Here is a 72,089-nt window from a genome sequence, read left to right as displayed (position 1 = left end):
CCGCCATCACTCGCAGCAGTCAGTAGAGCCTTCAAAACATTCCGTTTATCGACCCGCTCCCACGATTCCGCCATTAGTGGGATCTCATGATACCCCTTCGGAACGTAGCGAAGATCTGTGTAGCACCCGAGACGCATATTCTCAGGCGGGTTACTCAGTACATCTACCGTCCGATCCGCGAGGTAACAACGACTGGGTGATACAAGCGGTCGATGTTGAACCTAGAAAGTCGCAGCGGACACAACACGCAAGCAAACGTAAGCGACCATCAAATGGTGATTTTTTTCGAATCTTCTTTGGCACATTTAGGAGACAACTCCTAAATCTTACGCAGATTGCGAAGTGGCCGATCTGATTGCTTGTACAATGTCGGTCAGTTGAAACCCCACTGACCTTATGGCAGGCTGTCTGCTCTAAAAATATGCCACTGATGACGAGGCGATGAAAACGGCAGAAATTCGCTGACCGGTTGCCAAGACTGTGCTTCCCCATTACATGTCGGTCCAAGGAGTTGCCAGAGCCGACATTAGCATTCAGAGCACACATCACGATCACAATATAGCATTAAGGAAGCCTCCGCTGAACTGCATGTAATTGGTGGTTGAAAGCATCTTTCTCCACTATATCGGAAGTCTTCGTTAGTGCGTATTGTACAATTGGGATAATCCTTACCGGGACTGGAATCTGGCTATCAGAAATTAAAATTTCAACTGGATGTTTATGGTTAATTTCAGAAATTTTTGAGAAATATTCCATCGCTTTCTTAAATAAATAATTTGCTGAGGTTTTGTAGCAAATTTTAATTTTAACTAGATGTTTTTGCAAAAACTGACATATCGGAAAAATACTACCCACAAAGAAATCTTTGTTTACAGTAAATAAAAAATTGTGTTTGCAATTGTTTCTAAGACCTTTTTTGAGGTTTTTGTCAAACATCAAAGGATTTTATCCGCATGAGGCCCTCTCTGTGAACGTCTCTCTTGCACGAATGTCTGCAAACTAACCTATACTCAATACCTGACTAACGCACAAACTGTACGCGAAATTGTAAAAATTATTTTCAATTTACGCCGAAAATATTTGTGGCGATAGCATTCTTTTCAGTTTTTCCTTACAAACATCAGAGTGAATTTTCTTCTAAGTTTAGTTGTAGACTATTTTCTATAGTTGAAAGATAAAAGTTTCGACCACAGAGAAGGGTTTAATTTTGTCGCCCTAGATAGATACTCTGACAATGAAGTCTTTTGCAAAATGCATCATAATCGGTACATTTTAGCGCGTCCTTTTTTTACGACAACCCACTTGCCACTATCATTCACACAAAGTTATCGCTTCCCATTAAAATCTGCTCCATTTCGGACAATCGCGTCTGTGGTTTTCGAAGAGATAGAAGATTAAATCCTTAATGAGGTTAGCGTACAAAGTTTCACGTCATGGTCCCCCATCAAAAACTACAAAAAGAACATGGAAAACCGCCAGTCGGAAATTTCATTAACCATAATGTTCTTGTTAAACAACAAAAACCGCCCTTGCCGTTGGAAACTGCCGAATTTGAAGTAAAGTATTTCGTTTGAGTACTTGGCTATCTCCGGTTTCATTCTCGCTCATAAAAACCTTTTTATAATCTCATTGGTCACCACATCAGACATCAAAGGAATTCCAAGAATCGTGCTGCCACAGACACATGAATCCCATTCCAACCCCACAGCCAGGCTACATATGTACCGTAGAGCAGTCCTGGCGCTACCCTATTAAAATACGCCATGTAATGAAAAGGTTTTTGTTCGTTTTCTGGGGGCGCCGAATTAAGTTTAGGATGGTTCGTTTGACGACCGAGTGTATATGCACACTGAAATATGGTCAAAGCCGGAACCGCCAGCACTAAGTTGGGGATGGCGAGGGAAGCAAACCACAAATACTACAGAGATGGATGGCGAAAAGCAAAGGAACGCAAACAGTGCTTAACTAACCGCAACTAAGTTATCATTCCACCACGATGCTTTGATGAGTACGGTTCCGATAATTCTCTTAGTACCAACTATAGTTGCTTGTTAAAATGAAAAATTTCGATAAATGGACCAAAAAGTCCTGGAATAAATTGGGGTATAAGGAAATGAGCAAACAAAGGATTTTGTAACAAAAATCAGATCTCGCTCATAAAAATTCGCTCCTGCTTTTCATGGTTACTATAAAAGAATGATTGGAAACATTAAAAACGGCAATGGTTAGCAGATGTAGCATTCTTTTCTTCTTAATCTGAATTCCACATGGTCCATATTGCTAAACTTATTTGACCAGGAACGAAACGTCAAATCCCGAGCTTCGAACAACCTCAAAAGTAAAGAGGGTCTGTAACAAAACTAGCGTCAATGTAAGGTTCCCCTAATGTCCATTTCTGTAAGTTTTGTTGAAGTACGTCCATACAGTTAGGGATCAGAGAGTCTCTTTCAGGGTTAACATTTTAACCTTAGGAAACACAAGAGCGTTGAACAATGTTGAAATTCTCTCTTGAATGGGAAAGACGCATGCAAACTCGATGCTAGTGTTGAGGTAAACTCTGGAACCTGAATTTATTACCAGAAAATCAGCTCAAATCAGACGTATACATGTGTTTCGTTTTTCCTTGGGTGCAGGGTAGAGAGTGTCGGACTGGCGCAACAGTACGGACTCCGACTACCAACTAAACATCCCCTGTCATCAAAGAACTAGCTTGGGACCGTTTGACACCTTACTTTGGACTAGCCCTCCCAGCTTCGGGAGCCTTCAAATCAGGGAATTCCTGTGACCAACGCGACTGGAAAGGACAAGGGATCAGGTCAGAGAACCCGTTGCCATCCGGTCCATCTGTCGGGCTTCTTCGCAACAAGAAGAGCCTGAACATAATGCGCAACATGCCTCCAACCACTAACGTTCTTCAACATCTCCTTGGCAATATCGCCTGGAGAGAACTGCTGTCTGCATAAAGCTGCTGGCGAAAACCGTTCCACCTTTCATAAGAGGTTTCACAAGGTGTGTTCGGCGTCGTACTATCCCATTGCAAAGCACATAATCAAGAGATCGTGCCTTTCTAATCTTTTGTAGTTTAGACTAAAAACGTCCATGGTTACTTGAAGTTTGGGTAAGGAAGTAATCAATCTCACTATGCCGTTCGGTTTAGGCACGGGCCCAAATTGTCGATGAACCACGCAGTCCACCTGCCTCTTGGTTCATTTTGTCAAGAGAGTTGCCACTTGGAAGGAGTGCGTTGACCTTCTTTACAGGCGATCACCACTCGTAAATGTTCGTTCTGCCGGCTGTAGATAGCTTTACGCGCCTTAGCGAGGAGGGCAGTAGAGATCACTCCTACGATCACCATCAAGGCTGGTGTTGTGCGATAAGCAGACGCCACTGGCAAAGCTCCCCGTCCTCCTTTTCAAGGGCATCAGCCCATATCTCCGCGCCATCGAGCAAAATGGACTGCGTACCTGTGCTATAAGGAGAGGTCTTCTGGTAGATGTAGGTCTGCCAACATTCGCCATTAGCCGAGTCAACGCCGACACTCTAGGTGCAGCCCTGTCCGCTGCTGCTTTGATTTGCGCGAAGAAGCTCATCTTCGAGCATTAAACCAAGGTATTTAACCGCTGGTTATGACTCTACATTCAACTCGTCGATCAACATTGGGTCGGGATTCTCTTTCTGGTGAAGATGACTACCTTTCTTTTTTCAGCGCTCGGCTGAAACCATGAGTCATCCATCCGTATACCCGACACATCAATATGATCTGCTTTGCGCCTGGTCAACAGTACATCCAGCAACGAGTGCCACAACGTTGTCTGTATAACCGATCATGTGACTCCTCCGGCACGCCGAAAATTCAACGAGTCTACCGCTGATGATCTGTTCGAGCATTTTCCCGGCTGTTTCATGCATATAGAGCGGTCGTATTGCAGACGGCGTCTCAGGATCTCCTTTTGCTTTCCTGATTAGGGCGAGCCTCGCCAAGCCTTCCAGGGACAAGAAAAAATGTCCTCCTGCTGGAAAGCATTGAACGTCCCGAGTAGCAGGTGTGGCCGTTGGCAGAACATCAAGCTACTATTTGGACCTGGTCTCTTCTCATTTTTAATGGTGAGAACTTCTTCTTCGAGCTCTTTCGTCGTGAAAATGTAGCAGTCCTCAACGCCTTTCGCACCGTTGGCATCAATCCTTACAATCAATACGGTCCACCTGCTTTGCGCTTAGTGTTTATGAATTTCGCAGCGTTTCGATTTTCTAGGTGACAAGTTTATAGCGAAGTCCCTGCGGGTATCCTTCTACCTCGTACAGCACATACATAGTACATAAAAGGCTTGACACGGCTAGGACTCCTCTGGAAACTTCACAGGCTGTCGTTATCATATTTATGATTGAATTTGCGACAGTGTCAACTGAAAAGCTACCACTCTGCGAAATGGCCTCCGACACTATTCTGCCTGTTCCAAGAGCTTCGACCAATCTCCTAATGTTCATGTTCGCAACATTCCATGTGCAGGGGTAGTGTCGGGTTGGTACACGCCGGCAAATAGCGTCAACCATTTCGGACGCGACGTGCTGGTGTTATAAAAGAAACACCAGCGGCAATTGTTTTCAGTTCACAGTACGTTCCTTCATATTTCACTCTGAATAGGCGTTCTGATACATAAGATATCAAAACATTTTATGGGAGGCTCCTATTTAAGTTATATAAAAGCCCTTGGAGCACCTTATCAAACGCCTTGTCTGAGTATATCTGCCTTTTTTCCATTTCATTTTCTATCGGATTCGTGATCATGTGCACCTGTTGGATTGTGGAATGCTATCGTGTAAACCAAATAGGTGAGATGAAATTAAGTTTCGATCCGCAATGATTTGCTACAATCCCTTAAGAAAAAACCTTTCAGAAAGCTGCATTAACTGTTTTTAATAGGTGCATAGTTAGGAGCATTACTGGGAGGTACATTTGTTTTAATTTCTCTTCTCAGCTCATTAAGTTTGACACGGCGTTTTTGGTAAGGGTCCACTTTTTTGACTGGGGATAAACATGTAGACGCTTGTGTATCTAGAGATTGGAAGGTACTTTCTAGATGCTTCGCGAAGTCAACTAATTTCTCGTTTTCCTGATTTATATTTGTTGACTGGGTATTTTTAGATCTTTCACTGTTAGCGTGTCTGCCTGTCGTCTTTTCTTTTAATTTTTTTGTAAGGAGATGGAAATTTTCAAAGGACTTTGGCTTGGGATTTTTACCCACTAAAACCACCCGACCCCCTTTTGCTCCGTGGAACAATCATAAGGTATTACATCACGGGGCGGAGTTAGCTCACTTTAGCTATTGCTCCATTCTTCTGTACGCGACTTTCATAAACGTGCCTTCCTCTTCCAATTTTCACAGTTTGCCCTGGATTGATGCGATCATTGAGTTGATCACATCTCAATCTTCCTGCGATGTTAACATTCTTTTCACAACATTTTCCGATATCAGTGCTTCATTTGAAGTTTCCTCTATGTTTCTCCTCTCCTCCCTGAACTTCGGACAGTGGAAGAATATGAGCTCAGGGTCCTCGGGGATTCCCTCGCAGTTTGGTCAATTGCGAATTGTCAAATTTGAACCTGTCGAGGTATTGGCGACATCCTCCATGTACCATCAGCAACTGCGTGAGATTATAGTTAATGTCCCCATGTTGTCTCCCAGCCACTTCATGATGGTAGGGATCAGCTTGTGTGTCTAGCGGCCCTTTTCCGAGTGGTCTCAACGCTTCTGCCTATTTACAGATCTCTCACTTTCGGCGTTCTTCGTCTGCGATAAAGGGGAGACTGACTTCAGATTATATATATTCGTCATCTCATCTTCCAAGATGTCAATTGGGATCATTCTGGAGATCACGAATGCTGCCTCATCTGAGACGGTTCAGAAGGCAGAATATACCTTTAGGGATTTCCTCCTACAGACCACACTCACCACTCAGTTTATGGGGATTACATGATGTGCGGAGCGCCTTTCCCTAAATGAGGATGGCATAAAACAATATCGAGCTCTCCACACACATCATTGTACATGATGTTCTATAGTAGTGCGCCAAGCACGGAGTCCTGTAGCACACCCGCGGATACAACGTACTCCTTGTGTCTATCATCGGTGTCATATCAGAGCGCCCGTTCTAACTATCGAAAATAGCGGCGAGATAGGTGGGAACACCAACCGTGGCCAGGCACTTTCGTATAAGGTTTCAATTAGCCGAAGAATGTGAAGAATGCATTTATTCTTCACGTCCACGGTCACCACCACGCAATATTTGCTGGTACTGCCCTTTCCGTGAATTGCTTTTTCGGCCAAGCCAGTAACAACTTTGGTGGCATCAATGGTTGATCTGGCTTTACGGAATCCATATCGCTGTTCTGAACGGCCCCCCCTGGCTCTCGTGTCTAGAAGACATATGGGTCTATAGGAGGATGGTTCACCTGGAGGTTTACCAGTTTCAGGCAGCAGTACCAGCTTCTCCCATTTCCATGCTACAGGGAATATCCCCTCGGACTTGTACGCTTCGATCAATTCATCGAACATGTCAGGCTTGGATTTTGCAGCGAGCTCAGGGGCTCTGTTCAGTATGCCGTCCAGGCCCGGTGCTGTGTTATTATTTATCCTGCTGCAAAATCTCCCACAGCTCGTCCGTGATGACTGCAGGAATTATCGTGACATTCAGTCTGTCAGTGTATCGGTCTGCCTACCGTTCTGTTTTTTAAATGAGGTGCAAATCAAATCTTCAAAAGACTCTGGCCTGAGCACGACAGAGTGTGGGATTTTTACCCACTAAAACCCCCCTGGGGTAAGGGAGGGATGGACCTGGTGTTATAAATGTTCATCATTTCGGTTGCCAGGATGTCAATTGGCATCATTCCCGAGATGACGAACGCTGCGTCGTCTGAGACGGTCCTGAAGGCAGAACACACCCTTAAGGCAGTTCTTCTGTAAACCGTACTCAGTTTATGTACGAACTGGGACTGCATACAGCACGGTAGGACTCACCACCCCGGCTATGAGCAGCCTGCAAGTATGCCGCGGTCCTCCTACGTTTGGCATCATCCTTGCCAGAGCGACACTAGTGGCGGACGCTCTATGTGGAAGGATGTGGATTTCACCTTCCTCAGTATCTCCGCATACGTTAGATGTTCTCTAACGAAGAAATTAATGACCGTTTTTGCTACGTCAGTCGGCCAGTATTTAGGCTTACCACTGGAGTGGAAGTTTCACTTTTGTGTTCTTTCCACTTCAAATAATGCTCAAGCTCGGGATGTTGTTAACCTTGATCCCCAGAATCAACTTTTGTGTAAAAGTCAGCTCCTAAAATGAAGTGGCGGAGATTACGTTGAGGAAATGTTCACAGCTTTGTTAAATAACTGGACACAAATAGTCACAAACTGCATTTTTCGTTTTCAGTTTTCTGTTCTTCGTCGTATCTGATATCCTCTTTACCAAAGATTGTAGTACCCCCTCGGGCTTTCTCACTGGGATGTGTTGTATGCTTTCAGCAAAAGACACGAATTTTAGGTTTCGTGGACCCCCTAAGATGGCTTTTTGAGATAAGGCATATGTTTATCTTCTCAGTATTAAGAAAAACTTCCAAATTTTGCAGTCCATTTGCATTTATGTTATGATTTTCAGGACATTTGTCATTTAGTTTTCTTCTTAAACTTGTCGAAGCCAATTTTGATGGCCTCTTCATTCTCAAATTATTTTGCCGCCAAAAAATTATCCAAATGCTTGAAAAAGTGGTAGTCGGTTGGCGAAAAGTCCGGTGAATATAGTGGATGAGGCAAAGTCTCATACTGCAATTGGTTCAACTTTTGAACCGTTGTTCTGGTTACACGAGCTCGTGCATTGTCGTGAAGGAATATCACACCATCTTTGTTGACTAATCTCGGTCGTTGAATACTCAATTTTTGGTGCATTTCCTCGAGTTGGGCGCAGTGTTTCTGTGTATTTATCGTTTCTCCAAGTGCCAAAAAAATAGTAGATAACTCCAGCTATAGACCACCAAACAGTCACCATTACCTTCTTCGGATGGAGGCTCGGTTTCGGCATATGTTTCGGTGGCTCATCAGCATCTTGCCATTGTGCTGATCGGCAACGATTGTCGTATAATATAAACTTTTCATCACATGTCACTATTCCATGCAAAAAGGGATCGCTTCTGTTGCGGGAGAGTAAAGAACTTTCGAAGCGCCATGTTTTGCTTCGTAAGGGCACGGGGAACCCATTTTTCAAGTTTTTTCACCTTTCCAAGTTGTTGCAAGTGCCGGAAAACTGTCGAATAGTGTCCACTCAGTTTCTTTGCAATGTCTCTCACAGACTGACGTGTGTCGGATTCGACTAACAAACGCAGCTCGTCGTTGTCAATCGATGGTCCTGGATGTCCACGTGGCTCATTTTGAAGGTTTACGTCGCCTGACCGGAATTTTTCGAACCACCGCCGTGTGGTTCGTTACTGTATCAGCTCCAAATGAGCTGTTAATGTTCCTGGTCGCCTCCGCTGCTTCATGACCGAGTTTATCACAACGATGGTCAAAACTGAGATGACTCCTTGATTAAATGTAGAAGTCTTTATACTTCATTATCCGACACCAACAGCAAAATTGCAACTAACTTCGCTTGATTGCCAAATCGGCCATTTGATGTACAACAACCTAATATCTCCTTTTTTTGGGATGGGAAAGATGATACTGCTGCGCCAGTCGTTTGGGATCTGCTCGTCTCCGCACGGCGAAATTAACTCCCCCCCCCCCCCCATCTTTTACCAATGAGGACGTGGTCAATTTGGTTGACGATATGTGCGTCTGGTGATTTCTAGGTCTGTTTGTGAATACGCCGGTGCGGAAGCATGTGGAGTTTACGCAAGATTTCTACTGCTGGCTAAGTCAATTAATCGATGATCGTTATGATTGAATTCCTCACGGAGGCTGTGTCCTCCAGTGATTTCTCGATGCCAGCTTTCATTTCCGATTTTCGCATTAAAATCCTCCAACAGTACTTTGACATCGTTTCTTGAGAGTGAGTCAAACAGTGTCTCCAGACGTGCATAAAACTCGTATTTTACTGCATCTGCTTAACACAATCTTTCGTTGATAGGTTTGAAGTCGGTGACGTGCGACTTAAGATCTTTGCTCACTATAAATGCAACTCCAAACTCCTTCTGACCCGCTGGTTTGCCGCTTTTAAAAATTATGTGCGAATTCATATCACTTATTTCGCTACCAATCCAATTTGTTTCCTGATTTGCAAACATGTTCAATTTGTAAATCTCGACCTGTTGAAAGATGGCCTGGTTTCTTCAGAGAGCGTATATTCCTGGATGCGAAAGAATAGTCCGTTAGACGTTTTCTTGGTCGTCGTCGTTTATCCGTCTAATCTGAAGCAAATATTCCAGGTTTTTTGTCATGGTGTAGTTTTTACAGGGGTTGGTTTTCCGTTCACACTATTATGTTGCGGGTCTGGTTATGTAGCTCGTGACACCATACTCACCTGAGACGCTTAGGTGTAACTCAGCCATTCAGGCTACAGCTATCACTCCCTCCTCCTTTCTTAACCATGTCTTGGGACAGACTGCGGCGGAGTTATATTACTTTAGTTTGTCAACAATATGTTTGTTTACTATTTGTTGTTCGTCAAACTTTTTTTCAAACTTTTCATATGCGTTTACAATTTGCGCTTTTCAAACATTCTTTTCTAGAGCAATTATTGAGTCCTCCTTTACCATGGCTACGATAGTAGGCTTTTAACATTCTAGTGCTTATCGATTTCGCTAATATTAGTCGGTGGAAGAAGTTTCACTTTCAATTTCGTTGAGATTTTTGCTTTATCGCTTTTTGCAGGACTTTGTCTAATGATTTCCGGTGACCAGTCTGTCTTTCCTTTCTTTGACGCTCTTCTTGTTTGCATGATCCAGTCAGCTTCTCTGACCAATTTTCCTTCTTTTGTGTGGTATTCTTTTGATTCATTTACTCTAGGGCTGTAGCACTCCGCTGGGAGTGAACTAGCCTGGGTTGTTTTTTGAGGATTTCGTTTTCCTGCTGTAGATCTTTAATTAGCGAACTAAGCTGTAATGTAAGGTTCTCTAACTTGTTGAACTTTTCGCGCAGTTCCTCATTTTCCACTTCCTGAGGTATTTTTGCTATCTTACCTGTTGGTTTTATGGTTTTACGTTTTCCTTCCTTTGGTTTTAGTGGTATTGTTTTTCCGTTACGTTTTTGATCGATACTAAAAGGGTCGATCAAATGTTATCAAATGCTACTCCCCAGAATGCATAGGGCCGAGATCGTGAGAGGGTGGGTTTTCCAGTACAACTGGTCTGCCACCTGGAGTATATATTCCATTGTTTTGTTCCATTGTATATGGGTGCGCATAATTTACACCTCTGACCACGTTCAGAGGTCTCTGTATTAGAGTGTGCACTGTGACGCCACTCACGTTTCTTCACTATACGACGGTTATTTAATGGTTATCGAGGGCTATCACTGGGGGGAGTAAGTCGGCTTGATTCAGACATAGACAAGGATCCTCACTGGCCTTTGGCGAGATGAAGGTGATTACGAAGTTTACCTACATTTACCCCATGAAATTAAGCCCTCTCTAAACCTTTGTTGAACCCCACCAAAATTTCCCTTTTGATGACAAACTGTGGGTTACTGGAAAAGCCATCCATAGCTTACCGGAGTTGAAAAGCGGACTCCATACTTGGAATGGTCTTAATTCCCTTAGCTTCTGAATTTTCGACCTTTCGCAGTTTTTTTATCTAGTTTAATGCAGAAGTTCAAAAAAACCTTGACCTTGAATTCCATATTAGAATTTGAGTGGTACTTTTTCAAATTTGAGAATTTATTATAGAAAGCGTAATTCAAGAGAGAGTTCAAACTGCCGCGTCCTACTGACTCAATATAACTCGCGTTAGGGTGGTCCTTAGTATTTTATTTCTTGTATATGTGTATATGTTTCAGAAAACGGTCTCTTAGTATGATTGTGAGAGAGGCTTCTAATACACATTCATACAGTTTTTAACCTGCTGGCACCCCTCTATTCCTTTTAGAAATTCATAAGCTGAAATTTCGCTGGTAAATTCGGCCGAATATTGATAGAATATAAGCAGCTTCATACATAGCAAGTGCAGGCAAGAAGTTCAAATTTAGTATTGGTTACTTATTCAGGAATTCACTAGCTTTCACCAACCAGGTCACTATTACAAACTTGTCTCAACCGGCATGTTGGCCACACTAACCAGAAGGCACCTGAAACTGGAAAAGTAAATTTAATATTTTACGATGGTTTTCATTTTAATTTTGTGATACGCCAGCGAGAAACAGTAAGCGCGTTGGAGCAACGAGTACGTATTCCTACTCGAACGGACTACCAAATTGGATACCAGTACATGCATGTGAGGGAGGTAACCAGGTGCTGCGACTGCCTTTCCCATTTATTCGATTCCCAAATTGTAGCCCCGCACTCTGGTCCCCAGCCTTGGCTCTGGAAACTATTTGCGGTTGACATAAAACTAAGAAATTTATTTTAACAGTGGTAAACCGCATTTTTTCTTCAGCATTCAAAATTACTTTTCATGGCATAGAGAGGTGGCATGGCATTCAGCGAAATAAATAATCCATATATGAGTATTTGTATCTCATCTTTCGCTTTAACGGTCTCATCGCAGGTTGTGAATGATGAAGGTATGCGGGATCGTTGCTGGAAACTATCTCAAATAGCCTTGTTTGAATGGACCGCACGGTAAAAAAGAGCCTGGGAACTCCAGGGGTGGGAATATTCTACCAAATCTATCGTTTTCTTCGCCGAAAATTAAAAAAGGTGTCTTCATATCCTTTGATATTATTCCCAAAATATTATATATATCAAGACACATCAGAATTTTTCAGGTGACCAAGTCTGTTATTTCGAGGTGGACAGTGTGAAACTGGTTCCCAGGTGACACTTTCCTTTAAATGAAAATAGAGCCCTTTGTACCCCTACACACCGTACCGGAATACTTCTACGATATATAAGTTTGACATGCAGCGTCTCCTGGCCATCATTATTGTAGCCACTATCATACCTGGACCGCCGCAATTAACTCCTTTGAATTTACATTTACGACTAGCTCCGAGGAAACGGTAGTGCGGATGATGCCTCGCTGCGTTCCATTTCACCTGGCCTCTTTTTATTTTTCAGTGGAGTTCTGGAGTTCCTTTTAATTAGCTCGTGGTTTTGGACTGCAATTCAATTTAAAATTTCCAAATGATATTCTGGAGTGGCTTTACATTCACGTTCTTCTCAGTGGTAATGAGAATTGTCTTATGGCGGTGGGCGATGCAATAAAATACATACCTACCTATGTAAATACATTTGGCAAGGATGGAAATTCTGGAATAGACCACAAAGTAAATTGAAAAAAATATTCATTATGGACACTGAAATGTTATTTGCAAGGAAAACTTTGGCATGGTGAGAATAAATCCCCACAGCTTGGCGCGTTTGCTCGATGTTAATTGAAGCTTTGATGATATTGGAACATTAATCGTGCGATTTACAAGGCGAAATTTGCAATATCAGGAAATGGATTTTTTTTCGAACTCAACACATCCACGGTGAATCGACTACATTGTACATAAATTTATCAACATATGCACAATTTTCAGTTTACTTGTTCAGCATCAAATTAATAAAAAGTAACATAGTATTTATTGATAATTTACTTCTTCTTCAGTTTTGTTCAGCTTGGAAGCGGGGTCGGCTCGTCTTGATCCTATACACGGTTGTTGGCTTTATAAAATGCCTGCCTGGAGGCAATATCGCGTGGATCAAATCTTCACCCAGCTTATCAGACGTTCATTTCAACTTCGAGATGAGATGCGGTTCATTGTGTTTTATAGTCGGTCACTCAGAACCATAGAGGGTTATAGGACGAATGACACTGCGATAAATTTCAGATTTGAAACATTCGTCGATACGTCGGTCATCAAGAACACTAGTGTGGAACGCCACTTCATCCAGGTTGCGCTAATGCATGAAGCAATTTCATAACGCAGTTCTCCATTGGCTAATAGCATTGATTAAATCCCTCAGTTCTGGGTAGACTACCGTCACTGACAGTGACGGTGCCTGTTTCGGGAGGATCTACAAAAATTCTGTTTTATACAGATTCAATTTGAAATCGTGTTGCATAAGGCCTTATTCCATTTTTGAGCAAGCTGCTCAAGATCAGCTTTGCTATGAGATGCTAGGATCAAACACTGTTTATAACAGGAATAAAGATGAGTGAAGAGAGAGTCTTACACCACCCCTCCTACACTTTGAACTTTACTTTTCGGATCATGGTAGACGAATTTAACCCAGCACACGAGCTTTTCTGGTACGAGGTGTTGCCGCAGAGCATAGCAGATGATTTAGTCTGGCACAAGGTCAAATGCCTTCTCTAAATCCCGTCACCTTGCCTTACTTTCTTGACAGTTGATTGGTGTTCTACCCTCCTTTATAACCCGATTGAAGAACTCATTGAATCGTAGTGTTGTGTTCAAACTCTTCGCTTTTCAGAGCTCAGATGCAATGTCCTTAGGTCCTGTTGCTATCCCCTATTTAATTCGTTTCATTGTTGCCTCGACTTCAGTGACGCTGACAGGTAGTTTCAAATGTCGGCAATGCTTGTGGTAGGAGCGATTGAACACATATTTTTGTTGAAATCTGTTAGAAACATGCTCCCCATCTATACGTTGCGCTCGTCGATCGGTAAGCAAAATATCGTTCTTGTTATTAACGTAAAAGAAGTGTTTGATATCCTACGTGCATTGTTATCAGATTTTCATAGGTTGGTACAGGTCTACCTCACCGACCGACCCGCGCATCCAATTTATCGTAAAGACCTTTGTAATGGTCCGCACGGGTAACTGCGATCGCTTCCTTTCCTTTCCGGTTGGCAGTACTGCAAATTTGCAATTGGCCATTGTCTTACCGTCGAGAAACTTACAGCAGAGACGATTCTTTTCACGGACCTTCATTTAAACATCGTGATTCGAAAGTCAAGAATCCCGTTCAATGAACCGCTTACCAGGCTTGGTGACACCAGCGGGTGCATAGACCACTTTGTGGAGCGTGTTTTTGACTTGTGTAGTAGCCGCTGAATTAATTTCCTCAAATAATAATAATAACTCCGCCGAAGCCGGTCCCAAGCCCGGTTGTGAAAGGAGGAGGGCTGGATAGCTTCAGTCTGAATGGCTGTACGCCACCGCAGCGTCTCAGGGGGTAGGTGAGGAAAGTGCAGGAACTTTGCAGTCTTGCAGATTACTCACTAAGGAAGCTATCTACACACCTGGCAGCTAGGGATAAAATGCACCACAAAAAATGAGAAGAAGGAGAAATTTAAGGTCCGGTACGGATAACCGGCGGGAGTCGTCTGACTTGGTGACTGGGTCGGGCTCTCGTAATGGACAGCACGGCGTCGAAACCGCTAGTCGTGGGGCGGTTCGACGTCTAGGCGCTACGACGACCAGGAGTACAGCTCCGCCTGCTGCAGCTGTTTCGCCACAATCTGTGGCGACCACTTCAGCAGGTTCGCGTAGGAAGCGGATGAAATGGACTGAAGAAATGAACCTCTTCATCATCCGCTCCTACTACGAAATAACGGCGGGGGCGGGTACAACATCTTACCGCCCCTTGTTGCACCAGAGATTCGTCGAGCGTTTCCCGCAATTCGCGCACGTGACTGTGCAGCGAGTCGCAGACCAGTACCGCTTCATCACTCGCAGTGACACAATCCCGGCCACCATCAGGGAACGTGTTCGACTTGAAGTCATCGGGGAAACTGGTGACCGAGAGTCGATGGGGGCAGAGGCGGCGGCATCAACAATACCACGCCGCACTGCAGGCAACAGGTTCAGTACTCGCCGAAGCACTCTTCTCCACCGTCCAGCTGAGGTTTCCGCTGAAGTTCGGGACGAATTCCAAAGAGCGTGTATGGAATTCTCGGATATGGATCCTTTGCATAGACCAGGTATTCCCAGGCTCTATGCATCTCCAGCAACTCCGGGAATTCTATCTCAAATCAATGATGAGATTGCGTCTCGACTGTGTGCTGATATGTCGCTGCTGCAACTACAATCACTTGTGTATTGTGGTGCAGTTGCGGCTATCAGATTGCACGGTCAGAAGATTCGCTTTCGCGTTATTGGTTTGAGTGACAAAAGAAATCCACCATGGAAAATTCGTCTGGAACATCGGCGGGACTCACTAAGGCAGGACATTGCTAGACTGATTCAGATCAGCACTGGCAATGCCAGCCGACGGGTGAGAAATAAAGTGCAGAGGGTTTACCGGAACTATGCCATCCCCCGTGAGACACCCGTTGTTGAAATTCTGGACACACTAAAACAGAAACTTTCTGTCATATGCAGTCGGTTACGACGGTATGGCGAAAGTTATTCCAGACGTGTCCAGAATGCAACATACGCGAGGAACCAGCGAAGCTTTTTCAGATCTCTCAACGAATCCCAACAGAGCGCCCAGACAATACAGTTCTCGGTGACGGAAGCGAAAGAGTATTGGGGTGGACTTTGGGGGTTACCTGCCCAGCATGCTGAGCATGCTGAGTGGATCACCGCCGAAGGCACCCGCCATGCCAATACACCTGGCATGAATTTCGCGGATGTTACCGAAGAGGAAGTTCGACGAGCCATAAACATCTCGAAGAACTGGAGGGGCCCAGGTCTGGATCGGGTGCAGAATTTCTGGTATAAGAAATTTACTAGCGTACACAGTCGGTTTGCACGCAGTATAAATGAGGTCATGAGTCGGCCGGAGGAATTTCCACCTTTCCTCACTGCGGGAATTACCTACCTTATCCCTAAGAAGGACACGGTGCAGGACCCCGCAGACACAAGACCGATCACTTACTTACCAACCCTCTACAAATTCATCACGTCCATTATTAGTGGAAGGATCAATGCGCACCTCGAGACCAACAACATTCTGTCCGAGGAGCAGAAGGGCTGCCGAGTTGGGTCAAGGGGTTGCAAAGAGCAACTCATTATCGACTCGGTAGTTGTAGGACAAGCAACTAGAGGCCAAAGAAACCTCTTCAGTTGCTATATCGATTATGCCAAGGCTTTTGATAGCGTTCCGCATACCTGGCTAATCGATATCCTACATCTGTATCGCATTGATCCGAAACTAATAAAGTTTTTCGCGACAGTCATGGGAGGGTGGCATACCACCTTGTCAGTCCGTACATCTGAGGGTGCTAATACCTCAGAGCCCATCCGTATTCGGAGGGGCATCTTCCAGGGGGATTCATTGAGTCCTCTTTGGTTTTGTATGGCACTGAACCCCCTTTCATGGCTACTGAATGATGCTAGAGGGCATGGTTTTGCAATAAAATATGGTCTACGTGCTAAGTGCGAACTGACACACTTGATGTACCTAGATGACATCAAGCTGTATGCTGGTACTGACAACCATCTTAGAAGTCTGTTGCGAATAATAGACATGTTCAGCCGTGATATTCGGATGGAGTTTGGATTAGACAAATGTCGAATCCAAGCCATTCGCAAAGGTCATCACGAGCCGCATGCCGGACATAGCATTGGTGACCTCCACATCGAAGCTATGACTGAGACAGACTTCTACAAGTACCTAGGAATTCTGCAAGGAACCCATGCTCGAGTTAGTGATCTGAAGGAAGCTCTGCTGTCCGAATTCCTGCGACGTGTAAAGCTGGTGCTGAAATCGCATCTCTCGGGGAAGAATAAAATAAGCGCGTTGAATGTATTCGCTATCCCTTCACTGGCTTATGCATTCGGAATATTGCCGTGGACGAAGACCGACCTGGAAAACGTCCAGCGGCGGATACGGACAACTATGTCCAAATTCCGAATGCATCACCCAAAGTCTGCCGTGGAGCGGATGAACCTGCCTCGTGACATCGGAGGTAGGGGCGTGGTTGATGTGGCGGCACAACATCATTGCCAAGTCGACTCGCTGCGCGCTTATTTTTACAGTAAAGAGCAGGCGAGCCCCTTGCATGCGGCTGTCTGTAAGGCAGACTGTGGACTGACTCCACTTAACTTGAAGGATCGATCTTTCAATCCTCTGAGTGGGGTGAAGTCGGACCAGGAGCGGATCGATGAATGGAAGTCGAAGGCAATGCACGGTAAACACGTGAATTGTCTTTGGCAGCCATTTGTCGATTTGCATCTGTCGAACAGGTGGCTGTGTGCTGGGGTGCTCTTTGCTGAGACGGAGGGGTTCATGTGTGCTATTCAGGATGGCGTGGTCGCCACCCAAGCTTATAAAAAGTTCATCATGAAAGAACGGGTGGAGAACGACCAGTGCAGAATGTGTGGTTCGGCGTTAGAGACGTTGGACCATCTCATTTCTGGCTGTACTGTTATGGCACCGGTGCAATACATCACCAGGCATAATACTGTATGTAAGGTTATCCATCAAAACCTTGCATATAAGCATGGGCTGATCACGGGAACATGTCCGGTTTACCGATATGAGCCGCAAGCAGTACTTGATAGTTCTGCTTACAGCATGTATTGGGACCGGCAAGTTCTGACTGATCGCCATACCGCACACAACAAGCCTGACGTACTGCTAGTTGACAAGACGGGTCGCTCCGCGTATATTATTGATGTTGCTATCCCCCATAATAGCAACATTGAACAGAAATACGTGGAGAAGAAGGTGAACTATGAGCCATTGGCTCGTGAAATCAAAGAAATTTGGCGTCTCGAGCGGGTGGTTGTAGTTCCCATAATATTGTCAGCTACAGGTATTGTACCTAAATCCCTGACGGCTTCCCTTGATGTCCTGGGACTTTCGCACAGTCTGATTCAAACCATGCAGAAGTACACCATTCTGCATACGTGCTCGATGTTGCGGGGAGTACTCGACGGATTCTCCCACTGATCTACCACCGGCCACCACCACCAGTGCCCCTTTAGTTTTTAAGTAGGTAGGATCGTCCGAGCCTAAATGCTTGGCACTTAGTGCTAGCATTAGGTAAAATCCGGCATCTGCCGAGATTGTGATAACTCGGAATAATAATCGTTGGCGCAACAATCCATATTGGATCAGGGCCTTGAAGTGTGTTAGAGCACTTCATTCAAGACCGTAACGGTACACTAGGAGGCAATGTGGTCAGCATTGCGCTCGCCCGAGATTATTACCCTGATTTGACTCAGGTACTCATTCACAGCTGAGTCGACTGGTATCCGACGTCAAATCACGATGCAAATTCCACTGCCACCAGTAAGATTTGAACCGCGACCTTCCGTATGACAGCCTAGTGCTCTAATCACTGAGCTATCCGGACACATGCTCAAATAATGCATTCTATAATGTGCAATTACCTTAAGGGGGTCATCCCGTGTGTCGGATTCGCGGAATCGATTTTTTTTGGCATCAATTGTAACTAGATATAGTGTAGAATATATGGGCAAAGTGATTTTTTGATATTCGCTGCAGTTCAGAAATTATAGTGTTAAACACGTGCTCGTATTTATCGGTACGAATGACGGTCGAATGACTTCATTAAAAGGACAAAAATTGAAGCCAAGGCTGTACCTGTGTTCAAGAAACCTAAATTTTATGGATTACTGCTATAACTAATTAATGGTCAGTTAAGGTTTTATGGCTAAAAATCGCATTCTCCTTCTTAAATGCGTTTTTCTCGAAACTGTATGTTGAAAATCGCACCATAGCCCAAAATCTATCCAACGAAATTCTTTGAAATTTTCAAGACTTATTCAGAACATATTTCTACGGTCCGCAAACTAGGATAATTGCGATTCGTTCAGTATTTTTTTTTATTCGTTGAAGAAGCCGTGAAAAAACACCAAAATTCACAAAAAAAAGTTAAACACAGCACCAAAAATTCAGCTTTTAATATTTTTGAATAATCCTAATTTGCGGACTGTAGTTAAGTCTGTGTGTTGAAATGCCGTTTACTTTTTTTCTTTATGATGACCACAGCACCCTCTAGCGTGGCAGCAGAAAAACACCCTTTTTGGAGATGGGTATATAAATTGCCCTGTTTTACAATAACTAACTATGCGAACGGGGTGGAAAAATTACTATGCACACTCAAGATATTAATAAATCTATGGTGAAAAATTCGTATTTGTATCTTTATCCAGTTCTTCACAAAAAATTTCTCAAAAAATCCAAAAAAAGGCCTTCACACGGGATGACCCCCTTAACTTTCGCCGGAGTTCAAGGCGAATGCAGCGGAATGGTTCGTAGGTGAACAGTTACAAAACTTTCGAATTCTGGGGGAAGATCGGGATTTCTCATTGAAGAAGGAGGAATACTCCTGCTTCGTGCGAAGTTTTCGATTCCGTTATAGAAGGAGTCGTCAGGTGATAAAAGTTCTTTTTATATGGCCCGCGTTCCGCTTTCGAGGATAAAGAATAATCCTTCCCGGCTATAACACCGAAAAAGAATAGGAGTACTCCAAACCCTTTTCCGCATAGGATCTGTTGCCATCTATCTTTTCATAATGACGATATAGTCATCAGTAAGCACGTTACAGGTCTTTGCATCGAGAATTTATCAGAAAGACCTTTTCTTGGTATTAGGTCGATTTGTCTGTGGTGCGTATATGATGAAGAAGTGAATTATATCAATCACAATCAGCTGATATAGTGGAGACTTTCATAAACTGGTCATCAAATCGTTCGAATTCTTTAATGACATCACGGAAACCCTCAGATATGGCAATGCCTACACGATATAGGGTGTGGCTACCAAAATAGAGAAGTTTATAGTAATTTTCACCGTGTTTGCGATCTACTTAGCAGCTTTTAGAAGCCTTTTCCAAAGGGCTATTGCGAGTTCCTAATTTACTTACATCCTGGCACCGTCATGCGTCAAGTACTCTTGCCCATTTCTCCATAGAACCGAAGCCGCCCTCCCGCGTTAACTGAGGTGGGCGCCCTAGCATTTTTCGGGGGCTTATTAGCCAACGGGATAATTTTTCACTTTTAACGACATTTGATATGTTATCGCGAAACTTGTCACCAAGATAGGTCATGTAGGATTTAACGTAGTAGAGTAATTACAACTATACGCTATTTATCTCTTTCCCTAATCTCAACATTTTATTTTTGTTTTACTGAGAATATTACAAAGTACATTGCCTCAAACTTTCCTTCTTTATCTGGGGTTGGGATCAATATGCTAAATAAATAACATGGCGAATTTTTACTAATGATTTACCTCGATAGTTCATATGTTAGCAACAAATCGAAAACTCGATGCCTGAGTTATGAAAGATTCTTTTTTTTAACACCCTATTTTTTTTTAATTCTTACTTTGTTTTATACTTTGTCCCCTGAAATGAGATTTCCTCTCTTACTGTTGCAGTTCGAAGGTCTGGTCTGTTAATGTTTTTTCCACGTTTGTCGTCTATCCAGGCACATTCCGAAATAATCTACTTCATTCTGGGGAGGGGTCGATACACCATTGATTGAGACATTAGCGTAGTTTTGCCGGTTCAGGGTGAAAGTGATATGACAGCACTTGGTCTCGCTTACTCGAATTTACCATTTTGTAAACCACTTTTCAATTCTTCCTAGGTGGATTTGTAAGCTTTTTGATGCAACCTGGAGAGGTGTGGATACTTATAATGGCAGTATCATCTGCAAACGAGATTAGGATCAGTTGATAAATCCGAGGTATAGATGATTTAGAGTATCGGTCTAAGGACACCACCTTGAGGGAATACAGTTTGGGTATTGTACTCGCGAGACATCAAGCTTTTGTATTTCACCCTGAATTTGCGCTCCAATAGAAAGGATCCTAAAATTCCACTGGAACCAGCTTATTTATTTCAAAAATTAAGCCCTTGTTCTACACTTTCTCTTGGCTTGCTCTACATCGAAAAATACTGCGTAATATTTTCTATTCTCCAGTACACTCTTCATCGCGGAAACAATTCTGTGAATTCACTCTAGGGTACCATGCTTCTCTCGAAAGTCAAACTGGTGCTGTAGTTTTCCAATCGATTTGGTGATATTTTTGAAAGTGGGAATTTTTCGAACACCTCTGAAAGGATGGGTAGCAGACTTATAGGCTTGTATGACGCAACCGACGTTTGGTCCTTCATACATTTAGGAATCATTGTAAATTCTGAAACCTTCTAAGCCTTGGAGAAATAGCTGAGACGTAGAATTGTGTTGAGTATGTGCGTCACGGTAGTGATACCTAGAAGTTCCTTCAACATGTTTCCCGTGATTGGGTCATATCCTTGAGCTTACTTTGGGTCCACTTGTTCTCTAAAGGCTTGAACAACTTGTTTGGCTCTAAATTAGAATAAATATTTTTAGAAGCGTTGACTCCATCTTCGGCAAGTGGGGGACAAATACCCTTTACACGTGCTTTGTAAATGCTGCCCCTTTTTAGGCATCATTTCTTGCCCAGGTACCGTCTGGTGGCGATTCGCATTAAACACGTCTTTTCAAGTTTTTTGTAACTTGCCACAGGGAAAAGTCAGTTAATGCAATGAGCGATAGACCTCGTAAGTACCTTTGTAATTCCCGTTCGCGTTGATCCTTAAGGGCTTTATGGAGCGATCGGCTTACTGTGACTAATTGCTTTTTTTAAATCTGGAGATCAGTGAGCCTGCAATTCTCTTCACACATGCTAGAAATAAACGGATGTTAGGCTGCGAGAAAAGGTGTCATAGTTTTAAAAACAGAATCCGTGTCAAAGTTCCTGCACCAACAGTGAGGTATTGAGGCTGCAGCTGACTCTGTGATGAATTCAGTTATGAACCTGATAGCGACAGCCTGGTGTGCTTGGGTCACTAAGAAGAAATCTAATCTAGACAAGTCGATGATGTGAATGTGGACTGTTATAAACTTGAAAGCCATAAAAACCGAGACTTTGTGGAAACTCGGCTCACTTAGTGCGTCCTACCACCACTATTAGCTTAACATCCCGTACGGGTTGATGGCGACAGAGGTGCCGAGGATTATTCACTTCTCATCATGAGAGAACAGAAAAAGGCAGTCGTTTCTATAAAAGACAAGAAGGCACCAGGATCAATTAAAAACATATCAGCAAACCGGAAGCTACACGCTTCAGCCATGAAAGGTTTCGTGTATTTCTTTTATAAAGATATTTGAGTCTGCATTTGTCCCATTAGTACGTAGCACGTAATATATGCATATATTATGTGAGCCAGAGTCTTGAATTTGCAAAGAAACGACAAGTTTAACTGATTATAGCTTTGTTAGTAACAGTGCGATTTTCACCATTGGTAGGATCATGCTCTATATTATACCCTACATTGCTGCAAAATTTTGTCGTGCTAGAATGAACTTTAGGAGGTTTTTGCAGCCAATTACTAAGAATTATAGTAACATATAATTATTAATTTTATTCGAACAGATATCGATATGTAGGGTATTTCAGAGCCTCTCAACTTTTTAAGATTTTTCGGTTGGGTAGTTTCTGAGAATAATAATAATAATCGTTGTCGCAACAATCCATATTGTATCACGGCGTCGAAGTGTGTTAGAGCACTTCATTCAAGACCGTAACGGTACACTACAGTAGACTCTAGGAGGTAATGTGGTTGCGCTCGCTCGAGATTCTGATTTGACTCAGGTACTCATTCACAGCTGAGTCGACTGGTATCCGACGTCAAATCACGATACAGATCCCACTGCCACTAGTGAAATTTGAACCGCGACCCTCCGTGCTCTAACCACTCAGCTATCCGGAGAATGGGTCCGTTAAAGAAACGATCACTTTCGACCCCCCGCACTCCCCACCTGTCCAGCAATTAATTAATTAAATTAATTAAATAACTCACTATATGCGTGAGAATTAAATAACTCACTGTATGCGTTCCCGCCTTTTCACCAAACTTGGTGTGAATCGCTCCAACCATCTCCAACTAAAATGCATCTGACGGACAGACAGACAGTCAGACAAGCAGGGAGACAGACAATAAATCGATTTTAATAAGGTTTTGTTCTACACAAAATTTTAAAAAGGAAGCAATTAACTTGAATAAAAAGGGAATCGCGACCACGCATCCCTGATCGACCAACGAATTGGTTATAGGATAAACAGCAATGGTTAAGTACGTTGGATTGACGCTTGACTCGGGAATAACTTTTCCGAACAATTCAAAGCAGCAGCGGGCGAAACTGCAGCCCCGGTTCCGGTATCCAGTGGCAATCGAATTCACAAAGTCGTACCGGATATTTCCATAACCATCGCGATTTGCAACTGTATGTGTTCGACACGCAAGTTGCTTGTCCACCACAACCGTTTGGGACCCTGCATCTAAGAAGACGGCTTCAAATGAATACTACTCAGTCTGACCTGCTCTACGGCACGGAGGTGCAGGCTAATGCTCTTGATAAGGAAGGGTATCGTATGCGTCCCACTTTGCTGGTAGCGTCTGCCTATCCCACTGCTTGAGAATCGGCTGTGATGGTGGGGTCACAGAAGTGACTCAGCAGGAAGCGAGCTTACCTTACTAAGGAATTTAAAACTACGCTAAGCAACAACCAACCACAGGGAAAACCACCCAAGGAAAGCGATTGCATGTGAAGAACCGCACATACTAACTCTTGGCGAAATGAGACAAGAGGCAGATGCACGGTTCACCGGCATCTTTCACTGTACTTCTAAATCCCTTTACACATTGCAAAGGGCACCATTTTGTGTTGAGGCTGAAAAGGGAGAAAGTGTAAATTTTTCTTGGCAGAATATGGTCATCTAAACCGAGTAAAACATAGTGGAGTGGGGGTGAAAATGTGTGCCCTAAAAAGTATAACCGGTCTCGTTCCCTGAACCTATTAATTCGAAAAATCTAAAAATATGAAATCTAGCTCAAATAAAGTTGATAATATTACTATATTTGAGAAATTTACCCGAAAACCTCCTTAAGTTTATTCTGGAAGTACGAAATTTGACATTGATATAAGGGATAATATAAGGCAACACTTTGGGAAATTCCAATGAAATCCAATTATTAATGAGAAAGTTAGAGAAGGCTAAATTTGTGCATCTCACGTAAATTTATTTCACTCTAAGTGCTATTATGAACAGTGGGGCCCATATGGGCATTTCAGTTTTCCCTGTTAAGTTTTTGTGAAAAACAACACTGTTTACTGTCTGTCCATCTGTCTGTTTGCCGGTCTGTCACATGCATTTTTTTCCGAAACGGCTGTTCTGATTGAGGTCAAATTTGATGAAAAGGTGGGAACTATAAACATCCGTGGACGCAGTAAGTTGCATCATTCTATGTGAGCCTTTAAGGGGGGTACATGCAAAAGGGGGTGTACGTTTTTTTACCAAACATAGTCAAAATTGACGAAAATGACGAAGCCAACACTATACGGCACCTAGGGTTCGAAATATGCATCATACCGACATCTATTCAAATAAAGTTAATGATAGTATATAACTATAATTTTCAGTTGTTAAATGTAAGCCCGCCCCCTTAAGTTCATTCTAGACTCATGAAAGTTTGCAGCAATATCGATTATAATATAAAGCGTAATCCAACAATCAAACCGGAAGCACATTTCGGTGGGCATTTTTCCCATTTGTAACTAGCTCGCAATGTTTATGCATTTAGTTTGTTAGACCATTCACTTTAGTATGCCACTGACATTCAAAGCTTTAGAATGCAAGAGATTTGCACAAAATTGACAATTTTAACCTATTAGTAATAATGTATTTCTTTAAAAGTTCTTAATTCTAGAACGAGCCGGAACCCCCGGTCAATTTATAAAAAAACACACTAATAATAAATATAATATATTATATTGCATAAATACATAAATATAATATATTATATATATAATATATAAATATAATATAATTGTTGTTGTCAGGCATTGACATCGAAGCCTCCAACAAATGGTTGACAAATGGTGTACTTTTCCATGAGACCGAAGCATTCCTAACTTCAATTCAGGATGCTTCGCTCCCAACAAAAAATTATAAACGGTACATTCTTCACGACTCCTCAATCACCAAATCCAGTTGTAGGTTATGCAACTGTGAAGAGGAGACCATCCAGCACATAACATCTGCATGCAGGATGTTGAGCAGTACTGAGTACACCAATCGTCATAACTCCGTCTGTAAGATTCTCCATCAACACCTTGCGTTGAAGTATAACTTCGGGTCAAACTACTGTGGGATCACACTATTGCCACCGACCACAGTGTTAATCATAACAGACCCGATCTAGTTCTGCTTATGAAGGCAGAACGAGCGTGCTTTATAATCGATCTAGCCGTACCGTTGGACCGGAACACTGTTGAAAAACAGCACGAAAAAATCCGGAACTACGGCCTATTGGCAGACGATATGAAGCAGACTTGGAGACTACAAAAGATCGAAGTAGTCCCAGTAGTCCCGCAGAACTTGCATAAAGCGCTGAAAACGCTCGATCTTAGGGCTGGACTATACATGGAGATGCAAAAAGCGGTTATCCTTGCAACCTGTGCTATAGTTCGAAGAGTCCTGTCCGGTAACAATCTGACCTAATGGGTTTCAGTCTTGATCCGCACTGTCTTCGATATAAGATCCATGTCTCTGTAGTGTAGAACCTCCGCGTCATGGGCTGAAGTGTTTGCGACAATCGGGATTTAGTAATACATTTTCGCATGGTCGCACACACTTTGCGTTGAAACGCATCATCGCTGTGATGCGGGCCTTTGGATGTTGCCTTCAGCCCATCCTCGGGTTGGTTGCCCATCGGTCCGGTTGCGCGGGAAGAGGGTCCGTGGGCTTTTTTAACTATATAATAATATATAAATATAATATATAAATATAATACAATAATATATAAATATAATATAATAATATATAAATATAATACAATAATATATAAATATAATATACAATTATTATTAACTTCATTTAAACAGGTATCGGTATGGAGGGCATTTGAAGGCCTAGATACTTTGTGCATGGACCACCATATTTCTTTTCAGATATTTGTGTTGGGTAGTTTTCTGAGAACCAGCTCGTGAAATAATTGACCTTTTCCTCCTCGTCTTCGACAGTCTTCGGGCGAACTGCTTCTGGGCAAGCCACCCCCGGGCAAACCACCTTTGAACAAATCAAAACCCACAGGCTGCACCAAGGTTGAGGGGAAAGGATGGTTCGGGGCACCTGCGGCTAAGGGAAACCGAAGCGGCAGCGGTCCTTGGACGATTCCAACTTTTCGACCCAAAAGGCAGCAAAGAGCGCTCGGCCCACAACGTCTAGACATTCATTTCCAGGCAAGGCTATCGATGCCGATGGATGGGTCTTGTGTGACGAATCCTATCCATCCGGTTACGATACTGAGCAGTGCGAACAGCTTAGAAGAAAACTAGGAGGAAATTCGTCCTAGCTGCATCCTGGCAAGGCTTCACTTCGAGTCGGTAGGTGTATACCATAAAATGTTACGGCTAAATTTTGCCGAAGAGGTTACGAACGAGTGGCACAGGCAGTATTGCTACTCCCTCAACGATGTGTGGAAAAGTGTGCGACTAACCCTGAAAAGGGTCTCTAAGCGGCCATCGTTCAAAAAGTGCCTCCTCTGGCTTCCAGAAGAAGAGCGTAATGTTGCTGAGGAACAAATTGGTGTCCAGAATAATTTCAACATCACCACTTGGATGCAGCAACACAGGAGGGCGCGCCGATAAGCCGGAAACTTTCCTTACTATCGACGTCCTCGAACCTGATGTTAAGAAGATTCGGGCTTCTAAGACCATTGAAGGGGCCGTGCAGTCCTCGGCATCTTCATCTGGAGTGTAGATGAAGTGACATATTTCCCAAATAAATTTGCAGCATTGTAAAGCGGCGACTGCATACAAGAACCGTGGGTCGTTGGTGGGGCAGTCAGGGGTCTAAACTTGCAATATACTGACCTGGTGTATGCCAATGGAAGTGATCGACCCCGACCTATGTGATGGTGACACCACATCCATCACTCCTCCACCCACTCCATTTCGGAATCCGCGGAAGAGAGATTGGGCGTCGTATAAAATAGAACTGAGCGCCCGGATCACGATACCTGGGAATCGCATGAAATCCATTGCTGGAATTGAAAAGACAACCCAGATGACCACAACTAGCATCCTCCTCAATCGTGCTCTGAAGTGTGATTCCGCCGCTGGCTGGAATCGCAATAAAAAGGCACAGAAAGCGCTAAAGAAGATCATACGAGCGGCTAAACGATCATCATGGAGACGCTTTTGCGAAAAGACTAACCCTCTTGAGGCAACCTCAAAACTGAAGCGGATCTTTGTTAAAAAACGTAGCCAGAAGGTGGGTTATTTACGTTTACCGAACGGGAGGTACACCGAAAGCGGTGGAGAAACGATGAACAATTTGCTTGAAGTGCACTTCCCAGGCAGCATCCAAAATATAATCTCGTGGCCGACAGGTGCATACATTTCTCAATTGAGAGACTGGAATCTGGCATGTAAAGTAGTACCACTGGGGCAAGTAAAATGAGCATCTAACTCGTTCCATAGATACAAGTGTGCAAGTCCGTCATTCCTGCGCTTGTAAGAGAGCACGCCTATTAACTGGCGTGATGTGAAGATGATATTTATTAAGAAACCAAGGAAACCAATCTACACGGACGGAAAATCAGTCTAACGTTCTTTCTACTAAAAGGACTAGAAAGACTAGTAGATCGGTTCATAAGGGATACATACATTCCTAAGTAGCCACTTCGCCATAGGCAGTATGTCTACCAGAAAGTCAAATCCTCGGAGACAGCACTCCATGAACTCACGGCAAAAATTGATGGACATCGAAGGTAATTTCAATTATACCTCATTCGCGACAATTTTTGATATGGCTAAACAGCATGGGATCGAACAATCGAAGATTGCAGAACAATCTACATATTGGTCGGCCAGAAGTCTATTGAGGCAGGATATCTATGGGGTTGCGTACAGGCGCTGTTATGGCTCCTTGTAATGGATACCCTGGAGGAGAAAAAAAGTCTTTTCGCAAGCATTTGCGGACGATCTATCCGTAATAATTACCGGCAAGTTTACGGGCACAGTATGTGCCAGCTTGAATGCAACTCTGCAGGAAATCCACAGTTGCTGCCTCCGCAATGGACTCACGGAGAGCGTTAAGAAGATTGGACTAGTTGCGTTCACTAGGAACGTCAGGTGAGGCAACTATACGCCACCCACCTTAGCAGGGGCGGAAATCCAACACAAACAGTCAAGTATTTAGGAGTACATTTCGATTCCAAGTCAACGTGGAAGAACCATATCCAGGAACAATATCAGAAATCCTGCAGACTGCTCTGGTGCTGTAGAAACGTCATAGGTAAGATCTAGCGACTTTCACCAAAAAGGGATATATTGGATGTACACAACCATAATAAAACCCATTTGTATGTATGTGTACATCGCCTGAGAGACTAATCTTTGCTAACAGCAGGAAGATGTTAACGTAAATTCAAGGACTTGATTGCCTAAGTATTACTGCAGGAATGGGTATTCCGCCAACTGCGACACTTGAAGCTATCCTAAAACTAAACCCCATTCACTTGGAGGTGAAACGGAAGGAAGCCAACGACCCAGCCAATCATACGGTCATTCCTTGACAAATATCCGGTAGCTTGTAGCTCTGATACCGGTCGATGACATTGCTTCCAGATTCATCTTTGAAAGACATACACTGTCGTAATCACCAAAAGAGAAAAGTGGTCTATAAATGGCCATGACTTCACCGAGGGGTCAATCATGGAGTGCGGATCGGGCACAGGAGTGTCCTCGGGGTATCCGATTATGGAACTGGCCCGACTACTTGGAAAAATGACGACCATATTCCAGGCGCAGTTATATGCCATTTCATTGACAGCAGAAGAATGTCTGCGACAAAAATTGGGAGGGTCGCACCATTCGAATCTCTTTCGACAGTCGGGCAGCATTTTTAGCATTAAACAATAGAGGCATATCAAGCCAGTTGGTGTGGAGTTGTTATCAGGTGCTGCTAAAACTTGGCCGACTGAACGAAACATTCCTGATGTAGGTGCCGAAGCACTCAAATATCGCTGGTAATGAAGAGGCTGACAGATAGGCTCGCTAAGGGTTGGGATCCACAATGGTGGGCCAGCTTTTAGAATTCAGCCATACACTGTTAAGTCTTCTATGGAGGCTGCAATTGCAATGATTCACTCGAGTGGAGAAATTTGAACTCTTTGCGGCAGGCGAAAATCTTTGTGAAAGAACCTGAGGTCGTCACAGTAGCATTTTTGTTATCCTTTAAGAAATGGGACATGAAAACCCTAGTAGGGCTTTTAACGGGATGCTGCTCCTTAAAGTAACATATGGAGAAGATTGGAGTGGTGGTTTCGGCTATGTGCAGCCAAGGTAAAGAGGGGGAGGAGGAGGAGACGTCCCTGCACTTTATGTGCAGCTGCCCGGCCTGCATATAGGGAGACCCGCCTTAAATTCAATGGGGAGCTATGTTACTATGTACTGCATACAATAGAATTCACAGATCCGATCTTTCTACCACATTTCCTATCAATAGAAGTAACCATTTCCGAGATGAAATCTATGACCGCCAGACGGACGGACAGACAGACAGTAAACCGATTTTAATAAGGTTTAATTTTACACAATACCTTAAAGACTTAAATTTCAGGGCACTAGATCGAAAGAACAGTAATTACATATTTTGTATTTTCATACATTTACTTCTCTTAATTTCAGCGTAAATGAGCAGCGATTTAGCATTCCTTTCATGTTACTATCGCCTACGAAAAATTAATGTTCACTGTTATGCAGAAATTACCATGCTATTTTAATGTCTGCACATTTCCTGACCTTTTCCAATATCATAAACTATTGATTCTTTATCCATCCCGGGAAGGCCATACCAAATCAAATATGAGGAATTTATCTAAATACATGATCACATAATCGTTGGTCCAGGTAATGCCGAGACATTTAGATGCAAATTGGCACTCACTGTCCCATAAATTTCTGCACTGGACCGCAGACCAATGAGTAACCCCAAGTTCCTGTTAAGATTGGCTAAGGAAAAAATCCAGCCGCGAAAACAGTTTTATATTCGAATTCCTCGAAAAGACATAAAACTAGTCGAAATTCCCTCATCTCGAATGAGTCCACCACTTCACCTGTTCCACCTGAGCGCCTTGCTTCCGTGCAGACGTGACAATCCCATTTACGTGCAGGCTCCGAGCTGGGACACATTAAGAGAAGATTCTCACGTTGTGGTCTTTATTCGCCGCCTAGCTGATGACAGTAATGATGATGGCGGTGTCTATGACATTGATACTAGTGGTAAAGCGCATCGCTATCGGCAGTCCACATTCTAATATCTGTAATATCTCCGCCGGCTCCCTTTAACCTTTGTCCTGGATAATAGCTTAATAACGTAAATTCTTTTTTCACTCTGCTTATCATTATTGCTGTTATCTCGTCATTTAGGCATGTTGACGTGGTGTTACCAACTGGTTTATAACTAATTGTTAACGAGGTAGCTGACCACCGACACTTAAGGAAGTAACGTGCCAAATTATTCATGAATTAATTCACCCAGAAAAGTCGGCGAAACCTTTAGTTGGGAAGTAAAGAATCAGCAGGAATTGACCAACATTACCCACAATTTCTTGACCAACAGTTGCAAGTGTTGTTACATTTTCTGATGGCAGCACCGACTCAAATATGGGGCCACCTCTACTTAACGAATTCCCCGGTCAGAAATTATCTCATATTTTCTGTAATTAAATTTTTATTTAAATGAGGTGTGTACAAGTTTGACGAAGCGGTTGGGCCCACCAATGATTGAGTGCAGCTTCGAATTAGAGCTCTTGATGGAAAATTAAAATATATATGAGGTCGAGAAAAAACACTCAGCCACTATGGGTGAATGTAATTCAGGCTTAAGAGAGAGCAAAACAATCTAATGGCTTTCTTCTGATGTAAATTTATTCCGACAAATGACTTCATGCTAAACGATTAAAATTGCTGATGGCGGGGTCGGCCTGAGAGCTTCAAGGGAATGATGCGAAAGGGTGCTCTTATGTGGCTTCAGCGTTCATGGAACCAAGGGAATTATTTAAATATGAAAACCTTAAGCTGGAATAACTGCAAGTACAGGTAATTTGTACTATTAATATTAATTTCGTAATTAATTCTCACACGGTGCATACATGCTAAAAGGGTAAACTTAATATAATTTGAAATTAATACGGTAATTAATTTGCTAGATTTATAATTTAGCTTAGCTACAGGGAAAAGGGGATAGATAATTCCGATTCATGGTAAGAGAAATAAAATGTTCAAGATAAAATGAAGGAAATATATTGGGTTGGGGAAAAAGAAATGTCGTATTTTGTCAATAGATGGCGACACTTAAACATATCTTGTGTTGTACTTATCGCATTGGGTCATACTATACGACGAGAATTTGTGCGACAAGCGTCTCTTTGACAGTGTTGTGATCGTATGTTTCAGTCTCAAGTTATAGCGCGTCAAAGATGGCGTCCACCAAGCAAAAAATTCGTCATATTTTACGCTTTTTACTACCTGAGAGGTAAAAATGCTACGAAGGCGCCCGAAAAAAATTGTGAAATTTACGGGTCCGATACTGTAACGATTCGCACAGCACAGCGTTGGTTCGATCGATTTCGTTCTGGTGTAGTGGATGTCGAAGATACACCCCGTAGTGGTAGGCCAATCGTCGTGGAAACCGATAAAATTGTCGAAATCGCCTAAGTAGACCGGCATGTGAGCATTTGCTCGATTGGCCAGGAACTGGGTGTAGACCATAAAACCATTTGGAATCATTTGCAGGGGACTGGATTCCAAAAAGAGCTGGATGTTTGGGTGCCACACAAGTCGACGAAAAAAAATCTGTTGGACCGAATCAACGCAACGCGGATGGTGACTGGTGATGAAAAGTGGAGCCCGTAGGACAACCTCAAGTGAAAAAGATCGTGGTCAAAGTGCGGCGGGCCGGCCCAAACCATCGCCAAGCCCGGATTGACGGCCAGGAAGGTTTTGCTGTGTGTTTGGTGGGATTGGAAGGGAGTCATCCACTATGAGCTGCTCAACTATGGCCACACCCTCAATTCGGTCCTCTACTGTAAGCAACTGGGCCGTCTGACGCAGGCGATTGACCAGAAGCGGCCAGAATTGGTCAATAGGAATGGTGTTTTGTTCCACCACGACAACGCTCGGTCTCATACATTTTTTATGACCCGCCAGCAGCTACGGTGCTAGTAAGCTGGCCTCAAAAGAGGCTTGCGAAAACTGGCTGTCTGAGTTTTTTGCAAATAAGGACGGGATCATGAAGGCGCCTTTTAAATGGAATGAATGAATGGAATGAATGGAAGTATAAAACCTACGCGTCTTAAGATGTAGTTGAAGCCCCACAGAGGAAGCGACTCCACTGAGTTACCTGTTGAATGTTTACTCACGATTTCCGCTTATTGTAAAAGGCGACCAAAGGAGGCAGACATTAGTGGGCTACCTGTAATTCTGTAAATTCCCTGAGGTTGAAAGAACGGACGCGAATTTATCTTTCATCTAAGACCTTGTTTTCGGCAATGGCTTATGACTGCATTTAGGAATATCCTAATACTGTTCGACGACGGTAACGAGACCCCCACAATGTTAGCTTACTCCAATTCCAGGACAAAGGATCTATATTTTGCCATTAAGCAAGATAAAGCGATAGAACTCTGGAGAGTACTTTCTCTCTTTTGCGGCACTGTATTATTGTCTTCTGGTAAGCTTCCTAGAATTAAACTCGAATCTGGTTTCAGGTTGATGCTACCACATTCGCTAGGCGCGTCCTCATATCCAATGAACTGGTATCAAACACATTATTGATTATTGCGAGGTTCCCATCCACAATGAGGAATATCTCAAGCGTAAAGTGGAAAGCCCTAATAGAGACTGCTATATATATATAAAAGAACATATCGGGAAACCGGAAGCTGGGCGCTTCAGGTATGAAAGGTTTTGTTTGCTTCTTCTGTGAGTATATTTGTGTAGAACTATCCCATTTGTACGTAGCCCATTATGTATATGCATTTAGTATGTCTGGCTACCCACTTTAGTATGATATTGATATTTACTTGCTGTAAATTTACACGGTAAAGTCAATTTTGAGGTGCTGTAATTTCGTTACTAATAGTATGATTTTAATCAAACTTGGGGATATTATATTTTATACTACTACCAACTTTTATACCTCTAGGATAAATTTAAGGGGGTTTTACTCAATTTCCGAAAAAATATGGTAATATACTATTATTAATTAATTTGAATGGATATCGATATGGAAAGTATTTTGAGGCCTGGGCTCCATATAGAGGCAGCTTCGTGAATTCTTTCAGATTTTTCGGTTGGATAGTTTCTGAGAATGGGTTCATTAAAGAAATCATTACTTTCAACCCCTCCCACTCCCCGCCTTTCTAACAAATCTCAAAATCAATACCGAAAAGTACTAATCGAGACCTTTCATTTGATACCCCACATGACTACTTTCGGTGAAAAAAATTTTTACAACCACCTTTTACATGTATGGGAACCTCCCTTAAATCTCAACGTAGAAGGATATCACTCACTATATGTCTGGGCGTTCACAGTTCCCACCTTTCCAACAAATTTTGTGTCAATCGGTATAGCCGTTTCTGAAAAAAAGATCGTGTGACAGACAGACAGAAGGCCCTCAAGCTTGCCGTGTAATCCAGGCCGGACATGTTCGCTGAGTTATTCGAAGCGTGCATGTTCGAGGGAATATTTCCAACGGCATAGAAGTGGCCGAAGTTGGTACTTCTATCTAAGCCTGGTAAACCTGCAGGTGAACTATCCCTATACTGACCCTCTTTGTCTTTTGGACACAGTGGGCAAAATATTAGAGAGGGTAATCTATGATAGATTACTCCCTGTTGTTGAGAGCCAAGGCGGCCTTTCAGATCGGCAGTATGAGCTCCATTAAATTGGTTACTGGCGTGGCCGTAGATGCAATCCACGGAAAGGGTAGTACCAGCAAATATTGCGTGCATGCATTCAATTCGAAAATCCCTAGCGAAGGTTGGTATCCCGCCTATCTGGCTGCAATTATCCATAGTCATTTAACTGAAAGGAGGCTCTGGTATGACACCGATGACGGACCCCAGGAGTACGTTGTTTCCGCTTATTGGGCTCACTATTGTGGAACAACATGTTCAACGATGTGCTTAATCTTCCCCTTCCGGAGGAAGCCACATTGGTGGGTTACGCTGACGACATAGCGCTGGTTGTAGTCACAAAGCATCACGAAGATGCTGAGTTATACTCAAGCGAGGGAATCAGTGCTGTTAAAAGTTAACTAGAGAGCTCTGGTCTGACACTGGCCGAGGGAAAACAGAAGCGGTCCTCATCACTAAGCGCTGGAATAGAAATTATGCCTGCATTAGAATCGGGAATCATATCATCACTTCCAAACCGACCATCAAATACGGGGGGGAGGGGCGGGTGGTAATAGGCGGAAAGCTCAGCTATAGGCAATACGTACAGTATGTTTGCAATAAATGATCCACTGCCAGTACGGCCCTAGCAAGGATGATGCGGAACGCGGGAGGGCCATGGCATACCTCTAGGTAACTTATAACCAGGGTGGTGCCCTCAATCATGCCCTCTGCACCCCAGTTTGGAGGGTAACGTTGCGGGTTTCAGTTAACACTAACAAACTGAGCGCAGTCTACAGGAGGACAGCCCTGAGGCTTCAGGACTGTCTCATATGATGCAGCATTCGTCGTCTCTGGAACGATGCCGATTGATATTTTGGCAGATGAGATGGCGAATATATACAATGTGAAGCCAATCTCTTCCTTATTGCAGACGAAAAACGCTGAGAGGCAGTGATCCATAAATAGATGGCAAGGGTCGGTGGACTCACAGGCTCAATCCTGTCATCAAGTAGTGTTTGGAAACACGGTGAGATTAATTAAAATCTCACCCAGTTTCTCACGGGGAATGGAGGATATCGACAATACCTGCACAAGTCTAAATTGGGCACCCCATTCGACTGTCCAAATTGCGATGGAGTCCCAGAGGACCCAAAGCATGTATTCTTCCACTGTCCGAGATTTGCGGGAGAAAGGAGGAATCTAGAGGAGACTCTAGGAGAGGTTCTGGTACCAGAAAATCTGGTGCCAAAAATGATAGCATATCGACAAAATTGCATCCATCCAAACCAAACTGCGAAAGGCAGAGAAGAGGAGAAAAGCACGGTCGCATGTGGTTTGTGTAGAAGAAAGGTGACTAAGTAAAAATGAGCTCACTGCACCCCGTGATGTAATACCTTATGGTGGTTCCGTGGGGCAGGGGGAGAGTCGGGGTTGGTTTTAGTGAACAAAAATTCCACCCGTTGGTGTGCCCAGACCAATGTCTTTCGAAGATTTCCATCCTCTGAAAAAAAAACAAAAGAAAGACAAACAGACACACGGACAGAGGGACAGCTAGACAGACAGACATTGAACCGATTTTGATGTAAACAAAACCTTAAAAAACGCTTTCCAACTCCATGCGATCCAGGGGAGATTTTCTAAAGGTAACACTGCGTTCGTGATTTTTTTTTTTGGGAGTAGGCTAGGTGAATGCGTTTACGCCCAGAGTGTTGGACTCCCGCCACAGCACGCTGGCGGACTACCAACTAAACACCTCCCTTTCATCAGAGAACTAGCCTGGAACCGTTTGACACATTACTTCGGGCTAGCCCTCCCGCTCTCCCGGCTTTGGGAGCCTTCAAGTCAGGGAATTCCTTTCACCAACGGGAGGGGAGGGGAGGAAGGGAGTTGTTAGTTCAGGGAACCCCTTACCGTCCGATCCCTCTGCCGGTCGAGTTCAATCTTCTTCGTAGTAAGAAGAGCCCGAACATAATGCGCAATACGATTCCAGCTGCCAGCGCTCTTCAGCATCTCTCTGGCAATGTTGTCTGGAGAGAGCTCCCCTGTGTCTGCATAAAGCTGCTGGCGGAGGCCGTCCCACCGCTCGCAAGAGAAAAAGGTGTGTTCAGCGTCATCCGCCACTCTATTGCAGAATACACAATCAGGAGATCGCGCCTTCCCAACCCTGTGCAGGTAAGACTGAAAACCTCCATGCCCACTTAGAAGTTGGGTAAGGAAGTAATCAATCTTACCGTGCTTTCTGTTCAACCATGGGTCTAATTTGTCGATGAGCTGCGCAGTCCACTTGCCCCTTGGCTCATTTTGCCAAGACAGTTGCCACTCGCTAAGGGTGCGTTGACGTTCTTCACGGGCAACCACTTCTCTTAAGTTTTCGCCCTTACGGCGATAGATAGCTTTGCGCTCCTTGGCAAGGAGGGCAACGGGGATCACTCCCGCAATCACCATCACAGCCGGTTCGGAGACGGTGCGATAAGCAGACGCCACTCGCAAAGCTCCCCGCCTCTGCACTTGAGCGAGGCGTTTACGATGCACCTCATTGTCAAGGGCATCAGCCCATACCTCCGCACCATAGAGAAGGACGGACTGCGTTGCTACCATGAGGAGACGTCTCCCAGTTGATGTAGGGCCCCCGACATTCGCCATTAGCCGACTCAAGGCCGCGACTCCTGCTGCAGCCCTGTCCGCGGCTGCTTTGATTTGCTCGAAGAAGCTCATCTTCGAGTCGAGCATTAAACCAATGTATTTAATCGTTGGTTTTGACTCTAAAGTCAACTCGCCGATCGATATGGGACGCAAGGTCGGGATTCTCCTTCTAGTCAGGATGACTACTTCGGTTTTTTCCAGCGCAAGGTTGAAACCGTGAGCAATCATCCATCCGCTTACCCGTCGCATCAATATGCCAAGTCTGCTTTGCGCCTGTTCAACAGTGCGTCCAGAAACAAGTGCCGCAACGTCGTCTGCATAACCGACCAGGCGCGACTCTTCAGGCATATCGAGTCTCAGCAGACTATCGTAGGAAGCGTTCCAGAGGTCCGGCCCTAGGATGGATCCCTGCGCTACTCCCGACGTGATTTCCATCCTCCTCTGGCTCTCTAGCGTCTCATAGAACAGGGAGCGGTCTTTCAGATAATCCCTCAATATCCGCAATAGATAGCTTGGCACGTGAAAGGAGTTCTCTAGTGCGCCTAGCATATCTGTCCATCTTACGGAATTGAAGGTATTTCTGACATCAAGCGTTATGAGGAGCACTATCCGTCGAGATCGGCGGCTGTGTGCCCCGGCTCGATTAAACGCATCTACGACCCCCATAACAGCATCCACTGTAGATTGCCCTGTTCTAAACCCGAATTGCCTTGCGGATAAGTCCCCGGCAGCACGGATCGCTTCAGCGAGTGTACCCCTAATGAGTTTCTCGAGCACTTTTCCGGCCGTGTCAAGCATACACAGCGGTCGGTATGCAGACGGGAGCTCCGGGTCTCCTTTACCCTTACTGATCAACGCGAGTCTGGCCACTTTCCAGCGACAAGGAAAAATGCTCTCCTTCAACTGTGTTCGTGATGAATGATTTGAATAGGTGCGCTTCAATAACTCGGTCATTGGGAACGTAATGACGACGATGAGAGGTTTGTGACATTCTGCACAGTTTGATCATTGGTGGCATATTCTTCCAGCACAGAGTCCACCATAAGTTCAATTGGATTTCAACTGACAGTAAACTACATCTCCTCAGAACCGGGACATCGTGACCAGTAATACATTTAGGAACTGCCTTCTGGATGTGCGAAACTAGGCGCGTTGACATTAATCGATTCGCTTCCGTGTGCCTACATATACTGGTGGGGCAGGAGTACAATTCGATCTGTGGTAGTGGGAGAACTGTCTTTCAAACCGAATCGCTGACATTCTGAACAGCCCGCTTGAAAATACAATATATATCAACACTAGGCCGGTATGGAGTGCTTTCTTTTGATGCTGCAGAAGTTATCGGACACTAATAATAATAATAATCGTTGGCGCAACAATCCATATTGGATCAGGGCCTTGAAGTGTGTTAGAGCACTTCATTCAAGACCGTAACGGTACACTACAGAACACTGTAGGAGGCAATGTGGTCAGCATTGCGCTCGCCCGAGATTATTACCCTGATTTGATTCAGGTACTCATTCACAGCTGAGTCGACTGGCATCCGACGTCAAGTCACGATACAAATCCCACTGCCACCAGCGAGATTTGAACCGCGGCCTTCCGTATGACAACCCAGTGCTCTAACCACTGAGCTATCCGGACACTATGCATTCTTTTGATGCTGCAGAAGTTATCGGACACTGGGTGTCGCAAAATTTAATTGACAGTGGAAGCATGGTAGCGGATCGACGAAAGTATTTAATTGAAACCTATTTTTACAGCTGTTGTCCGGATAGCTCAGTGGTTAGAGCACTAGGCTGTCATACGGAAGATCGCGGTTCAAATCTCACTGGTGGCAGTGGAATTTGTATCGTGATTTGACGTCGGATACCAATCGACTCAGCTGTGAATGAGTACCTGAGTCAAATCAGAGTAATAATCTCGGGCGAGCGCAATGCTGACCACATTGCCTCCTAGTGCACCGTTACGGTCTTGAATGAAGTGCTCTAACACACTTCAAGGCCCTGATCCAATATGGATTGTTGCGCCAACGATTATTATTATTATTTTTACAGCTGTCTGTTGCCTTGTTTCCTCTAAGGATGGCCAAAAGTCAGAGGGTCGATTTTTCAACCTTCGGAAGTGCCTGCCTTCGTGTAATGCTGACTTTCAAAGTCTTGAATTTGCACAGAAGTGACAACTTTGACCTATTATAACTTTGTTAGTAATAGTGCGATTTCCAACACACTTGGTAGGATGATGCTCTACATCATAGCCTACATTGATGCGATGCGGTGCCAGGATGAAGTTAAGGGGAATTTTTCAGCCAATTATTAAAAATTATAACAATACAATATTATTAACTTTGAACAGATATCGTTATGTAGGGTATTTCGGAGCCTAGACACGATATAGTGGCAGACTCCATTTTTTTTCAGTTTTTCGGTTGAGTAGTTTCTGAGAATGGATCCGTGAACGAAGTGATCAATTTCGGCCCACCGCACCCCTCACTTTTCCAACAAATGTCAAAAACTGACTTTCGGGAGTACTAATCGAGACGTTTCATTTAATATCCCACATGGCTTTATTTGGTTAAAAAAAATTGCACCCGCCTTTTGTACATATGAAGACCCACATCACCTTACGTTCGACTTAGAATTATGGAACTTTCTGTATGCGTGAGCGTTCACAGTTCCCACCCTTCCACTAAATTTGGTGTCAATCGCTACAATGGTTTCCGAGGAAAAACTGATTTTAATAAGGTTTTGTTTTACACAAAACCTTTAAAAGCGAGGCAGACAGACAGACAGACATCAACTCGATTGTAACTAGGTTTTGTTTCACACAAAAGCAAGCCTTAATTATTTTAAATAATTTAATCGCTAAAAACACTGCGAAATTCAAGTTAGATAGAACGCCACCTCATCCAGGTTATGCTAATATGTAAGGCAATTGCATAACGCTCTTCTCCGTTGGCTGATGACATTGACCCGAGATATTTAAATCGCTTAGTTCACCTGCCCCATTTCGGGTCAATGGTATCATTGCATTGACAGTGATAATGTTTTTTTCATGGGAATCGGTCGTCAAAAATTCAGTTTTATTCAGATTCAATTTGAGACCGTGTCGGCATGCGGCGATTATTCCATTTTGGATAAGTTGCTCGACATAATTTTTGTTAAGACGCTTGGAAAATATTATCTGCATAAAGCAGTGTATACGGCGCTTGACGTTGGATGCGCCCATAACAAAAAGAAAGAGGAGTGGTGACAGGGCGCTTCCTTGATGAACACCAACCCACTACACTTCGAACTTTATTTTTCAAATCGTGGTAGAGCAATTGGACTTAATGCACGAGTTCTTGTGGTACTAAAGATTGTCGTAGAGCATACCAGATGAGTTCGTGTGGCACACGGTCGTTCGCTTCCTTCAGATGCACAAATGCAATGTAAAGACGGCTACGTTTCTCACGGTGTTTCTACGTGAGTAGCCGCAAAGTGTGTATTGTGTCAGTTGTTCCGCAGTTCTTGACTAATCCGGGGGGAAAATAGTCTTAATTCTGATACTGGGTGAAATATAGGGGAGTTAGGGGCAAAATGTGCACCCCGAAAAGTGTAACAGGTCTCGTTCTCGGAAACTATCCAACCGAAACATCTGGAAAAAATCACGACAATGCAGCTCTACGAATTCTAGGCCTCAAAATACATCACATTCCAATCTCTGCTTAAATAAACTCAAGAAGAGCATATTACCATATTGTAGAAATTTACCTGATGATGATTGAAGATCATCCTAGCAGTATGAAATTCGGTACCATGATATGCAATGATGTAGTATACAAGTTTGAAAAGTTTGAAAAAAGTCAGGTATTATTAACTGAGTTATAGAAAGTCTAAGTTGTGCATTTCGCGTGAATTTATCGCTATCTAAGATGCGTACATATGATGTCATGATCATATAAAGTTTGGTGTATCTAACAGCATTTAGGCTCTGCCACATGTAATTGTGGAAGCTTGTTCCCAGTTTTTGAAGGCAACATTTGCAAATACTACTCATCGTCATCATCATCATCAACGGCGCAACAACCGGTATCCGGTCTAGGCGTGCCTTAATAAGGAACTCCAGACATCCCGGTTTCGCGCCGAGGTCCACTAATTCGATATCCCTAAAAGCTGTCTGGCGTCCTGACCTACGCCATCGCTCCATCTTAGGCAGGGTCTGCCTCGTCTTCTTTTTCTACCATAGATATTGCCCTTATAGACTTTCCGGGTGGGATCATCCTCATCCATAAGGATTAAATGACCGGACCACCGTAACCTATTGAGCCGGATTTTATCCACAACCGGACGGTCATGGTATCACCCATAGATTTCGTCACTGTGTAGGTCCATCCTCATGTAGGGGGCCAAAAATTCTTCGGAGGATTCTTCTTTCGAACGCGGCCAAGAGTTCGCAATTTTTCTTGCTAAGAACCCAAGTTTCCGAGGAATACATGAGGACTGGCAAGATTCATAGTCTTGTACAGTAAGAGCTTTGACCCTATGGTGAGACGTTTCGAGCGGAACGAATGGTTCTTCCCATGATGTCGATATCGTCAGCATAGGCCAGTTGTTGGGTGGACTTGAAGAGGATCGTACTTCTTGCATTTACCTCAGCATCACGGATCACTTTCTCGGGGGCCAGGTTAAAGAGGACGCATAATAGCGCATCCCCTTATCGTAGACCGTTGTTGATGTCAAATGGTCTTGAGAGTGATCCTGCTGCTTTTATCTGGCCTCGCACATTGGTCAGGGTCAGCCTAGTCAGTCTTATTAATTTCGTCGGGATACCGAATTCTCTCACGGCCCTGTACAGTTTTACCCTGGCTATGCTTTAAAGTCGATGAACAGATGGTGCAACTGTTGTCCATATTCCAACAGTTTTTCCGTCGCCTGCCGCAGAGAGAAAATCTGATCTGTTGCTGATTTGCCTGGAGTGAAGCCTCTTTGGTATGGGCCAGTGATGTTCTGGGCGTATGTGGCTATCCGGCCTAGCAAGATAGTGAAGAATATCTTATAGATGGTACTCAGCAACATGATACCTCTATAATTGCTGCACTGTGTGATATCTCCCTTTTTATGTATGAGACAGATAATGCCTCGTTGCCAATGGTCAGGCATTGATTCGCTGTCCCATACCTTGAGCACAAGTTGATGAACCACTTGGTGTAATTGGTCGTCTCCATATTCAACCAATTCGGCTGTAATTCCATCGGCTTCTAGCGACTTATGATTTTTTAGCCGATAGCATTCTTCCGTTCCGTAGCTAGCTTACATTCATCGTCAAACCAGCGGTTCCGACTCCTTTTGCGGCTGGGGCCAAGTATGTTTGTGGACCGCTTTCTGCGCAAACCAGGTACTTCCAACAACCATTTCTAGCGATACTGCTAACTGAATGATGTGCAGTCCGTTAACATTGGTATCCCTATTTAAGCTATGGAAGCCGACGTATCGCCTGAATACAGGCTCCTTCCCTACTTGACTGCTGAAATCTCCAAGTATCATTTTGATGTCATACTTGGAACAGGCTTTGAGGGTCCGCTCAACTGCCTCGTAGAAGATATCCTTCTCCGACTCTGCAGTCTCCTCTGTAGGGGCGTGAACGTTTATGAGGCTTCTATTTCTAAACTTGCCTCGCAAGCGCAGAGTGCATAGCCGTTCGCTTATGTTTTCAAAGCCGATAACAGCAGGTTTTATTTTTTGGCTGACTAAGAAACCTACGCCGAGCACATGGTTTACTGGATGACCGCTATAATATATGGTGTTGAGGCTCTTCTCCAGGAAACCGGTCCCTGTCCATCGCATTTCTTGCAACGCTGTTATATCAGCCCTATATTGGGACAGGGTATCGGCTAGCTGCTCATCAGCTTCATCTCTGTACAGGGAGCGCACGTTCCACGAGAAAATGCGCAATTCGTTGATCCGTTATCGTTGCCGGGTCCGTGGTTTTAAAGTCCGTCCTGTCCGAGGCTCCTGTTGTGGCTTCGTAACAAGTTTTTTTCCATGTAGGGTTGTCAGCCTTACCCAACCCGCAACCTGGAGGACCAGTTGGTACAATTTGTCCCGTTTTTAGGCGCGGGAGACTCGCCTTCATCCTTCTCCGTCTGCAGCTTTTCGTTAAGAAAGAGCTCCCACGTGGAGGTGGAGATAGGGTTTGGTAGTAGAGCTGTTGGTGTTAGTTCAGCAGGCATTTCCCAGGTTTTATGCTCCATCGTGGGTACCAATCCAAGTTTCGCCCTGGGACCTATACTATCCTTTGACCACCAAATACTACTGGTATTCCAATTGCTGGTTCCGGTCCCGGCATAGGGGAGTTTAACACCTCTTTTGCTAAAGCATCCGAGATTTCATTCCCAGCAGATAGGAGGAGGCTTTGGCATGCTGCAGGTTAATTGGACCTATCTTTGTGTTTTTCGACATAAACTTAGTCTAATGTGTTATGGAAAACTGTTAGAAGCGTGTGCTGCGGTCCGCATGTGATGGGATTTCCCCTAAATCGTACCGCCAGAGACGCTTCCTTCCTGTGTGATTTCTCTGAAAAAAGCCACACTTAGAGAAACAGCAGTTCTCATGTCCTAATCTATGATGGATCTCATCTCATCCCGCAGAACATTCGTCTGTTTTCCACTTAGCGCCTTGACTGGTTTGCGGTGTTCGGTTTGCATGAATTCGATTACTCGAACTGGCTGATGCCAGTCAATCAGTTCGGTTCACGTCTTTGGCTTCCCTTTCATCCGCCTGTTCCTTAAAAGGTGTCGGAGAAGTTACTAGCAGGTGGGATTCACTCCGTGGTCCCTTCATCAGTGCAAACCTCCATATGGGGGATCCACCACTGTACACACTATCCTCCGCACGCAGCTCCATTATGGGAGAGTGTACAGAAGATGCTGCAATTTGCTCTATATTGTGTGAGTTGAAGACCATCATTGTTCATAGCTCTTATAATGGGGATAATGCTCTACAATTTCCTGATATGATTGAATTTCAATCTGTCTAGGAAAAAGTTGAGCATCATATGGTGACTTACCTTGAGTACATTCGTTTGATCCAGTTCGAATACCAAGCTGAATCCCTCCACGTTTGTAGAGGTGTTCTTCCTGGCGTTCAAGAACTTTATCCTGCAGTATCCAAAGTCCATCTTCCGATATTACGACCGGATCGGGGCCGACAGAATATTGAGGAGATCTTCATAACTTTGTTAAACAGTTGCATACTAGTAATCACAAGCGGCATTTTTTCATCTTCAAGTTTCAGTTCATCGTGGGGTTTGATATCCGCTTTAACGAAGTTTCCTTGTCTGACTTGCTGATTGGTGTCATGGACCTGTGAGGTGGCTTCCTGAGACAAAGCATGTGTCAATTTTTTTCGGAATTAAGAAAGACTTCCAAATCTTGTAGGCGCTGTTACAGTCCATTTGTATTCCACGTTATGATTTTCAGGACATTTTTCATTTTTTTTCTCTAGTCTCTTTATGGTGTACTGCTTAAGTTTGTCAAAAATTCATTTGTTTACTATTTGTTATTTGTTTTGCCTTCTACTAAAAATGTCAAGTCTATGTAGAATAATTTTCAGCATTTGATTACCATCCTATTTTTTTTAATTAGTGTACCTTGCCTTACCACCTGCGACTATTGGCTTTGCGTGGCTTGGTTTGTCATTTTCAGAAGCAATCAACTTTGGCAGCAGTGGTCCTTTACGTCTTAGCTTCTGTTATTCTTCCAATAATTCGCAGCCTCTGTGATTGGCTAGGTGTTGGGCATTACAATTTACACATTTTGCCGAGGAACCTTTATTGTTTGGACAATTAGATAATTTATGGTCACCAGCACATTTCACACAGCTAGGATGTCGATTGTAATATCTTTGTGTGTGATTGAAACCTTGGTATCTTTTGCACTGGGATATAAGATCGCAGGCTTTTCTCAGATCTTCTGTGTGTGAATTTTGTTTCGCTCTTCACTATTGTCGAACGTAAGCACGATTAGTGCAAGCTTTCGCTTACTTGTTATTATTCCCCCTTTCATTGGATTTGTTTTCTTTTGCAATATATTTACAGCGTCTAAGATCTTAAAACCCCTTTCCTTTAGGTCTTCTACAATGTCGAGTCTGCCTTTCTTTCCTTTGGAAGACCCAGTCACTTTTTCTGGCCAATTCCTGTATCTGTCATCGGTATAGTATCCCTTTAGTTCATTTACACTAGGGCTGCGACACTTCGCTGGAATCGCCTGAGTTGTTTTCTTGAGGATTCCGTTTTTCTGCTGCAAACTAAGCTGTAATGTAAATTTTTTTAGTTTGTTGAGCTTTTTGCACAGTTTCTCATTTTTCATTTCTTGAGGTGTTCTCGGTACATTACTAGTTAGTTTTATAGGTTTAGAGTTTTTTCCTTTTCTTCCTTTGGTGTTAGTGATATTTTTTTTGTTAGTTGGGTTACGTATATGATCGATGGAGGTGATCTTGTAACCCTCGAACTCCTACTAAAAGGGTCGATCAAAGGCAATAAAAGGTCCTCCCCGAAATCCGTAGGACCGACCTTCTGAGAGGGTGGGCTCTCCAGTATAAATGGTCTGCCACCTGGGATATATATTCCCTTGTTTTGATCCATTCCATATAAGTGGGCTTAATTCATATCTATTGCTAATAATAAATGGCCGAGAAATCTCAAAAAGTACTCAGAAAACCGTGGTGTCATAAATATAATTCATATGAAAAATGTGCTGTTTTATATCTTTTGTTAGTAGTGATTTGTATGAAGTTTCCCGACTTGCAAATTTCGACTTGAAATTTTAAGGGATGGTTCTTGGGATTATACTTTATCGAATTAGTAAATAAAAAAATTTTGCAGAGAAAAAAAATCCGCTCAAAAAATAGGCTCTGTTGTTAAACTTTTTTTTGAAGCGTTCATTAATTAATTAAATTTTTTAAGAGTTAAGCTCTTCTGAAAAAATGGATTGAAAAAATACGAACTTTGGCTTAAAAGTCTACTGACGTCTCTGAGCGAGTGGGTCCAATTCAAGCGATGACAAGTTGCAATTGAATTAATGTAAATCTGCTCCCTATTTACACATAAATTAATTCGCAGATCTAAAGGGATGTTAACAGCAACTCGTTAGGTCCTTTCCGTGTCTCGGTTTGATTTATGACGTGCCATACCCCACCACTTTCAGTGCTTTTCAATCTCCAGTAAATTTGAACTGTGTGTGTGAATTTAAAATATAACAGTTGTTTTCCAAAAACTTATTTTTTAAATGATTTCAATCATTACTGAAAACTGGCCCGAGAGTCTATCCATGCGAATAAAAGGGGCAAACACAATTAATCTTCTCTCTAAAAATTTAGTCCTCCCTGAAGCTCTTCTTCTCTGCTGGGTGGCTGCCGCCGTGATGTCATCATGTTAACGCCTTAATCTGCAATTGCTTTGAGCATGTCTAGAAGCCAGACAAACTTCGGTCGTAGTGTCCTGCGAAAAGGGATTTTATGCTTGTCAATTGGAGCAGAAAGAAAATGAAAACGTCACCTCATATGGATAACAAGGCACCCTTTACCCTACCCTATTCTGCAGCGGAAATAAAATTGGAGAATGCCTTGTTTTCATAACAACTATAATAAAACAACGGTTCAAATCGAATTGGCCTTCTATAAATTGGTTGCTTATCATGCTCAGACACCATAAAATTAACCCTTCCACACTCTTTTCATATTGTGCATCCTTCATTTTTTTCAATTTTGCCCATAAACTATCGCCGAGAGCTAGTGGAAGAGCAGAAGAAAGGGTAAGTGTACACATTCTGTCTCGATATTGTTGTATAAAACCTAATAAAAGCTGAAAATCTGGTAGATCGCAGAGACACCTTAGCACGTAGCAATAGAAAATTGTTCGAAAACGTAGCCGTGACTGGAGTAAAACTACGGCCATCCGTGTAGGACCTCGCAAGAAGTGGCAGTAAAAAAGGGTTGTCATCATAAAGTACTGCAGCAAAGGAGCATTCGGGGAAATATACAGCGTAACCAAAGCAGGAGCTTCTGCTCGGAGCAAGAAAAATTGAAAGACGATAAGAGAAACTTCCCGTGAATCATCCAGGATCTTGTTTGCACTTGTATACCTACCGAGTAATCTCATTTTAAAGGACATACAACAAGAGGTTACACAAGAGGCAGCGAGAGGGTGAAAATATGATGTTGCTTCCGCGCCCCACGGCGTTATTTTACAAATAGGGAAACAAGCAACAACACGGCCTTGCTATTCCCGAGGCTACTATACATTTACTTTAGAACTCTTAAGAATCATGGAGAACTCTTTAAACTGTAGCGCGGCAGTAGTGAAGATAAAGATGAAATATTTGACGGGGCAACATTAGATACCGTTTTAGATAAATACTGTCGCCTGTACGCGATGTGACTGAGCTTCATTATTAACCCAGCAAAGAAAACTTGAATCAGTCCTGCGAGCAAATAGACGCGGCAGTACATGATTAACAAAATAGGAAACATGTACTAGAAATCAACCTAAGACGGTAATTACTCTACTGTTTTGGATTCGTTGATTTCCTGACATACTACTCCTATTTCCCCCCAAAGTTTGGAAGTCTTCTGATGGAAAATACATATAATGCAAAGGCAAATTCCACTCATGGAGTAGAGTTTACACAGGCTTATATAGCATCTAAAATAGCACTTTTGACGAGTATTCACATTCAATATATTCAACATTTCATCTCCCTAATCCCGAATCAATATTTGATAAATGCATCACTGTCCTCGTGCGAAGTCAAAAAGAACAACAATCAGATACTAAATAACGTGACAATCATACTGTACCCTCGAATCATACAATTAATCACCCTTCTAACCACTACGAAATTTATCCTTTGGCACGCGGTTATCTGTTGTCCATTGAGGAACGCACAAAGCAAATTATCTTCTTCGTTGGCAGAAAAAAGGATAAATTACCTCTAAATAATGTTACCATCTGTCCAAAAATACATTACTCCAGGGATCAATTAATATGGCGTGTCCTCGGGGGTTTGATGTAGTTGTCGGTGTGATTGCAAGGAATAGGGGAAACTCGACCCCGACATTATTTTTGACCTTATTCACTGTCTGTGTCCTTAATGGACAGTGATGAATTTAACTTACTGCAGAGATACTGAGCAAGGCATACATATGCCTACACAATGCAAAATCGAAGGACATAAAACATGAAAAGTGACATTGTTTGAAATCAAGACGCCCTAGGAACGGCTGCATTCTTTGCTAGGGTGCAGTCCAATTGTATGGCATATATGATAAGTTCGCGAGGCTCTTCCACGGAAATCGGTAAATAGCTGGGAACTGCGTCACGGCAAATTGAGGGTGAAATCGTCAGATGGGACCTGGGAGAGAGCAACTTTTACATCTCCTCTTCGGAACAAACGTCCGCATCCTATTATTGTGCTGATACTGCTTTCAAGTTAAAAAATTATCGAGAGCCTACATGAAATTAATCGGTATATTAAAAAGTGTTTGTCGACTGTCAAAAGTTCACCAACGAGATACATAGGAACATCTTAAATTTCAGATGATAGAGACTTTTTCAAATCAAATCGGACTATTGGTAATCAATGCAGGCAAAATCACTTTACAAATGATTACACTTATATTTAAAGCTGTTCGTTGTCTCAAAAGGCCTCCGTCAGCCTTATCCGGATAGCGACAAGAGTTACTGACTAACTTGTTTGTATATCATAATAACTAAATTATGAAATTTATCTCAATCAATGATTAAACTTTCTATTTTAAAAATGTGGGAGCCAAATTAGCCAAAGTTCGAGTTTCCTGAAATGTCAGCATTATCTAAGTAACAAATAGAGATATAAATCGAAATCTGAAAAGTATCTTCATTGCATGTATGGTAAAATTACTCGTGCCATAAAATGTTACCAGCAACGACCCTATCGATTAGAAAGCCGTCCCTAACTACGGGAAGAAAGCATTGTGACCACACAGTTGTTCAATGCTTTCCGCACGAGGAGAGTTTTTAAGTTTAAAAGTGCAAGTAGCGAATATCATAGGTCACAATTATGGAGGTAGGACCAGCCTTCAGAATAATATCATCATCAACGGCGCAACCGGTGTCCGTTCTGGGCCTGCCTTAGTACGGAACTCCAGACACCCCGGTTTTTGCAAAGAGGTCCACCAGTTCGATATTCCTGAAATTTGTTTGGCATCCTGATCCACGCCATCGCTCCATCTTAAGCAGGATTTGCCTCGTCTTCTTTTTCTACCATAGATATTGCACTTATAGACTTTTCGGGTTGGATCATCCTCATCCACACGGATTAGGTGACCCGCCAAATGCAACCTGCTAAGACAGATTTTATCCACGTGCGGTCATGGTATCGCTCTTAGATTTCGTCGTTATGTAGGCTACGGATCCTCATCCTCCATATAGAGGGCCTAAAATTTATTGGAGGATACTTCTCTCGAACGCGATTAAGTGTTCGCAATTTTGTTTTGCCAAGAAATCAGGCCTCCGAGGAATATATGACGACGGTAAGAGCTTTAACTCTATGGTGAGAAGTTTCGAGTAGAACAGGTTTTGTAATCTGAAATAGGCCTCTTGGCAGCCAAGGACCGTGCACGGATTTCATCGTCATAACTGTTATCGGTTGTGATTTTCGACCCTAGATAGAAGAAATTCTGAACGGCCTTAAAGTGGTAGTCTCCTAGATATATTGTTTTCGTTTCACCAAGGCGATTCGATGTTGTTGGTTTTTCGTTTTTTGGTGCTGACATTACCACCATATACTTCGTCTTGCCTTCATTAATGTGCAGCCCGAGATCTTGCACTAATCGCTGCATGCTCGATCTGGATGAAGGTAGACTGTAAATCTCGGGTTGTTCTTCCCATAATATCAATATAGTCAGCGTGGGCCAGTAGTTCTGCATGGCGAATCACTCTTTCTAGGGTCAGGTTAAAGAGGACGCATGATAAGCCATCCGTTTCTCTTAGGCCGTTGTTGATGTTGAATGGTCTCGGACGTGATTCGGATGCTGTCAGTGTCAGGCTAGTCAGTCTAATCAATTTCGCCGGGATACCCAATTTTCTCATGGCCTTGTACAGTTTTACCCTGGGTATGCTGTCAAATGTAAATGACGTACACAAACAAAACGAACGAGGAGTTGGTGGGAATGAAGAGTGAGCTGGCTGCGTTTTTACGCAGCACGCCCCACAGCCCAGCAAAGGACGCAGTAAGGGCTGAAATACCCGATGAGACAACGGGATGTATAAACAGAGAAGAAGACTCGCAAAATGATGCGGCACCTGCAACGGAGACGGAAAACCAGACAGTACCACGAGGTGCTATAGTTGTGGATAGAGGCACAATGGAAACTGCCGAAACTAACCAATTGGTTTCCAATTTGTATCCCTGTGTAAGCTATAGGAGCTGACGAATCGTCTAAATTCGCGCTCCATTCCCACTTAACTGTTGAAATTTCCAAGGATGATGAGAGGGATGATGAGGGATGAGGGATGATATCAAAATCCCTGGGACAGGCTTCGAGGGTCCGCTCCTTCCTTCTCCAAATTTGCAGTCTGCTCTGTAGGGGCGTGAATGTTAATGAGGCTTATATTCCTTAATTTGTCTCGCAAGCACATAGTGCATAACCGTTCGCTTGCTTATGTTTTCAAAACCGATAACTGCGGATTTCATTTTTTGGCTGACTAAGAAACCTACTCCGAACACATGATTTACTGGATAGCCACTATAATATATGGTATAGTGGCTCTTCTCCAGGAAACCGGTCTCTGTAGAACGCATCTCCTGCAACGCTGTTACATCGGCCCCATGTTGGAACACGGCATTGGCTAGGTACTTCGCAGCTCCTTCTCTGTACAGGCAGCGCACGTTTCATGAAAAAATGCGCATATCTTTATTCCATTATCATTGTCGGATTCGCCGTTGTGTAATCAGGCTAGTCCGAGGTGCCTTTTATGGCTTTGTAACAAGTTCTTTTCTGTGTATTATTGTCAGCCCTACCCAATCCCCAACCTGGAGGACCAATTGGTACAATTTGTCTCGTTTTTAGACGTTTTGGGTAGTAGAGCTGTTGCTGCTGGTTCAAAGAGTGTTTCCCACGTTTTATGTTTTATCGTGAGTACCAATGCACGTTTTTCCCTGGAACCTATACTACCCTTTGACCACCGTGACGTGTGATATTTTGCGCTGTCGTATTTTGGTCTGCTAACAGTTACTAGTCCCTCCGAAATGTATTTCTGACGTACGCACACCAGATATATTCCCTGTTCACGCTATCGCAGGCATTCTCGAAATCGACGAAAAGCACGTGATGCGAAGATCTAAGCTTGGCGAACTGTTCCAAAATGTTCCGCAAGGTGTTGTTTTGGTTAGCGCAGGAGGATCCGGAACAGAAACCGACCTGCTCTCTGCCGACCAAAGGTTTCGAGGTATTCTTCACCGCGCGGCAAGATTACCTAAGCGGCTATCTTTGCGACGGTAGCCAGATAGCCCTTCATTTACCACATTTAAAACGAGTGCCTTTCTTTAGAATATCAAGTATGATCCCATTTTTCTACTCTCAGGGAAAGGTCTCGTATTTCCAAGATTTTTGTACGAGTCTAAGTAGCAAATCTGCAGTAACTGCTGGTGCATCGATTAGTGTGCGGGGAGACCGTCAAGCCCAGCGTTGCATTTATGGCCGAAATGATTTCTCTTCGGCTTCGAGGAACAGCCAAGTATCCAATGTCAGGCATGTGCTGTAAAGCTCAGTTTCCACAAGGCAAAGCGGGGATTACCTGTTGGAACCGCATTAAGGCAGCTTTTCAATCCAAATGAGGGCTTCGTTCTAGGGTTCAATATTTTTTTTCCATAAACATTCCCCTTCTGTTTTTCAACCTTTGCCCCATTTACAAGCGGGGTCGGCTCGTCATGATCGATTGTGCCATTTTGATTGATCAAAAAGCCTGATCTGCTTGCAATCGGAAGGCTTTCATACCAGGTATGGGAAAGTAACCGGGTCGGACGGTAATTTGAAAATACTGCTGGACTACTGTTCTTTTTCCATATTGAAACTGTCGTGTTTTACCTTCCTCAATAGCACGACTAAAGAATTCACTGAACCACAGTGTTGGCTCCCAGATCTTTGCTTTCCAGAGGTCAGATACGACATCGTTAGGTCCCATTTTAGTCATTGACGCAGCAAAAGTGTTAGTGTCAGTTTTGATAAGTAGATACAGATCTCTTTCGCCAGCCCGAGTGTCCAGTTTATCATAAAGATCCTTTTAAGGGACCTCTCGGGTGATAGCGATTGCTTTCTTTGTTCCTTCGTTAGCATTCTTATAAACTTACCAATTGGCCAGGGTTTTAACGTCGAGATACTTGTAGTAGATGCGTTTTTTTTTCACGGACCTTCAGTGACGATGATAAAATGTCAGCGTCTTACGAGAATGCTATCGATCTGCGTTTTACTATTCCCATTATAAAATATAGGGGATGAGACAATCGTTTCATGAACCATGTATTCATAAATATATGGGTGTCCCCCAAAATCAAATGTACGCTCCCCACCCTCATTGCGCGCTCCAAATCCCTTTCGCCAGTGGCAGCTGTTGCCATCTGCCCTTTCACCCACATGACCATTAAGGTTGCCTGCAATGTCTGTATCGAGAAGTTGCCAGAAGACATCTTTCTCGGCATCAGGTCAACCCGTCTCTGGTGCGCACGCGGTGAAGAAATGAATAGTGAGATTAGCTGATATAATGGTGAGCTTGCTTCATCGGCCGGTCATCAAATCATTCGACTTCTTTAATGGCGCCACGGAGTCCCTCTGAAATGACAATACCAACACCGTATTGAGTGTACGGGCTACCAAAATTTACTTATATAGTTTATATCCATTTTTACCGCGATCGCGTTCGATGTCGCAGCTTTTGGCACCAGATCATCATGTTTCTTGCAGAGTGCAAATATCAATGCACCTTTTCTGAAGGGCTTGTTCAAGTTCCTCATTTGTCAAGTGAGGCTCCCAATATTTAGCATACAGACACGTATTTGTTTTGGTCGGACTAATTTACTTACGTCCTGGCGCCGTCCATGCGCCAAGCACACCGAGGCCCGTTCTGTGCCTCGACTGACATAAACTCCCTAGCATTTCTTTGAGATTTGTGACTCAATCCGATTATGTTATTTTTAACGACATTGGATGCGTTTTCTTGGTTTGCCTGTCGGAGAGATTAGGTACGATTGAGCATTGTGAATCAACTCCAGCTATACTTCATTTATTTCTTTCCCGGATCTCAGCATTTTATTCTTGTTGTACTGAGGTTAGTACAAAATACGTTGCCTCAAATCCTCCTCCTTTCCCTGGGCTTGGGACCAGCATGTTATGTAAACGACATAGCTGAGTTTCCACAGGGTTTCTCCCATAGTGGTAAATCGTCTCTATGACATTCCTTAGAAGAAACAGCAGTCGGAAATGAGACTGCTGTTTGCGTATACGTCTTCTTCTTTTCCTCCCTCGTGCTCGTATTCCAGTTGGAGGCGCCAGTTTCGTTAAAATCTCTCTCACTCATCTGATCACTTTCAAGCACACAAGTCTTATCCATGCTTCCTATAGGGGCATGGATGCAGGCTCTAGTACAGAAGACAATAAACCGTTGCCATATCCTTTTCCTCTTCTTTTCTGCCATCGTGCTCGTATTCCTGTTGGAAGGGCCAGCTTCGTTCAGATCTCTCTCACTGATCTGCTCACTTTCCAGCACACAGGTCTTAGCCCCTATAGGAAGCATGGATGCAGACTCTGGTACAGAGGACAATAAACCGTTGCCATATCCTTTTCCTCTTCTTTTCTGCCATCGTGCTCGTATTCCTGTTGGAAGGGCCAGCTTCGTTCAGATCTCTCTCACTGATCTGCTCACTTTCCAGCACACAGGTCTTAGCCCCTATAGGAAGCATGGATGCAGACTCTGGTACAGAGGACAATAAAGCGCTGCTCTATCCTTTTTCTGCCGTCTGATGGGAGCATTCCCAGGTTCCCAGTACTCGGTCCATATTAGCTTGGTTTTCACATCCATTAGAATAGCAGCATCCCCATCACCAGTTTCCCTTTCTTTCACTTGTGTTGGTAGGTGCGTTTGAGAACGTTCGGATAATTTAGATTGACCCTGTAGTCTCCCTTCCCAAGCGGTTGAAGTTTTTCTTGCCGAGCCTTCCTTTTCCGCTTACTGGTCGATTTAGGCAGTAGCTTCGCTGATAGACCCACCTTAGTCGGATTTTCGCCAAGTTGAGAGCTACTGTACTCTCCTTTCTGATTGTCTGTACCATAGGCACTAAATGCATTAAATTGGAAAGCATGCTTTCCACAACTTTCTCCTTAGCAGGACATGAATTTGGCGAGGTAAACAGAATCTGCACCTCGGCCGGAGCTTGATTGTTCATAATCAGCGACTTCTTACCACTTGAAAATCCAAATTTCTCATACTCGTCTTGCGGGCACTAAAGTACTATAGACTGCCCCACCACTTCAAGGTGGTGCCCGAGGGCGAGTGTGTGGATCAGAATTTAAGAAATTCGATTTTATGAGATAAAAAATATGTAGATGCCTTTTACAATTATTCATGGCTACGGTTAAGATTGTATGAATGTATTTGAGAGGCAATATTGAATAAATCTCAAAATCAAAAAGAGCATTCATGCCTGAAAATGTCAAACAAGGCAATTGTCTAATGCATTTGCAGATGTGTGGGAAGTGCATCCCCTGCAGAAACTACATCAAGGGCAAGTGTTCCGCGTTACTGAGCTAAATTGAGTTTCGATGTACATATATTCCGAGTCCCTTCTCGCCATCACCAACTCCCTCGCTAGGCATTCAAAAGTGAAACATTCGAGAGTGAATTTGTTATTAGTGAGAGCACGTGTTGGGCTCAATGCGGGTCGAAATCTCAATTCACTGAATCCTTGGACAGGGGTAAAAACGCCCTTGGTATCGCAATTCGATTCGCACAGCACAAAAGCCTCCACAATTGACTTAGAGACGCAAACTATTCTATAGTTGGAAACAAGAAGGGAGAAAAGATAAATTTCGCATCGAACTCTTGTCGAATAGCAGATATCATCCTGAAAATATCACGATGAGGTAGACGTGGGAATAGGAAAAAGTTGCAGACACGTTTCCTACAACGAAAAAATGTCTTGTGCTGATGCCTCGAGCATACAATATGCTTTCCAAGACGTGAGCTTCCTCCCAAAGGTTTTGGGCGAGTCACGTTAAAGATGTTTCCACAAGTCTTTCATAGTTTTATTGTTCCTTAAGGAAAGTTTGGTGCTTTAGTTGATTTGCTTTCAGCAAACATTTCGCTGTTTTCCTGAAAATTACGTTGATTCGCATGGGCCTACCCACGTTATCGCAATATGTCTAATTAAGAGACACAATAAGGAAACAGATTGCATGTATTTGTATTCGACTGGGGGGCATGGCACAAACACATCATCCGTCGACCTTCTTTCTAAATTTTTGAACATTTTATCTACAATCAATTTGATAACAGCCTAACGAAGTCCATCACAAAGAGTGGAGGCGATAACCATATTGACACCAGCTGCACTAATTGTCATCGACAACTTTTGTTACCCGTCCCGGAGAGGAATCTGTCCGATCTGTGACCATATTTTCACATTCCGACCTTCCCACATGAATGTAATATATCTCACCGAAAAAAGTGGAATTGAAAGATGTTGTCGCGCTGGTTCCCATGGAAATTTTGAACCCTTGTCACATTCTATATTGAACTTCCCTTTGGATGTGTCCCCTAATTTAGATTCTCCGAGTTCCTTGTCAATGCGTTGTGTCCATTTCATTCATTGTTATCATCTCATTCCATTGGAAACGCTACCGCAATCCAAACTGATTCTCTATTGGCCGCAGACAATGCACAGACTGATAAATGCGGCGAAGGATTAAGTCCGTGGCTACCGCGCCTGTTTTTTATTTTCGTAATTAAAGGCCTAATAGGTTTTGGTCCTCGATTTCGAGTCCCGTTTTTAATCAAGTGTGGCATTTGTACGTGTGTGTGGTCAGCGGCGGCGGTTTATTACACCTGCCATTATGTCCAGCGATACCTGCGGTTGATGTCACTTTAACAAAGCCCACAGTGCTACCGGCCGAGGAGCTGGTTGGGAACATCAGGGTCTGTAATTTACTGCCCAACTATGTCCGCACTGCGCTTTTCCCTTGTTAACTCCACTCGTCAGTGTTTTCATTCCATTTTGTAATTTATCATAATTTCGCGTTGTGCAAACTCGCTTCCTCCGCTCTTTGGCTATTTATCAAGTCGACTAATTAGATGATGTGAATTTATGAAGACATTTGCGAAGAATTGTTGCAAATTTTTCATTTTTTCGGCGATGATGAGAACAATGAGACCGGGAACGCTGCGTCCTTGGCGGAGTGAATGCAACGCCAAGCGCCAACTTGGATGACTGACTTTAAAGAATTGTTGTTAATTAATTCTGAAGACTGTGTACATTGGAGTGGAGACGATGAAATTTGAGCTGCTGGAAGTTTGTTATGCCATTCGGAATTTCCAGGGAAAGTAAGAATATTTGTCTTAATATGTGCATTGTGCAACATTCATGAGAGGCGCCATTTTTGACAAATAGAACGCTTTCCCTCGTCAACATTCACAACGATATTCCCATTGTTTTCCGCTTTACCAGTTTCCATTCAGCAAATGGTTGTAAGCTTTCATCCAGTTTTTAAAGAAAAGCCCCAAGCACTTGGTACAGATAATATTTCTGGGAGAAAGATGAATTCTTTTGCGTAGTATTTAACTGGAAATGAAAAGTCAGACATTGTGCAAAATATTTTGGCTCTCATAATGAACTCGTGATCATAAAGTCACTTGACAATCCAAAGATTATTTTATTCCGCGGAAAAAAAAGAACTAGGTTAAACAGACACTAAAAAATCGCCATTAGCGAACGATTAGAAAGTTATGCTGATTTTTAAGGTTTTGTGTGAAACAAAACCTTATTAGAATCGATTCGATGTCTGTCTGTCCGTCTATCTGTCGGTCTGTCTTTTTTTTTGAGGAGGTGGAAATCTTCAAAGGACACTGGTCTGGACACACCAGCGTATGGGATTTTTACCCACTAAAACCACCCTCGACTCCTTCCCTGCCCCGCGGAACCACTATAAGGTATTACATCATGGGGCGGAGTCAGCTCACGCTAGCTTAATCCCATTTCTTCTATACGCGGCGCACGCGACCGCGCTTTTCTCCTTTCCTCTGCCTTTCGCAGTTTATCTTGAATAGATGCGATCATGGAGTTGACCGCATCCCAATTCTCTTGATGTGCTAGCATTTTCGGCACCAGATTTTCTGGTATCAGCACCTCTCCTAGAGTCTCTTCTAGATTCCTCCTTTCTTCCACAAATCTCGGACAATGGAAGAATACATGCTCTGGGTCCTCTGGGACTCCATCACAATTTGGACAGTCGGGTGAGGTCTCCGATTTAAACCTGTATTGGAGATATCCTCCATGTCCTGTGAGAAACTGGGTGAGATTATAATTAATCTCACCGTGTCGTCTCTCCAACCACTCCTTGATGGCAGGAATGAGCCTGTGAGTCCACCGACCCTTTCCCGAGCGTTCCCACCGCTCTTACCATCTATTTATGGATCTCTCCCTCTCAGCGTTCTTCGTCTGCAATAAGGGAGAGGTTGGCTTTGCATTGTATATATTCGCCATCTCATCTGCCAAGATGTCAATGGGCATCATTCCAGAGATGACGAATGCTGCATCATCTGAGACAGTCCTGAAGGCAGAGCATACCCTCAGAGCTGTCCTCCTGTAGACTGCATTCAGTTTGGTAGTGTTAACTGGCATCCGCAATGCCTCGCTCCAAACTGGGGTCGCATAGAGCATGATTGGGGTCACCACTCTGGCTATAAGTAATCTAGAGGTACGCCGTGGCCCTCCCACGTTCGGCATCATCCTCGCCAGGTCCATGCTGGCATTGGATGATTTATCACAAACATACTGTACGTGTTGCTTATAGCTGAGCTTCCCGTCTATCACCACCCCCAAGTATTTGATGGTCGGCTTGGAAGTGATGATATGATTCCCGATTCTAACACAGGCGTAATTTCTCTTCCGGAGTTTCGTGATGAGGACCGCTTCCGTTTTTTCCTCCGCAAGCGTCAGACCAGAGCTCTCTAACCAGCATTTGACAGCATTGATTGCCTCGCTTGAGTATAACTCAGCATCTTCAAGATGCTTTGCGACAACAACCAATGCTATGTCGTCAGCGTAACCCACCACTGGAAGGGGAAGATTAAGTACATCGTTGAACATGATGTTCCACGGTAGTGGGTCCAATACGGAGCCCTGCGGGACATCCGCGGAAACAACGTACTCCTGGAGTCCGTCATCGGTGTCATACCAGAGCCTCCTTTCAGTTAAGTAACTATCGATGATAGCAGCGAGATAGGTGGGAATACCAACCTTCACTAAAGATTTCCGTATTAGATTCCAATTAGCCGAATTGAATGCATTTTTCACATCCAGGGTTACTACCACGCAATATTTGTTGGTACTACCCTTTCCGTGAATTGCATCTTCGGCCAAGCCAGTAACCAATTTGATGGCATCAATGGTTGATCTGGCTTTTCGGAACCCATACTGCCGATTTGAAAGGCCGCCTTGGCTCTCAACAACCGGGAGTAATCTATTATAGATTACCCGCTCTAACATTTTCCCCATCGTGTCCAAAAGACATATGGGTCGGTATGACGATGGTTCACCTGGAGGTTTACTAGGCTTAGGCAGAAGTACCAACTTCTGTCGCTTTCATGTCGCTGGAAATATTCCCTCGGACATGCACGCTTCGAACAACTCAGCGAACATGTCCGGCCTGCATTTCATGGGAAGCGTAAGGGCCTTATTCGGTACTCCGTCCAGGCCCGGCGCTTTATTGTCTCCTATTCTGCCGCAAATCTCCAGCAGCTCATCTCTGGTGACTGGCGGGATTGCCGTCATATTCAGAGGTGGTTGGAATGTGTCGGTGTTCTCCTCTTGCTGGGGGAATAACCCATGGATGATTTTCAGCAAGAGGGTAGGACACGTGATCTGCGGAAATGAGCGGCCTCTGAATCGTCCCATCACGATTCCATAAGCTCTCTCTCACGGGTTTACGTCCGCTTCTGAGCAGAGCTCCTTAAAGCATTTTCCCTTGCTTCACTGGATGGCGAGCTTGAGGGTTTTGCGGGCTGCCTTATAGACGCACTCTTTCTGCCCTTGATCGATTCTACCTACCGCCCTCTGAGCCGCTCTTCTGGCTCGGTGGCAGGCTGATCGAAGACCGGTCAGTTCATCATTCCACCAGTAGTTTGGTCTTCTACGGGGGAATGAGCACCTCCTAGGCATGGACGCGTCACATGCTTTGGCGATGCATTGAGCCAGATGGACGGCTCTTTCCGTAGAGGTGCCTGCTTTATCAGGTTGATCTAACTACACCTCTATGAAGTTCTGCTCATCCAAAGATTTTGCAGACCAGCCTGAAATCTTTTTCGGCTTCGGGCATGATAGTAATTTGCCCTGAGGCTCGACACATGTCTCAAAGAAGATTGCCTGGTGATCGCTGTGGGTGTAGCGTTTGCTGACGCACCAGGACATACCACGCGCCAGCGAAGAGCTGACAAAGGTCAGGTCTACAACCGAGCCTGACCCCCTTTTCTGGAAGGTGTTTACGGCACCTTCGTTAGCCAAAACCATGTCCATCTGCGCGAAAGCTTCTATTAAACTGCGCCCCCTAGCATTTGATTCTCTGCTACCCCACTCTAGGGTCCAAGCATTGAAATCACCAGCAATCACCTTTGGACTTCGTCCCTTCGCGTCGAGAACAAGATTATCAAGCATTTGCTCGAATTCAGACAGTGTCAAACTTGGTAGGGCGTAGCAGCTGTATACATATACACCACTTATTTTCGGCCACACAAACCCACTGGCTGCCTGACTTGCAGTACATTGTATGGCCTGTCGACCGCAAGCCCCGCAGACCCCCCCCCCCCCCCCCCCCAATCTGTGACCCATACACCACCGTGACGGTTTCTATACAGCTCACTTATGATGGCAATTTCCATCTCAGATTCGAACGTGGTCTGCTCAAGTAAATCCTGAGCGACCCTGCAATGATTCAGGTTTATTTGAATAAACCTTATTTTCTCATTGCAGTGAGCGCCTTCCTAAATTCGGGACATTTACCACTCCCGGCAATATGCCGGTTATCCTGTCCCTCTTTTACTTCGCACTTGGGGTCCCTATTGCACTCTCTGACAATATGGCCTTTCTCCCCACACCTTCTGCATCGATCGGATCGATCAATGCTGCTGGTGCATACCTTGGCGAATCATGAGGCATTTAAAGCACCTCTTTAGTGAAGTCTGTTCTCTTAGCCGGCAGACAACCCATCCAATCCGAACGTTTCCGACTGCCAACGATTTCTGCGCTGTCTCCGCTGGTACTCGTATTGTAGCCGTTTGAGTACCGCCATAGGCTTTTCGTAAACTCACAACACACTCCTCTGCTAATTCTTGCAACTTGAATTGTTCCTTCAGAGCAGTACAAATTCCTGCTTTTGATGTTATTTCATCAAGATCCTTACATTGTATGTAGATCTCATGTTTTTGGGCACGCACTGCGGCATTCTCCCCAAGTGAGTCCTTCATCCGAGTGCGAAAGTCATCAGCCTTGCCCACGCTGGATCTTTTCAGCTCGAACATAAGATCCCCTCTCTGGGTTCTTCAGATTCGATTCACATTTCGCTCAGATCTATTAGGTCGGGATCCGCTTTGACTTTTCTGAGTATCTCCGCGTAGGATAGATTGCCCTTACTGGAGATAACAATCGCATCTGGACGGGTTCGCACTTTTGCTTTTCCTTTCGCTTTTTGGCTGGTAACTTTAGTCCATCCATCGGTTTCGTTCGTCTTGGGCTCCGCAACGCTGGTCGACTTTTTTACATTCGCTGTACGCTTTCCTCCTTCAGAGCTGTTAGTGCTGGTTTTCAGAGTTTCCTGTCCGCCTTTTTTTCTTTTAGGCGCCTGCTGATTATTTAAAGGATCCCCCTCTTTTTAAAGTACTCCTTTATTTCGCCCTGATTCAGTGGTAGTACGGTTAAGCGTCACTTGGGTCGCTTGTGACACTGTTGGCACAGCGGGGTTCGGCGTATCCTTGGTGTTCTTTTCCTTCATCTGCGATCTGTTATAGAGGACTCTAACAGCCCTCACCATATTCTTTATGGCTTAGTGCGCGTTGTGCTTGTCCTTGATGAACTCGGACAGCTCAACTATTTTTGCCCCAAGCTGGATAAAGGGTAATTCCTCCGGATCGGAACTCCGCTCCCTATAAGCCCCGACAGGGTGTAGTGACCGCGGCTGCGCGACGGGAGCGGAATTTCATTCGGCTCTTTCTTAATCAATTTGCTTAAACAATGCATTTAATAGTGTGCAATTGCCTTAAAGTTCGCCGCAGATTGCACATTATTCAATGTATTCAAGCGAATTGATCTTGACAGGAGGGGAATGATTTGCCGCATCCGCAGGCGCATGCGCATGTTGCCGCAACATTGCCTAGCGAGTGAGAAAGGCTATGTAGCGGGAATAGAAGCGGTGCACGAACAAAGCACAGCGAGAATGTTGCTGGGTGGAACGGTTTTGGCTAAAGAATCGAGGGGGAAAAGGCAATTGATTTGGGAACAAAGGGGGATTTGGTTTTGGAAGTTGAGTGGAAGAAGGAGGAAAAGGCAGCAGCGAGTTTTTTCTTGGGCGAGAGAATCTAGGAGGAGAAAAGAAATTTTGAGAAAAGAGGAGTTTTGGTTGGAGAGCTGTAGGAGCGGTTCGAAGAGCTTCTTGGTGGAGGAGGAAGTTTTTGGAGCTGGAGAAGGTCTGGTGGACTTAGCGAAGGAAGGTGAAGGAATGGCAATTGATTCGCCATAAAGGTGCAAAGGCAACTGGATAACTTTTTTCCCTAAAGCAAAAATTAGAAAGGTAATAAAACATAACGGACTTAAGGAAGAGATCGGTGAAGCGTTTCGCTAATGATGTGATCAGACGAGCAATATAAGTGCCTCTATTTAAGAAATCGGTGAAGTGTTTCGCTAATTGTGTGATCAGACGAACAATATAAAGAAATCTTTGAAAAAGTTGTACATATATTCGGAACTAAAAAAAAGTGGGGCAGAAAAGCTGTAATTAACATATTATCATTGAATACGTGATATAATTTGTTGTTTTTCTTTTAGAACCTGTTACACCAGCCGCCAACCGAGCTCGGCGTGACGACTAGAGTGAGTAATTGTTTGAATTTCCTTTTTTATTTTACTTTCTTTTTATTTTTATTTATTTTGCATTTGTTTTAGTATTTTATTTTTTTTTATTATTTCTTTTGAATTTGAACCACTGTTTATTTTTATTTTCATTTGGGGTGTTTATAATAAATCTTACGGAATCGTTTAAATAATGTTGGAATAATCGGAAGTAGTTTGAGGACTCCCTCTCCTTAGTTCCTCCTTTTTCCCGCGGAATTCGTACAAAAGGGACATCCTCTAAAAGAATAACTGGCCGGAGGATGTCGAGGAAGGGTGGGAACCTCACCGGCCGCGCCTCGTTCAAGATCTGAGGCGGAAGGGACGGCGATCGGGAAGGTGATCCGTCGTGGATTTTCCACTACTTGATCGCGGCACTCGGGTCCGGAGACAAACGGCTCCACGCGCGCGGTCGAGCCGTTTTTTTTTTATTTTTATTTTCCAATTTAGCTCGCGTTCTGGTTTTATTCGATAGGCCGTCGCGAATTCCTAAGTAAAATTCGATTTTTAAAATCCGGTGCGGACCCACGCATCGGTAAAGACACGTTGTTTTAAGTAATGAAGCGTGAGGGATCAAAGCGCTCCAAGGACCCCCCCCACATTCCCGAGCCTGGCTAGCACAGAGGCGTGCAAGAACGTGTCGACCGAGAGCTTTGATAGAGCTGCAATCTTCGTGGGCGGACCTTCACGGTCAAATTTTGCCAAATTGTTTAGTTTTTTTTGGGATAGCTCTGCCCTCTAGGTCGTTATCGGCCACTCAAGGGATCGACTGGATCTCCTATCTCCATAAGTATCATTACAAATGGCGCCCAACGTGGGGCCAAACATATCCTGGATTCAAGCCTAATTAATTATTTACAGGTTTCCTGAATCATGTGGAAGATAGCCTATTCCGGCTCACAACTTCGTTTGGTGGTGTCGGATAGAGAATCAATAGATTCTCAATATTGTTCCCGGCTAGGCTCCACGTACACTTGTCTTCAGATTTCTAGTTTTAGGTTTCACGCCTTTTTCCCCGGAAGCAAATGTTCCTAAGCCTCAATTTCCTTTCCCACCTTGTAACGTAGAGTTTCCTGCCCTATCCTTGGTAGAATACCAAAAGAGCTAGTCGTTTGTTGTGTTTGTCTTGAGACTTAACGTCTCGTAGGTGATTGCCTCCCAGAAGTCTCTGGATCTACGGGCCTTTGCGGCTATAAGCTGAAAGGTATTGCCGTCCGAGCTTCTGAGGAGTGTCCTTCCCTACCTTTATGTGAAACGACTATCTCTTCGTTTCGGAATTTTAAAGAAAATTAAATATTCTTTCTTCTTCGTAGAGAGGAAGTGTCGGGTGAGATGGATCCTTGATGGAATACGGAGGTAGTCGGCTATATGCTGTGCCATTCCGTCCTCAATGATTCATCTTCACTTTGTTCTCTGACTCCAGACGAGGAAGATTGAATTCTCGCGATCCCTTTTTGCTTGTTCTTTTTATTTAATATTCTGCGACGGGGAGCAACTCGATTGTTGTCTCTTCTTGGAAAACACTGTGTGTGGAAGTTCTGCACACAGATGAGAAAATTTATGAGGTTGGGATGACATTTTAGTCATCCGAGAGTTCTGCGGGAGTTGAATATGAAGTTGAAAATTTGAGAGAGGGAGGAGTCCTCGTAATACATTTTTTTTTTTTCTTTCTTCTTTTTCATTGTTTCCTTTCTTTTGCCTTGTTTTTTTTTCGCTTTTCTTTTTCTTTTCGATTGATTAAATTATTTTAACTTTTCCTTTTTTTTTTTTTTTTTTTTAACTTCTTGTATATACTTCGTTTTTTTTTTCTCTTTTCGCTTCTTTTTCCTTTTTCTTTTTCTTTTTTTTTCTTGGACTTCCTTTTGGTCGTTTCCAATTTTATTTTTTTTTTTAAAGTTTATTAACCAACATGTCCCATCAACGAGATCACGGGTCTCGCGACCTTTATCGCCTTCCTTCCACGCTACCTCCAGGTCAATGGAGCTCAGCTGAGCTTGACCTGCCAGCACGCCGTGACGACTGACGGTGGCATGAGGCGGCGAGGAGAGATCCTGTGGGTTGGGTTGATCCTTCCACGCGGGATGCTAGGGCGACGGACGCTTCACGAGTTGAGGGATCGGTTCGAGAGCAATTTGCTGCGCTTCGAGACTTGAATCCGAACACGCACTCAGTGCATCAGGCAGCTCAACATCAGCCTGCTTCAACTCGTGCAGTGCATTTTAAAGACAGACGTGACTATGGACAGAATAAAGATAATTTTTACATACATGACCATAGACGTGACATTGGTTTTTACGGACTTGACAACAGGTCCGGATCCGAAAACTTTCAACGACATGACGACAGATCCGGACTCGACTATATGTACGATTTTACTGACTCTGACGAGGACGATTCGCCGTATGGATGCCAGGCACGACCGCTTAGTACCATGTCAGCGGATCGTGTTTATTCAATTTTGGCATCCTGGGACTTGGTTTTTGATGGCACATCGAAAACTTTGCCCATCAACCAATTCTTGTTCCGCGTGGAGGCTTTGACCAACACAACCTTACAGGGGGATTTTGGCCTGCTGTGTACTTATGTACACACCCTTTTCAGAGACAGAGCAGCAGATTGGTACTGGGACTACCACCAGTCTGTCGGACGAATCGAGTGGACCTCTTTTCGTGAGGCTCTTCGCCATGAGTTTAAGGATTCTCTAGATGACTGGGATATCCTTGAACTGATGAGGGAGCGCATGCAAGGTCCATCTGAAGATTTCGACAGTTACTATAAAGCTGTGCGTTCGCTAGCCAATAGGCTAGAAAATTCCTTAACGGAAGACAAGTTGGTAGAGTTGCTACGTCGTGGGCTGAGACCCGATGTTCAGAGGCAACTTCTCTATTTCCCGGCTAGTACGGTTCGCGAGCTGCGTAAGTTAGTGCAGCAGAGCGAAATTTTAGAGGAGCGTCTCTCAAGCAGGCTCTCTCACCAATTACACAGCTATTCTGCTGAATTTGAGGAGGGTGTTGACATAAAGAACATCTCAGGAAATCCTCAGTCTGAGATTCATGATCGAGATTTGGACTTGGTCTGCTGGAATTGTCGGCAGATTGGACATTTGTTTGAAGACTGTTGGGAGGATCCCAAAGTCTTTTGTTTCGGTTGCGGGCGCCCGAACACTCGTAAGCCCGTATGTCCGAACTGTCGAGTTCCAGAGCCCAGCCCCAGTCATCAGGGCGTTCCTGCATTGGACGCACGTGACTGCGCAGGCGTTGCGACAACGTCTTCCACAGTAACTCCGAAAGTTACCGTGTTGAAGCGGTCCGATAACTTAAACATGACCTACCCGGATTTGACCCCACCACCAATTATTTCAAGGAAACCGATGCTTTCGGTTCTGAGGCCGTTGCACGTAAGACTGCAATAATATCAAGCGGCCAGAGAACGGATCTTCGGAGTAGCAGAGATGACGACGAAAAAACCGAAGCGCTCTACTCTTCGCTTACGGCACTATTGGATGCGAATAATGCGCAACCGTCGTCTTTACTACTCTGCCATTCTCACGAGTCGGCCCAATAATGATATTCGCCCGTATGCGGATGTCACAGTCTTGGGTGAGCGTGTTTCAGGACTGATTGATACCGGAGCCACTGTAAGTTGCTTAGCTTCGGATTTCGCCCGGAAAATTATTAACGACGGTCGGTACAAGTGGGAGAGATTACGCATCGATCTCAGGACAGCTGACGGGACTAGCCACTCGACAGTAGGCAGAGTGTCAGCTGACATCACGTTTCGTGATCGGACGGAATCGATGTCGTTCCTCCTTATCCCGTCGTTAACGCAAAATCTTTACCTTGGAGCTGATTTTGTGCGCAAGTTCGATCTCGCACAGGACTTATTTGTACCTTCCATTTGTTCCATCGAAAATGTTGAGAACGTCAATCAACACCAGTTGACGACACACCAGCGAGCAAGGCTCGAGGCTGTCATTGGCAGTTTTCCATCTTTCGAGTCGGAGGGCTTAGGACGTACAAGTCTTACGACACACGTCATCGATGTCGGCGGTAACAAACCGATTAAACAGAGACACTTCTCAGTCTCTCCCGCCATCGAAAAGCTCCTCTACGAAGAGATTGATAGGATGCTGGCTTTGGGAGTCATCGAAGAATCGCAAAGCGCCTGGTCTTCGCCAGTTACCCTTGTGGTGAAACCTGGTAAAGTGCGACTTTGCCTTGATGCACGTAAAGTGAATAGTGTAACAGTGAAGGACGCTTATCCTTTACCTCTCATCGAGGGGATTTTCAGTCGTCTCCCGAAGGCTAGATTCATTACGAGTCTAGATCTGAAGGATGCGTTCTGGCAAATTCCTCTGGATGAGGCGTCCAAGGATAAGACTGCTTTCACCGTCCCAGGTCGGCCACTCTATCAGTTTGTGACCATGCCGTTTGGGCTCTGCAATGCACCTCAAACCATGCAACGACTGATGGATAAGGTCATCCCTGCTCACTTACGTCATCAAGTCTTTGTATATTTAGATGACTTGCTGCTTATTACAGAGACCTTCGACCAGCACCTGCTGCTCTTAAGCGAAGTGGCTCTCTGTATGAGACGCGCTGGCTTGACATTGAACATCCGGAAGAGCAAGTTTGTCATGAAGGAAGTTCGATACTTGGGGCACATCATCGGTAACGGGACGATTTGTACCGATCCCGACAAGGTACACGCCATCAAAGATTTTCCGCGGCCGAAAACCGTCAGGCAACTGCGGCGGTTTCTTGGGATGTGTGGGTGGTATCAGCGATTTGTGCCAAATTACGCTTCGCTGACTGCACCGTTGACAGACATGCTTCAGAAGAAGCGTCAGTTTTGCTGGTCTGAGGAAGCTATCTCGGCTTTCGACGCTCTGAAAACGAGTCTCTCCTCGGCTCCAGTTCTGCACAGCCCCGACTTCTCCAAGCCTTTCGCCATACATTGTGACGCAAGTCAACATGGCATAGGAGCGGTGCTGATGCAGAAGACAGAGGAGGGACATGAAGTTCCTATAGCGTATATGTCGAAGAAGCTTACACAGCCTCAGCGAAACTACACTGTCACTGAGCAAGAATGTCTGGCAGCGGTGGAGGCAGTGCGCAAATTCCGAGCGTATGTTGAAGGCACAACATTCGAAGTGGTAACTGACCACGCTTCGCTCAAATGGCTGATGAACCAGTCAGACCTTCACGGCAGACTGGCCAGATGGGCATTGAAGCTTCAAGGATTCTCGTTCATCATAAAACACAGAAAGGGATCACAACACCTGGTCCCGGATTCTCTATCTCGAATGTATTCACCAGCGGAGGTGGATGCTTTGGAGAGAAGTGGGAACAACGCAGACGTGGATTTTAATTCACCACATTTTCGGTCTGCGAACTATTTGCAATTAATAGAGCGTATTAGGGAGAATTCCAACAAACTCCCTGATCTGCAGGTGTGCGATGGATTGGTATACAAACGAACCAATCATGCTTCAGGAGATGAGATGCAAGAACAACAGGCTTGGAAGCTTTGGATTCCGGAGAAGCTGACGATGGAGGTGATCACCCGTGCCCATGATCATCCTTTGAGTGCACATGGGGGGGTTGGTAAAACCTTGGGTAGACTGCGGTTGTGGTTTTATTGGCCTAAAATGGTTTCACAGGTCAAGGACTATATCCGCAATTGTGAAACGTGCAAGACGTCAAAAGCTCCCAACCAAACGCTCCAACCTCTAATGGGAAAAGCGCTCATCTCCGATCGGGTATTTCAACGTTTGTATATCGATTTGATCGGCCCATACCCCAGATCTCGCGCCGGAAATATCGGAGCAATAGTCGTTCTCGATTCTCTCTCAAAGTTTTCATTTGTGGAGCCGATTAAACGGTTTACCGCAAACGTGCTGACCGAATACTTGGAGAAGAGAATCTTTCATGTGTTTGGAATCCCTGAGTCGATCACATCTGATAATGGGGTACAGTTTAAATCCGTGGCTTTCAACGATCTTCTGAACCAGTATGGCATTCAACACATTTACACCGCTTTATACTCCCCGCAGGCAAACGCCTCGGAGCGAGTGAATCGCTCACTGTTGGCTGCTATACGCGCTTATGTCGGTCCTGATCAAAGAGATTGGGATAACAAGTTGTCATCCATCAACTGTGCCTTGCGTTCAGCGAAACACGTCTCGATAGGGACATCACCCTATCACGTCGTTTTTGGGCAAAGCATGGTCACCCATGGGAGTACCTACGCCCTCTTACGACGCCTGAACGCCTTGCCTGATGCTACCTTGGAGATCTGTTCTCAGGATAAACTTGCTATTCTGAGAGCAGAGGTTCAAGGGCGAATCCTCCAGGCAAGAGAGACACAGGAAAGGGGTTACAACTTGCGATCCCGAGCTCGTGAATTTCAGGTCGGAGATATCGTGTATAAGCGGCTCTTCAACTTAAGCAGTGCAGCAAAACGATATAATGCCAAATTGGATCAGAAGTTCGTGAAGGCGAAGGTCATCGGTCGAGTCGGAACGGTTCAATACGAGCTGGAGGACATGGAGGGTCGTAACCTGGGCATCGCTCACGCGAAGGACCTCAAGGCCTAATGTGGGTTTGGATCTCGGTCTACCTTTCCTTGTAACCGCCAACACCCAGCCGCTATCAGCAGTGAGGCCCTCACTGGTCTTCAGCTTTCTTTCCTCGAGCGGGTCTCGAAAACCCAGCTGCCCTGTAGTGACCGCGGCTGCGCGACGGGAGCGGAATTTCATTCGGCTCTTTCTTAATCAATTTGCTTAAACAATGCATTTAATAGTGTGCAATTGCCTTAAAGTTCGCCGCAGATTGCACATTATTCAATGTATTCAAGCGAATTGATCTTGACAGGAGGGGAATGATTTGCCGCATCCGCAGGCGCATGCGCATGTTGCCGCAACATTGCCTAGCGAGTGAGAAAGGCTATGTAGCGGGAATAGAAGCGGTGCACGAACAAAGCACAGCGAGAATGTTGCTGGGTGGAACGGTTTTGGCTAAAGAATCGAGGGGGAAAAGGCAATTGATTTGGGAACAAAGGGGGATTTGGTTTTGGAAGTTGAGTGGAAGAAGGAGGAAAAGGCAGCAGCGAGTTTTTTCTTGGGCGAGAGAATCTAGGAGGAGAAAAGAAATTTTGAGAAAAGAGGAGTTTTGGTTGGAGAGCTGTAGGAGCGGTTCGAAGAGCTTCTTGGTGGAGGAGGAAGTTTTTGGAGCTGGAGAAGGTCTGGTGGACTTAGCGAAGGAAGGTGAAGGAATGGCAATTGATTCGCCATAAAGGTGCAAAGGCAACTGGATAACTTTTTTCCCTAAAGCAAAAATTAGAAAGGTAATAAAACATAACGGACTTAAGGAAGAGATCGGTGAAGCGTTTCGCTAATGATGTGATCAGACGAGCAATATAAGTGCCTCTATTTAAGAAATCGGTGAAGTGTTTCGCTAATTGTGTGATCAGACGAACAATATAAAGAAATCTTTGAAAAAGTTGTACATATATTCGGAACTAAAAAAAAGTGGGGCAGAAAAGCTGTAATTAACATATTATCATTGAATACGTGATATAATTTGTTGTTTTTCTTTTAGAACCTGTTACACCAGCCGCCAACCGAGCTCGGCGTGACGACTAGAGTGAGTAATTGTTTGAATTTCCTTTTTTATTTTACTTTCTTTTTATTTTTATTTATTTTGCATTTGTTTTAGTATTTTATTTTTTTTTATTATTTCTTTTGAATTTGAACCACTGTTTATTTTTATTTTCATTTGGGGTGTTTATAATAAATCTTACGGAATCGTTTAAATAATGTTGGAATAATCGGAAGTAGTTTGAGGACTCCCTCTCCTTAGTTCCTCCTTTTTCCCGCGGAATTCGTACAAAAGGGACATCCTCTAAAAGAATAACTGGCCGGAGGATGTCGAGGAAGGGTGGGAACCTCACCGGCCGCGCCTCGTTCAAGATCTGAGGCGGAAGGGACGGCGATCGGGAAGGTGATCCGTCGTGGATTTTCCACTACTTGATCGCGGCACTCGGGTCCGGAGACAAACGGCTCCACGCGCGCGGTCGAGCCGTTTTTTTTTTTATTTTTATTTTCCAATTTAGCTCGCGTTCTGGTTTTATTCGATAGGCCGTCGCGAATTCCTAAGTAAAATTCGATTTTTAAAATCCGGTGCGGACCCACGCATCGGTAAAGACACGTTGTTTTAAGTAATGAAGCGTGAGGGATCAAAGCGCTCCAAGGACCCCCCCCACATTCCCGAGCCTGGCTAGCACAGAGGCGTGCAAGAACGTGTCGACCGAGAGCTTTGATAGAGCTGCAATCTTCGTGGGCGGACCTTCACGGTCAAATTTTGCCAAATTGTTTAGTTTTTTTTGGGATAGCTCTGCCCTCTAGGTCGTTATCGGCCACTCAAGGGATCGACTGGATCTCCTATCTCCATAAGTATCATTACAATGGGGTACTTCACTTTTGGCGGTTGTTGATCTTGCCTGTGCTTTATCCTTCATCGTCTTTAGCATTGGTGTAGATCTCAAAGTTGATGAGCTTCTTTTGAAAGGATCCTTTTCTTGTTCCTTGAGCACCTCCTGCTGTCGCGCATTTTGAACATATGTGGTGGGTGTTGTCACGGTTTTTGTCGTCCAATGATCCGTCTTCAGTTCATCCTTGTTTGTTCTTGCTTCTGGTGTTCTCGGTAGGGTAGTACTGCGGTTGAACACTTCCTTTTCCAGATCCAAATCACAGGTAACATTATATGCCAAGGTGGCCAAGTTGTCCACCACCGAGGCACTGGGGTCGAGGGATATCGACGGCCGGGAGTCCGCTTGCTCACTCCCAAAAGCCGCCGGTACTGGGGTTCCGAGCCCCTGCACCGTAAGTTTACTCCTTCTCTCGTCTTCCATGGTGGTTTTATGTTCTAGGTATCCTTCCCATAGCCATTTTGGTCCGCGCACCAGATATGAGTAAACACTAGCCCATGCACAGTCAGAAAAGAAAAGTGCATGAACACATATTTACACATCAATAGGTATGCCCCAATCCGCCACCTGGGGTCGCGCCTGATGGGAGATCTGGCTACTCCTCACAGGTCTGTCGGTCTGTCTGTCTGTCCGTCTGTCTGTCTGCCACACCCGATTTATTCGGAAACGGCTGGACCGATTGTCATGAAAATTGGCAAGAGTATGTGATCTTCCATTCCCTTTACATGCAGCAACTGGTGCCATTTTGTGTTAAGTTTAAGGGGGGGGGGCTCCCCATACATGTGAAAGGAGACTGCAAATTTTTTTTTCATAGAATGTAGCCACGTGGGATATCAAATGAAAGGTCTCAATTAGTACTTTTTGAAACTCGTTCAATATTTAAAATTGGGTGAAACATAGGGGAGTGAGGGCTCAAAATATGACCATCAAAAAGTGTAACAGGTCTCGTTCTCAGGACCTATCCAACCGGAAAATCTGAAAAAAATGACAGTGGTGCATCTCTACGAAATCTAGGCCTCAAAATATATCCCGTTCCGATATCTGCACAAATAAAGTTAATAATAGTATATTTCCACATTTAATTTACCCGGCACCCCCTTATGTTCATCCCAGAAGTACAAAAATTAGTATAAGTATAACGAAGAACATGGTGTACAATTCGATCAAGTCTGAAGAAAATCCACCTATTATTGACAAAATTATAGGGAGTAAAACCTTACACTTTTTTGTGAATTTCGCGCATTCTACAACCTGCATGACGTCATCATCACATATCAATTCGTCAATACCACAATGAAGTAAGTTCGTATGAGTTGGGTGGAAAAGGATTATTTTGTGTTAGTTTTTTATTCATTTGTATGTGAATATCAATTATTCCAACGAGACATGTGACATGGACTTTGCAGGTAGTGCCTAACTCAGACAGATATAAGAAGTAAATCGGAAATATAGGTACGATCAATTTATATACGTGCCTATATGTGTACAGTATTCGGAAATACGCAGTTTGTTTGTTTAGGGTGAGCGTAATATCTACGGCTGTAATATGTACATATGTCTCGTAGTTTGGAAAAATATCCAGGAGTATGCTGGATTTGTAGCTATATACGGATAGAAA

This window comes from Hermetia illucens, chromosome 5 (genome assembly GCF_905115235.1).
Source record: "Hermetia illucens chromosome 5, iHerIll2.2.curated.20191125, whole genome shotgun sequence".
NCBI lineage: Eukaryota > Metazoa > Arthropoda > Insecta > Diptera > Stratiomyidae > Hermetia > Hermetia illucens.
The sequence above is the reverse complement of the archived record's forward strand: the minus strand, read 5'-3'. Positions refer to the sequence as shown.